At 33.5% G+C, this 72,089-nt stretch overlaps 3 protein-coding genes across 3 annotated transcripts; 2 read left to right on the forward strand and 1 right to left on the reverse strand.

The window, feature by feature from the left end:
- Window positions 1-13,082: 13,082 nt before the first annotated feature.
- LOC132753356 (3 beta-hydroxysteroid dehydrogenase/Delta 5-->4-isomerase type 1-like) lies at window positions 13,083-19,541 on the forward strand. Its single transcript, XM_060743815.1, has 5 exons — window positions 13,083-13,267; window positions 13,774-13,924; window positions 14,459-14,623; window positions 15,538-15,738; window positions 18,609-19,541. The coding sequence occupies exons 2-5, from the start codon at window positions 13,789-13,791 to the stop codon at window positions 19,325-19,327; spliced, it is 1,221 nt and encodes a 406-aa protein (XP_060599798.1). The 5' UTR covers window positions 13,083-13,267; window positions 13,774-13,788; the 3' UTR covers window positions 19,328-19,541.
- Window positions 19,542-24,462: 4,921 nt separating this feature from the next.
- LOC132753351 (uncharacterized) lies at window positions 24,463-40,669 on the reverse strand. The gene is made up of 2 exons (XM_060743808.1): window positions 40,427-40,669; window positions 24,463-26,142 (listed from the first exon to the last, which is right to left on the reverse strand). The coding sequence occupies exons 1-2, from the start codon at window positions 40,593-40,595 to the stop codon at window positions 25,316-25,318; spliced, it is 996 nt and encodes a 331-aa protein (XP_060599791.1). The 5' UTR covers window positions 40,596-40,669; the 3' UTR covers window positions 24,463-25,315.
- A 206-nt stretch (window positions 40,670-40,875) lies between these two features.
- On the forward strand, window positions 40,876-51,351 carry LOC132753352 (exonuclease V-like). The gene is made up of 3 exons (XM_060743809.1): window positions 40,876-40,987; window positions 43,085-43,294; window positions 45,484-51,351. The coding sequence occupies exons 1-3, from the start codon at window positions 40,918-40,920 to the stop codon at window positions 46,227-46,229; spliced, it is 1,026 nt and encodes a 341-aa protein (XP_060599792.1). The 5' UTR covers window positions 40,876-40,917; the 3' UTR covers window positions 46,230-51,351.
- Window positions 51,352-72,089: the final 20,738 nt, after the last annotated feature.

Here is a 72,089-nt window from a genome sequence, read left to right on the forward strand (position 1 = left end):
AGTTGTTAATTTTTGTTTATTATGTACATGTAACATCAACAAATCTTGCATTTTGTATCGGTTAATTTTGTAAAAAATGTCTAAATTAAAACGCAGAAATAAAAACATCAATGCGAGAAGGGTGGCACCGCAGAAATATGATACGCAGAAATTTAAAACCCCTTATTTTAACAAAAATCGCAGAATATTAAGCCCGCAGAAATAAGTACTTAAAGGTTTCAAGTAGCATAGAAGTTTTAAAAGATATGATGAAAGTTGTCTCGCAGTCTCAAAGATGTTGAATTATGTGGAACCACTTTGGCCTAGTGGTTAAGATCGCAGACTTCATAACAGTTGTCCTCACTGCTGTGGGTTTGAACTCTGCCAGGGACTTCTGACGACTGGATTATTACACGTGAAGATGCAATCCAGCAGCTAGATTTCGGAAAGTCAGTAGTTCTACTCAGGTACCTGCTCGTGTTTCCGCCAGTAAATCTGGAATGTCGCCGTTGGACCTAGACAGTGTCGATGTGACTTGTCATCAATAAATAAAAATTTGAGCTGAACATACAAATATTTGATTAATACAAATGCGCCCTTACCTTATTATTAAATTTTGACATATAAAATCACACAAATAAACGAAAATGGTTAATGTATCCATGTAAAAACGATGCGTATATAAAAGACATAAAAAACTAAACAAACGGCATAACAAAGAATGAGGAATATATGGAACGTTCAAACATGTCAACCATCTTTTTTGTTGTTGCTTACATCCTGATCTTAATTACGCTCGAGGAGAAGCCCAATGCATACATTTCTTACTCTGATTTAAACACACAAAAAATACAACATAATAGAGCAAAACAGATCATAAAGGAATCTTCCGATTCAGTATGGAATTGTTTTTCCCAAGGTTTATATACAGTCTTCAATCTGATAGTGTCATATACAGAACAGAGAATATCTTTAACAACAAAACTATTGTTCTGTGTTCTGCCGCTATTTCTTATTTCAATATCACTAGACATTTTTTGTCCGAGTGGGATGTGACCATGAACTCTGTAAACTTAGTTTCTCTGAAGTTGAGATTAGTGGTGAAGTGGGATTGGTAATTTTCATCTCGGCACTAGGCAACATTAAATTTACCAGAGTACAGTTCAGCAGTCGCATCGTATTTGGGCAGCATGTTCACTTACGCAAGAAACTGATAACTTCTGTACATACCAGAGCAGAAGTACAGTGCGAATGTCTTCATGATCAATCACAACGAAAGTGACCTGTACTGTCCAGGAATCGAACCTAATTCGCCCGATTTACAGTCAAACGCTCTATCTGAAGTTAAAATTAATTTTAAAGATACTTATATCCCATATTTTAATGCATTCTTTTTTGTAGAAAATTCAACATTAAAAATGGTAATATTTAGATTTTTCATGCATTATTTTAATGCGTGTTATAATAATAAAAACCAACTGTTCTGTAACAGGGATGACTATTGTCTTTAAATGTACAAACACATATGTCTCTTTCGCTTCTCAACCAGTTTATATAAAAATTGCTAACTTACATTCCAAAATTATTTTATACTTTATTGTCTTATTCAAAAGGTATTGAATTCAAATAATCTTCTTGTATCTAGAGTCTAGCATATCAATGTTACAAGACACACTTCTCGTACTCTATTTTACTGAATTTATATCTAATTGTCAATTAGACGGTTCAAAGTAAATCATTCAAAAGAACGACATGGCAACGTTCAAGATAAACTTTTTGCAGTTTGCAGACAATGGGGTATATTTTGTTTTGGCGCCAAACAAGCGTCTTTCGTTCAAAAATGAGTGTCATTTAGCACTAACAATTTCGATAAAACCTGTCTGTTTCTTCTTCTTAACTGAGGTAAAATATTGCATTATTAACAATTCTTAAGCATCCCGGAGAGATTTTCATTTTTTTACCTCGTTCTCGTGTATATATATAAAATATTGCTTAATTGCTAGCAATTCTACACGGCTCCCGTTTCAAATGATCATTTCATTACATAAATATAATACGTTTCAGGTGCATACCTCCAGATGAACCAAAACATTTTTCATAAAAAATCATTTTTTTAATAATAATAAATTTTCTCATTACAAAAAACAATCATATGAATAAACACAAACATATTGAAATTATGTATTTTACTAAATTTGGCATAACTTGTTTGTTCAGTTTCTTTTCAAAACAAATTGTTTCAAAGCGTCCGGAACGTCATGTTGGCTATGTTAGTTTGTTGCCGATTTTAAAACGTACAGTGTTCTGGCGCCATACACTCATGTTCTGTGGAAGAATAACTGGATCATTTGGCACATCAAAACAAGATTTTGCTACATCTGTTTTCTTACTTATTAAAGGACATTTAAGTTTGCATAATTTAACTCATTTTAGGCATTGCAACTGGCTTTTTTCATCCTATTTTTACGACATTGTTATAAGATATATAGTATAGTTTTATGATTAAAAAACTTACTTGACGCCTTCGTATGTGTACAAAACGATTTATATTTTCTTTCCGACAAACGAAGCTTCACAAAAATAAAAATTCATCATAAAAATGACCGTAAGTTTGCTAAAAGATCAAGGTTCACTCACTCTAGTGAGATTAAATATATTAGAATATTTCTGAACACAGACTAAAACCGTGCATTTTATTGACAATACTCATCGTCAAAGCAATTTTGCATTTATATTATACCGTCGTATTTGAATTGAAAGAGCTCTGAAAGACCTTTCAACAGTAATCATGACTTTGATATATGAGAGTGCTAATATAATTGCAGCAAATAAAAACATACGATCTAAAAATCTATGGTTGTTAATCAAATAAAAGGATAATCCTTTATTTTCCTACTACCTGAAAACTTAATTTTAGTTGACAAGCATGTCACAAATTGAATGAATTGCCTCTTCGTGATGTCGAAACGGAAAACAGTCTGGCTTTAATTTAATCAGTTGCTTTAAAATTGCGTTCGACCGAGATATACTTTCTAAGACGTGTTTGATGTTATTGCTAACTTAAAAACTTGTCCCTTACAGAACAATATTATTTTATTCACCCCTCAATATTAAAATGATAAGATATATTTCATGAGAAAACATGATAAACTTAATGAGTGTTACTATGTTATGTTATTAATTTTAATTGCACAGTTCAATAACTTTCTGTTGGTTACATGTTTCAAGAAAATTGAAAAAAAACAACAACAGATTTTTATAGATGTAAGATAAGCAATAAATCATTTATAATTATAAAAAAGTTTATTTTACCTATATTTTGTAAAGGATACTTTGCATACCCTTATTTATATCAATTGGTGCAATTTCATGATCACAACAAGTTTTATATTTACGTACATGAGACTACAAAGTGTAGAGAAACTGTAAGGATATGCAGTCTTGCCTGCCTTTTTAAAGGTTTGTCAGCCATTTTATCATCAGCAAACCAAGTAATGTTTATCACTAAAAGAATATGCTCCAATACTATTTATATAAGTCAGTTCAATGAAAACAAACGCTTTTCTTTAGCTTTCAACGTTTAGTCTTTTTCAGAAAAAAAATGACGTTTATAAAATAACAAATGGCAAATGACGCAACGTTCGTTTAACTATACGCTAAACAGAATGTGACGTTAACACGGAAATAATAAAAAACACTGTCAAATAAATACAGAATCTTTCATGAACATAAATACAGCAATATACAATAAATTACACATAGAATATGGTTCTGCACATGTGATACAAACATTTTCATAATTTTTAATAATAAAAAAAAATAAAATAAAAAAAACACATTTATTTTTTTCTCCAATACTGTTTCAAAGACCCGTTATTGATTAAATCATCTATTGAAAATAGAGTCAGACTTGCCACTGTCCATGCACAGATTCTTTTCCATGAAATGGCACGAAAGTATCACATTTAAAGTCTCATGAACACATTTTATGTGTAAATGTTATTCTGCTTAAGCCGGTGCCAGGAGGGGGCATGGACAGTAACTTGCACTTTTTTAGGAATTCTGTGTTTTGATTTGGGCAGTCGATTGTTAATAAAATATCCAAGCTTGCAATAAGTTAATGAAAATGTTGCTTTTACTTTTTATTCAATTTTTATTTTCTCCGACGAGTCACTCTTTCTGTATTTTAATGAAAAGTAGGATTGAGAAACAAATCATAGTCATGATGTTTCATGTTTGAAATAATGATAAACTTATTTTGTTTTCAGTGTTTTTAATAAACAAAGGTTACAAAATGAAAAGAAAAATAATGAGTACAAAACATGTGTTATGATAAGTCACTAGTAACAATAATCATTTCACATATTATCACTTATCACTATTCTACAACCATTGTTTACAATTACTGTATCTTTATGTATGACTTTTCTATGCCATCAGTATGGCACAAGGCTTCATATTCAAAGCAATGCAATTCCATTCAAGCCCGGATTTATTTAGATATATGATAGATTATTTTCGTAGTACCCAGTGTTAACCATTCAGTCTATACCCCTTTTCGATATGTTACTGTGTCACATTTTAAGATGCCAGTATTATTCAGCGTTAAGTTTAGTCTTACAAAATCAAATTGAATATAGGAAGTAAATTACTCGTTCATATACTATAAATTGATTATATTAGCCAACGCATTTCTTAAGTTTAAAAAAATAGAAACTTGACTTGATGCACTTATATAAGCTGTCAATATATCATAAGATTAATCAAAGTGCAACTTAGATTTTAAGCTTGTGATTTGATCAGTGTTTGACTTTATATTAATGGCAAATAGAAACAGGGGGGGGGGGATATGTATTTTTGTGTGTACATTTTGTTTTGCTCATTTATATCAACTAATATTGCTATAAGAACTTTAAAATAATATAGTTTGTGATATACAAGGCATGTATCAAAATAATGTAAAATATTCAGTCAAACCATTTTTTCTTATCTCAGTGATAATTAACACTAATAAGACCAACTTATCTTTGAAATAGTAAAGATGTTAAATTATTTTGTTCCTAAATAAAATCTTCTATTATTAAGTTTATTTACTTTATGTTATTTTAGAACATATGTATGTTTTTCATTTAGTAGTTTACTAATATGACTTCATTTATCAATTATAAAGTAACTTTTTATATTAAATAAATTGTTTCAGATCACTAGCATATTATTTGATTTTGTTTATTCGAAATTATTCGGTAGTATGTTTATGGTGCCATGCATCCGTCTGCTATAGAAGAAAAAAGTAAATCATTTTGAAGGAACAAAGTATTGAGAAAGTTCTTCAGTGCACTTCTACACTGAGGCTGTAAATTTTGCAGGATTTACCGCTTGGAGACACTGTTTCTGCTTGATCCTGTTTTCTTCAAGTGATTTTGTATATGGTATGTTTTTATTCAAACAAACTCACAATGACACCTTGTCGTCGTCTTTTCATGCGCTCAGAAATGTTTTGAAGTCAAGTGAAGCTACAAATCAGCTAAGATTCATCGTAAATGCTCCTAGTTATCCTGAAATTTTCTAAAAAGAAGATGTATCCTCTCGGATAGTAGCTGAAATTGTCAAAAATGAAGACCTTACTTAATGGAAGGTATGTAATACAATGAATAATAATGTTAATAGCCATAAAAACAACCCGAAATAATTATACACGGAAGTTGTTGGGAAGTGTGAGATTCGTGATCTGATATAACATACATTTATATAGCAGATAATAAAATGTTCTAGAACAAATTCTTATTATTATTCATCTTATAAATGTTCTTTCTATATCACTTGGAACTTTATAAACATTTTTCAAGAATTTTTTTAAAGAATATTAAAATGAAATATTGTTATTGTTTTATCAATATTTTAAGTTTATGTCCACTGTAGAACTATCTAACGTTCACAAACCGCAAAAGAATGTTGTCGGGTCGTTTTAAGTGAGTCTGTTTATGGACAGTTGTGATAAATGCAAGTTACTGTTCACACAGAATTCAAAATTAAAAATGGTTATGAAACATTTAACATCTAAAAAGCGAATAACTTTCAGAGCATTTTAATGATTATTCCTGTCGCATAGTAGCATTAGAAATAGTATCACCCTGTCCTATTTAAATTTAAAGTGCATTTAGTTATATATTTGTTGCAAAAAAAAGTTATTCGTTTGAATTTTGAAAAAGAGTATTTATAAAATACATGTCTGAGAGAAATAAGTTTGCATCTTAAATTTCCTGAAGAGAGAATGACATATGCTCAAAACCATTGCTAAACAGTCAAAATCCTTAAACTAGTTCAAATAGCAGCATTATTTATTTGTGCTGGAGCATTATATTTTCTTTACATAAAATATTCTTTAGTGTTAGACAACGAAAAACATATACTATCTTACATCTGTTTAGAGAATTGACCATAAGATCACAGAAACAATATAATTTGAATGCTTACAAAATGTGTTAAAACCTTTCGTCAGATATAGCTTTATACCCTTTAATATCCAAAGAAGAACATTTCTAATTCTGATTGTAAGCGTAAACATGCATATTTTATAGATTTAGAATAAGTTGAAGCAGGTATAGAATATAAAGTCTGGCATCTCGTCTCTGTCTTATCTCTAATATTACTGAGCCCCTCTGCATGATAACTCAATTTTTGTTGACATGAGTGTCACAAATTTAATCAATCTGAGTTATATGATGGTATGCGAGCAGGAATTAATTTAATTTCATCAGCGTATGACCGAGCAATATTGGTTTTAAAGACATATGTGACGTTTAAAAACAACATATTAATCAAGTTTGAAAAATTAATTTCGATTTCATTCCGAATGATTTTACATCGTTTCTGCAAAACATTACAATAAACTAAATGAAATGTTAAAAATAAGAATAATTTAAGATGTGGATCACATATTGTTTGAATTAATTAAAAACTTAACGTTTGTTCTGGTAACTATGACACAATACTTAGATATTTATCTTCTGTCTACTTGAGCCTAAGTATCATATAAATTGAAATTCAGTTACCATTGAATGGTATTAATATAAGCAAAATAAATTGTAATTGTTAAAATTTACCATCTGCTAATATACCACCAGGAAATAAATACAAACTTCCCTAAAAGTGGTTTTATGTTAATCAGTTTTGTTTACTAGTTTTGTTATTGTTTCCTGTTCTTGTTTTTGGTGATTTTTCTTTTGTTGCTGGTTTTCTTTTCCTTTCTTTTCCTTTTTTCTAGAGGGGATTGTAATTGTTTTTAATTTCATCAGCTTTTTTTTGTGTTTGAGTGCTATAGTTGAGCATGTTAATAAATTTGTATAAGAATACGAGATGTTAAATCAATGACATTTTCACAATAAGGTAGAATGTTACTGTAACAATAAAGTAGTTTAAAATGTTCTTTGCCAATTTGATTATTTCTCAAATTTTAATATGTGTCTTTACGAGTATTTGTAACTCCTGATTTGCATATGAACAGCTTATTTTACTTTGAAATTGCAAATTATGTTAAAATGTTAAATTACATTCTGTTTGTTCTCAGATTAACATTAAATTACTCTTTGCGAAGAGCAAAACAAAACAAAATTGTTTGTTCATTTGGATTGGTTGAAAATGCACGACCTTTTCAGAAAGTGTACAAGACACTTTTGGCAATGTAGTTTCATTTTACTCCGACGTGCTAGAAAGTTAATGCCAATTAAGCCTCAGAAATGCTATAAATTTTATTTCTCAGAAACTTTTTTATTTTTTGTATATTGTTCGTTGTTACAGCTTCCAAAAATACTTATTACCCATATTCATGAACTCTCTCCAGCTTCTTTTACTCAGTTGGCAGTTGGTATAGTTATAGCGAAACAGTATTGTGTATGAAAGTTAAAATACTACTAAGTCTTAGCGTCATATTACTGCACGTTCAGCGGCGCTACTTTCTTCAGTTGTTAAACATCTAACATATTTTTAAACCATTATTAAAACATTATTAAACACATGTTTGACATTTCTAAAGATTTACAAAAAATATATGAACTTCGGTGGCATGATGTTCCTTCAAGTACATTTACACTATTACAGAGAAACAGACAATCATTTTATTCCAATAGCAAAAAAATATATGAGCTATTATCGTGTTAACTTTGTTTATATAAGTTGTTCTTTGGTATAGACATGATTTTGTTTAATGCAATAAAGATATTTTTGATTGATTAGAATTGTCTCACTAAACAATCATTATTTAATTTTTAATGATCTGGGAATGTTAAAAAATATCTCAGGAAGAGAGATCACCTGAGAGCGGTGAAAACATTAATTTTTATTGCATAAAGGTAAAAAGGTTTTATATTGATAACGTTTTTGGGGGGAGTTGGGTGGGAGGGTGTTGCTATAAAGTTCGTCAAAATGTTTTGTTTTACTGGAAATGACAACCAGACGTTCAAAATCATTTGTGTCATTTATATGCTTATGTATACATTATGTTTGTTTTGTTTTTGTTTTTGTTTTTTTGTGTTTTTTTTTCGATTATTTTTCAATTCAATATTGATCAACTTATATTTCTGTTAGAATTGTCACAGAAAGCTTGCTTTTTTAGTTATGTAACGATTTGTCATATTATTATTGACGCAGTTACATGTTTTTTTATTGTTAGGATATATTAATTGTGTTTAACATTATTATGTTCAGATGTTGTGCATCATTAGCAAATAATACAATTAGAAGCTTTTTTGTATTTGTTTACTTCAATTATTGTGATAAAATGCAATGTTTATTTTTCACTATAATGTAATATGCTTTAAGTTACATGATTTCATACATTTGCACCTGATAAAATTTGCTCACATGAATATATATTTAAAAAAAAACATGATGAATGATGTCAGTTTTGCTCAAAAGATAAAAGTTTATGAAGCAAGTTTCAAATGCAAGTTTTAGGATATTTTAAATAAATTTTTTTGCGAAACAGATAGAAAACATAATGTTGTTTCGTCTTATATACAACTTCCTGAAAACTCAATATTTACCGACATGTTTGTCATAAATGTAATGAATTTGCCTCTAATGCTGTTATGTGAAAGATATGACTTTTTTAATTTTGTTTAAATTTAATATAATTGATAGAAAGATGTTTTTGAACTCTTTGATTGATGTTGTGTTAATGTATTCTTGAAGCTTCCCTTCTTGAAAAAAAAAAAACAACGGAAAACCCCAAAAAAGAACTCACAAAAAGACAAAATTGAAAATGTTTCAGGGTCGTTTTAATTGAGCCCGTTAATGGAAAGTAGAGGTGAATGCAAGGTATCTTCTACCCTAGCCCTCTTATAGCACCGGCTCAACCAGTTCATGGTGAAAGTTTGAATTTAGATATTAAGATGCATTCATACGTCGGTGATCATAGAACATTCAATGTGACACGTTTACGTTATTCCATAAAAAGCGGCGTATGGTTCCAAGTAAAAGTATGTTTGTATCTTTAACGAGAAAACAATGGACGAAACTAAAAGATATTGAAGTTCCAAATGGGATCAGTGGTTAAGAAGCCTGCATATCACAGCCAAGCCGTCAAAAGACACATCTAAAAAGCAGGCAAAATATTCTAAGGTTAATTTAAAATCATAATTATACAGAATTTTTGTTGGAATACTGGAACATTATACCTTGAAAGAAGGTCAAATAGAAGGGGAAAAAACATTAATAATTATGTCATGCCGAACGATCTTCGAGGATCGGAAATATATCATCTCAGATTGAATGTAAGGTCTCAACACGGCATATACTCGTATAACGTTGGTGTGACGATAAAATAGAGGAACATTGAATCCCTAAAGAAAATGTTGAATTCTGGTCAAGCCGGTGCTGGTGGGGGGAAGGGGCGTGGACAATAACTTGCACTTTTCAGTACTGTACATGAACGGGCTCAATCAACCGAGCCTGCAACATTTTCAATTTTGTCGTTTTGAACGTTCTTTAAGTATTTCGTTTCCCTCAATTTGAGTCTATATATAAGGGTAAATGCAAGCTGCAACATCTCCCACGCACCGGGTTGAGCAGTTCATTTTTCAAAAACACTATTAAGTAACATATTTTCATGTAAAACAAAACAGCGATTACATGAAATTTTACAGGGTTTTCTTTCTATTCAACTGATATATACGCAATAGAGTATGCTAAATTAAATGCAGATGGTTTCTGTTTTAAGAAAATCGAGTCGTGTCTCAAGAAACAGAATCTCTACAGCAAAATATAATTGGTTTAAACATATTTATTTAAGCTCGATTGCGAAACAAGTTCTTGCAACTTATATTAATCACTTTCGAGTCCGCTTCCTGGAACCAACCAGTACTGGTGTCATATGAAGAAACATGGTCGTAACCCGAGTAGGGCTCGAACCCATGATCTCTGGGTTGAGAGGCAGACACCTTAACCACTAGGCCACCGCTTCCCGCAAAATATAATTAAGCCATACTCTGACAGTGAAGACATGACGACGGATATTTTAATTTTGGCACGAATTAGTAAAGTTTTATGACATTTTAATTACAATGTATAGAGTTTTAGTGTCCCACTCCCATATATATTTCCTTTCTATATTTAGAGACTTATTGACAACAATAAAAGCAATCAAAACCTGTGCGTAGAACCTTATCTCTTGGATGAGTTTCTTCTTTGACGTAGGATTATTACCAATTTCTAAATGTTAAGTTATTTTGTTCTTGTCATCGTGTCTCAGAAACCAATAAAACTATAGTACCATATGACAATTACCGCTGAATTGTAAAGGAGAATACTCCCAACTGAGTAATAAGCCGACAAAATGATACGGTATCCTTCTGTTACAGGAATATTATTAATATTTCTTTAAAAATGGCAAATTATCATGGAAATGACAAGCTTTCATTTAAATCTGTTAAAGGAAAAACATTTTTTTCTTTTCTAAGAAGATATATATTCAATAGGCGCTGATTGATTAGAAAGCTTGTTTCTGTGATTTTAAGGGGAAAAATGAAATATTTGTTGATAAATTATCATTTTGACACTGTATTTACATTCAAGTTTTAAGTTTAATTCCGTATAACTTATTTACGTGATCATAGTTGTGAAGTGTGCCTCCGTAGTTGAGTGAGTAAGGTTGCTGACTTCAAATTAATTGCCCCTCAACACTATGTATTCAAATCCCGTCAGTATCTTCTAGTTATTCATGCGAGGCAGAAACCTTCAGTTACCTTCCGGAATGACAGTGGTACTACTCAGGTGCCCTCTTGTGCCTGACAAAATACTGACGCCTCCATGCACCAAGTCGCCATATGAACTTGCATTGTCGCTGCGGCAAATCCAACAAAATGAAAAATGTAAGATGATGCTGAACATAAAATTAAATTTTCAGGGTAAAAGAATGAATTGTCAAAACAAAGAGTTTGGGGATCTACGAGGACAAATAAACATCTCAAATCAGATCCATTTGGGTTTTTTATCATTTCTTCTCCGTACGGTATTCAGGGCTGTTAACATTTCTTCTTAGCGTCTTCTTCTTCGTACGGTATTCGTGAAATCAATTATGTATTTTTTGTTCAATTAAGACAGAGAGTTGAATGGTTTGAGCATATTCCTTTCTTTTTCCACTTTACAAACTGATTAATTCTCGTAATTGAGTGCGCCTCTATTTTATACTTTCAGTTTGCATATAAACAGCACATTTGACTTTGGCTTAAATCGTAATTGCAAATTATCTCAAAACTTGAACTTCTTTATATTCTGGGATTTATCCTTAATCAAAAGTTGCTCCATTGTGCAGCAAAGAGACTCCATATATTGTTTTCAATTAGGAGAGCAAAAACGAAATGTTTTCTCATTTGATTTTCTAGGATTAAACTCCTACTCTAATTCAGATGGTGCAAAAGATAAAAATTGTATGCAAATTCATTGCACATTGATCTAAAAAGAATGTAAAGTACAATTTACTCGTACATGCTATTGGGAAGCAATAAAAATAGCAAGCAAACTTAACAGAAAACATGTTATCCAATATCCTAGGAAAATCTGTGTAATTGAGTTTTAATTTTTTGTACGCGAATTTATGGAATTTCAATTCTAAAAGATGTGACATTAGCTAGGTGTACAAAGAATGATTAAATAGCTGCAAAGGGATGTATTCTGGCCTGATGCTTTTATATTCAGATAAAATTTCAATTGATCTCTCTATACTTAAAAAATAAATAGTCAAATATGGCCAACAGTTCTCAGTTGTTGTTTTTCTTCTTCAACTAATAACTATAACAGATATTGTTTCCGTTTCTATTTAGCAATGTATGTTAATAGAACTGGTGATATCTTTGAAAACAATGAATCGCGAAGATAATTTGACATATTATGAAGCTTAAGTTTTGTGCTGTTTTATAGAAATGACACATACTTATAAATATCTGTATAGAGTAAGTAAACAAACGATCAATTTTCGAACTTGTACCACACTTTTTGTATCATAATTTTTTGTCAGAGTAGATACATATCTCTGTTGACCTTCTCCGAGCAGAATGCCTCCAGATTCATTTTTAAAGTAGATCTAAAATATTGTCAAGTTAACAAAGAAAGTAATTTACATATTGTAAACAGAACTCTCAATCACGTAAATTACCAAATAAGGGCCAAAATATGTCCCCAAAAAAATCCTTACTCCGTTAGCCACGCAACAGATATATATGGTGATAAACACTGCAAGATCAGTCATTAATTGCATGTAAATCATCATTTGGAAGTTTGAATATTTTTATTTTACTACTTTACTTTTCTTAAAGTCTTAAGTACATTTTTCTCAAAGTTGATTTTTAAATTCTTTTGAATTTTCTTTCTTTTCCTGTTGCTCACCAGGTGGTATTCAGCTTAAAACGCATGTGAGACAGAAAATTGCAAAAAGGAAACAATTTGCTTTCTTTAGGGTATGTTATATTAAAGTGTCACTAAACTACAAGTGTTAACATACTGTAAAGTGGCGTCTGTCTAAATAGTCATATAACGGATAATTTACATTCATAACTTATTTTTACAAAAATGATATAATTTGATTTTTTGTTGTGTCACATCGATCGATATAAAATATTGTACGCTTAATTAATGGTGGGTAAACGTTCTAGTTTCTTACCCGGTGGTAAATACGAAATTTAGATTTAAAATTTTAGTAAATAGTGTGTTATACGTTGTAACTATACATTTACTGTATATACACGACACGATACGAACTAGAAAGTGACCTTTGTCTGACTTGGACTAAAATAAGGTAAGTTACATTTAAGATTATTCGCATATTCGATGATTGATCTATTGATCATTGTAGGTTGCATATATAGACACACTTTACATAAACGTGAGATATTGAATTGTTTACTTTTATTTTCCATAAGGCTATTAGTATAAACAAGACCAGGTAAGATATTCATAAACGATATACATACACGAACATTATAACCGTGGCCGTACATGGTATGCTGAGACTTGAAACCCGAGCCAGATATCTGTGTCGTTTAAATTGTGTCGTTCAAATTGTGTCTCTACAGTGATATGACAATGTATATCATTTTATATTCGCATTCAGTTATTTAAGATTATCAAAATATGTTTGAATGTAAAATTTCTATACATAAGTCGCAATTGTTTAGACTATATGTTTCATAGTCCTATACAGTATATACAGATTATTTTTGAGATTATTTTTGTACATATACTTAGTAACTTGTTTTGAGTCATTACATTAAATAAGCAGGATCGTTCTTTTCCCTGTCATAGATTCATTATTACAACATGGAACCATGCGACATACTCGTGACCGGGGGATCCGGTTTCCTTGGCCAGCACGTTATCGGACTGCTTCAAACAAGAGCTGATCACGTGACGGAAATTCGGGTGTTAGATATGGTACACTATGAAAATAAACTTGGTAATTAGTTTTAATGTTTTTTATATATCAATATTAATTACATTTGTTAACATGCTATTCCGGTAATTATGTCATCATCATCACCATCATCTTCATTGTTTTCTTAATCATGCTTATCATCATCATCATCATCATCATCATCATCATCATCATCATCACCACCACCACCACCACCACTACCACCACCACCATCATCATCATTAACAACAACAACAACAGCAGCAACAACATCCACATCGTAGTTTTTTTCTTAAAATGATAATATTTATCACCATTTCTACAACAACTAGATCTAACAATATTATATAATGATTATCATTTTCACCAAGACCATCACAACTTCCACGACCACCTATTCCATAAATATCATAATCATCAACACCATTTACTATTATTTTTCATTATCATTATGTAAAATCTAATTTCAACTAAACACCTATGTTGTAGCAAACTGTATTTTGTTAAACTCTTATGCAATAATAGGCTACAGTGCCGGTTTGTTATCACTATCTTAACACCATTTTATCCATCTAGATTATAAACATTCAAAGCCAGTGAAGACGTATGTTGGTAGTGTAACTGACGAGAAGATTTTAAAGGAGGCCTGCCACGGTGTCCGATGTGTAATACACATTGCTGGCATTCCAGATTCTTCAATGTTCCCTGATAAAGAGAGAATTAACAAAGTTAACATTCAGGGTAAGCTCATAAATATATGCCGTGTTCACGAACAATAATGCTGTCACAGTTCAGAAACGCTAGTAGAGCTATTTAAACTCTTGAATGTAAGACCCATTATAGCTTAAATTGTCTCACTGTGTTTTTATCAATAAATTTTATCAGGCAACAAGTTAATTCATTTTGTAAAGCAAGTTATTTCATACCGTTGCTGTTTTTACGACATGACATGCCGTGTATACATGTATATTTTAAAGTGACGTCACTTGCGTAATACGACGTGCTAAATGTTAGCGTTACACTATGAGGGCGTCTGTGTTTAACTATAAACAGTTCTCGTTTTATGTATTTGATAAACAGAATATTATATCCATGTAGCTTCATTACTAAATTTATTGAACTCGATACTCGCCAGAGGCTCGCAAAATATATTCTTCTTCCACTCATTTTATAAATTCAGTATTAGACCTACACTAATTCAATATCCTCTATGTAATGTATGTATTCGTATGTTTCAGTGATACGTAATATTAGTGGCATCGTTTCGGAGACAAATTATTAAGATGCTTTTGTACTTTGGTATGAACTTAAGAATTAAAGTTTGTTTTAACTATATATAGCAGCTTCTATGCGTTAATTCGGATAATTGGTAATTCCGGCAATGTTCATTTTAATATTTGAGCCGCGTCACGAAAAAACCAACATAATGGGTATCCGACCAGCATGGATCCAGACCAGCCTGCGCTTCCGCGCAGTCTGATCAGGATGCATGCTGTTCGCTATCAGTTTCTCTACTTGTTATAGGGTTTGTAAGCGAACAGCATGGATCCTGATCAGGCTGCGTGGATGCGCAGGCTGGTCTGGATCCATGCTGGTCGCAAACTCATTATGTTGGTTTTGTCGCGACACGGCTCATTTCATGTTGTCTTTGCAAGGTACTCTACTGACGTTGCTCGCGGCATTAGGAACAGCTGGTGTTCAACGATTTATATACTGTAGTTCTGTGTCTGTTGCTATTGGCAACAATGACGTCACCGACGGAATTCGAGAGGATGACCCAATTCCATCCAAGCGTCTTTTTGAACCATACGCATCTTCGAAATTGGCGGGTGAACGTTTTGTAATGGCTGCAAACGGTAAGCAATATGCATTATTCTATTAAGAAAATCGCTATCTCAATATCTATATTAATTAACACCTCTTTATATTGACATTAAAGAAGCTTTAACACTTAATAAAGCCCTTGAATTAGGTGCATCGAAAACTTCAATAAATTGGAGTTTAAGATAGGCCCTACCGTTGTAAAATTAGATTTCTTTGAAAGTCAGTATATTTAAGTCTCATCGACATGTAAATGTCTTATGGAGGCTTTGTATGAGCACATTTGTCTCGGATCACATTTGTCTCACGAAGTGTGACCGATGTGTTCGTAAACATTCATATTTGCGACAAATTGGAAATGAGACATATGTGTTCGACACACAATAGAAAGGACACTCGAAGCACATTTGTCTCACATTTTTTCCATAAAATTCTTAAAGGGTAATAATTATGTCCGTCTGTTTACCGGCTACCAGCCATTGTTCAGTGTTTTCTGTATTCAAAATACCGTTTTGAGGTCACTTCCGGTCAGTCAAAAACTTCCTGCCTCTGCATAGGAGTCATATATTAAATTAAAGAATATCCCTGTTCTGCAAATGTCACAATGAAAAATTCTACAAGTGCAGCATCCAGAACCTAAACACATATGCAGCACGTCTATTCTTATCGTTATCAATTGTGATACGTCTATTTTCAATGCTTAAAGTTTTATAAATGATTTATGGCAAAACTAGAAATATTCTGTAGTAATTACGGTGGCATAAAGGGGACATCGAATTTTCTTATTTATTACGTGCGCACACAATAGCTTTTCCGTGGTCACGCGATACCATTACGTGCGCACGTGATAGCTATTACGTGCGCGCACAGCGCACATGTACTACGCATTTGGACCCTGACCGGGATCCTCGCATGAAATAGTTCGACGCCCCGTGTATGTGTCGAAACTACAGCGGCTAGGGGCAAGTGGTTTTTTCGAAATCACTCGGCCACGGAGGCCTTAAATGATCCATGGAAAAAATAAGAAAGACCATTACACACGTATTTCGTTTTCAATCAGAAATATATGTATAAAAAGTCGTCATTTTCCAAAATTGCGGCTTTTCAGATCTGCCATTGAAAAGACACTTACAACATGCATGAGTTTCTAAATTAATCCGGGTAAAGCCATAATTATGGAATATCGGGCCACTGAGAATCGGGCGAGACGAGACACGAAGCGAGGCACGATATTTTTGTAACAGGAGATCTCGCAATGTCGCAAGAGATTTCAGAAATGAGTAAAGTTTTACTTCTTTAGATAGGGCAAGTATGAATTTATTGATATTCAAATAATGATTTTCTGAGGAAGTTAGATACTTGTAACCCAAAGAAATTCGCATAAATGTGAAATAATGCGTCATAAAAGTAGCAAAATGTAAACAATGTAGTCACAAATTCTAAAAATCACTTCAGCTGTACAAACTGCAAAAAAGCAGCAGATGAAAAATGCTTCAGATAATTAGCCAATGAGTAACTTTTTGGAGCTATAAAAAGCATACCAAAAATAAAAAGCTTTGAGGAATACAAATAAAAGCATCTCTCAGGCTAAATAATAAGTGATTTATAGTGGACTATAAAGGGAATACTACTTAGCGGTATATGACCTGGAATCAATTTCTTGTCCCGCGTCGACGAACGGGATGCGAAGCGAGACGCGAGATTTCGCGAGACGCGAGATTTCGGCGAGATGCGAAACGAGTCACGATATTGTATCATTCAATATCAACTGATAATGGTACAAAGGTGAAATTGAGATGGTGCGATGATTAAAACACGATGGCACGATGGTGAAATCACGATGATGCGAATGACACGATAGAGAAAATTATATCGCGTTTTCATCATCATGCCATCGTAGTTTCATCATATCGTGCAATCGTATTTTCACCATCGTAACATCGTCTTTCATCATAGTACCATCACGTTTTCATCATCGAGTCTTTCGTTGTTTCACCATCGTACAATCGTTGTTTCACCAATCGTATCGTACAATCGTTGTTTCACGTTCGTACCATTGTGTTTGCACCATCGCGTTTTCATCAACCGTACCATCGTGCCATCGCGCTGTCACTATTGTACCATCGTGAACGGGATTTACTATGTTCAGTGTACCCCTTAAGGTTAAGTCACATCAATTTCTTGAATTAGAAGATATTGTTAATTAATAGTTCACTGTAGTTTTCAGAAAGAAAGCAGAATGATTACACTTAGTAAAGCGGCGAAACTCTCCGATTCTAAAAAAGAATTTCTGCCGTGGGAATATGTGACAAAATAATTCATAAAAAATGACATGAGACAAATGTGTGCTTTCTTGTCCCTTAAAAAACACATGAAGACAAATGTGCTTTCTTGTCCCTTAAAAAAACTTGAAATCGGAGCAACATTGTGTCACCACAATGAGTTTTTTGGTGTTAGACATTTGAAGGTCCCATTTGTCTCAATGTGGGACAAATGCGACCCGCATAAGGTCTTACGTAAGACAATTTTGCTCCGAGACAAATGTGCTCCTACAAGGCTTTCTAGTTTTACTGGTGCAGGAAGACCAAGTCGCCCCTTAGTATTTGTTATAGACACGAGCGTGCATCCAATTTGAACCACCGACTTCCCGTAAGCAAGTTTGATACTTTCCTCACCTGAAAGAGTCCAACATCCCCGACGGGTTGACAAGTGACTTGGCCATAAAGACCTTTTCTTTCTTTTATTATTAACATACATTTCATGGCATCATTTCTACAAAATTTGGCCTAAATAAGACGCAGTTTAAAATCATTGTCTGATACAAGAACTTCGGTAAGAAAAGATCAGAAGTTATTTTATTTTGATAGCAGACTTTAATTCAGTAATTATATGCTTATATTTTCAGGTCCTACATTTCGCACTGTTTGCCTGAGACCATTGGTCATGTGGGGTGAATTGGATTCTACATTTGTTCAGCTTTCACTAAAATCAGCGGCTCAAACATTCGGTTATTTACCCAGAATTCAATGCGGCAAAATAGCGCACCACAATGCATATGTTGGCAACGTGGCTTGGGGATTCGTCTGCGCTGAAATAAAATTATATAACGATTTGAAACGCAGTGACGTCAGAGGGAGCATGTCAAACCATGAAAAGGATGAAAGAAATAGAGCCGAGTTTTGTTCAGAACTACGCAGACGTTCTAAGCGAATGGGGTCAAATCTTGATGAAAATGAAGATTTAAAAGATGTAAATAGTGACTTGAAAGAGTCGACTGCTAATATTTATTACTTAGTAGACGACACTCCACCAAATAACACTTACGATTTTTTGAAACCATTTCTAAATGCGTCAGGTTACAAAATGACAGAGTTTGCATGTCCGTTGGTTTTATTTGCAATTGTGTACTGGATAATTTTTGGTATTCTTTTTATCGTGCGGCTGTTTGGATTCAAAGTTAACTTTCCGGTTGCAGACGGACTTATTGGTTTTAACAAACGAACTTATGTGTTTAATGACGACAAAGCACGTGAGGAATTAAATTACAGGCCACTATATTCACCTGAAGTAGCTTTTGAAAGGTCGATCAAATACTATAAGAAATGTTCTAACAATGTCAGTTGAAACTGTTAGTTAAGCGTAAAATTTACATAGACTCTATATACCATGTAACATAATATTAATATAAAAATGGTCGACTCAGTCCTGGTCTTGTGGCAAATATCGCGTTTTTTAAAAATATGTTGCTTTATTTTTAATTAAGAATTTTTAAAGGCAAACAAACATATTGCCAAGAAAAAAGTCAAAATATATATCAAATATTGATCAGATTAATTAAACAGATATGGCAGTTTTTTTTATTTGTTTTTATTATAATTATTATTCCGCTTTGTTGTCCGTTCTTGACATTGTATCAGACTATAAACATACGCTAGTAAGAGTAAGAAAATGACATTTTACTTACTTTAAAGTGTACCGATGCCTCTTAATATCATACCATTTGCATTCACATTCAACCAGTATTAAAGTATTACCTCATATTGGTCTTGTAATAGAAAGAGCATCGAAACACAGCACAGGGCAATCTGATTTGTACGAGGGGGCGTAGCCCCCCCCCACCCCCCCGAGTATTAATCAGATTGCCGTTCTTTTCTTTTGTATCATAGTCAGGGAAGGTGTTTTATGTTTGACTATGATACAAAAGAGAAAGAACATCAAAACACTCGGCATCTGATTAATACTGGGGGGGGGGGAGGGGGGGGGGGCCTACGCCCCCTCATATAAATCAGATAGCCTCGTGTTTCGATGCTCTTTCTATTACATAATTCAGGTCAATCATGCATTTCATATATCAACAAAATCTTGTTTGCGGAAAATCTATATTAATTTCATACGCCCCTAAAGTGTTCCAATGTTACACGTGCATTTATTTCCGGTAAACAGCCTTGCTTTATAATGGTTGCAAAGCGTTGCTATTGCCATACAAACAGTCAGGGGTATTTTAGTGTGCTAGGGTTCATATAATACATTAATATATTATCCCTATGCATTCCACGTGCCGATGGGAGTCTTTTTCTAACTTTAAATAACAACCATTAATTATATTATTCAATATCAAGTGATAAAAGTAATTCATATGAACTCAAACAACGTGACGCCCGTGAAACAATTTTTTATTAAGGAGGGGAGACAAATCTCAATAGTTGCAAGTAAGCTGATATAACTGTGTCACTTCCCTTGACTTGATCCAAAATATTTTGCCACTCGGGTGTTGCTATGTGACAATTAGAATTTGATACTGTAAGATATTACTGTCATACAATAGACAGACTTATGTAAAGAGGGATATGCTTTCACAGAAAGAAGAGAATTCCAGATATCTGAAAATGAAGTTTAAAATAAAATGATAACAAACAGTTTTTCTAATTATCATATATTACTTTTTATTAAATAAGTTTCAATGTGAAATAACAATTTATTACTCTCCAAGAAACAAACATTCTTGTAGGAGAGAAACCTACAACTTCTTAACCATCCAAATCAAATATTCATACTGCAAAAAAGTGCTGATTAGAAAAGAATACGGGGACAAGTACTTTAAAACATGTGTTTTAAGTATACATCTAGGATAATAATTTCAAATAGATAGATATAAGATACATGTAGATATAAGATACATGTAGATCTATATCTCAATTGACATAGAAATTCCAAAAAAAATCTGACAGTAAAATTCTGTAAATATGTCTTCATTCCACATTCATAAAAACATCAACAATATTTTCTTATCTATTTCATATTCAATTTCAACCCTTAGCATGCTGAATTTGTGTTCAGAATTTGCCTAACTTTGAAATCAGAACATCTTTTAAAATCAAAGCCATTTCAATATTAAAGGGACTCCACTGAGGTCTTTTGACATGACATGACAGGAAATATTTTCCCCATAGATTTGTAGACTCTTTGATGTAGGTTTGGACCAAGAACCTGCAGATTTTTCCTTTTTTAGCACTTCACTTCATTTGTGTAAGAATTTCAAAATTAATGATTTTAGGTTATTTATTGTGTTTTTTTACCTCAGTGGAGTTCCTTTAAAATACAAAACTTGGGCTACTGAAAGTATGAAGCCTTGTCAGACTGTAGGGGTGTGCAGACTGGCATGGCTCTATACTAGTGGCATAGCTGGCTAATAACTTTGTGTTTGAGCAGGTATAGGACTTAAGAAAAAAACAGTAAGTTTTCACATTAATATACATAAAATTGTGTAGGAATACGCAAGAACTAAACAGAAAATGATATATAAAATATGTTGAAATAAATTAGTGAGATTTTACATATATAAAAATGTCTTCATTCTTTGATAAATATTTTCACCTAGGCATTAATTAATACAAAAATATTTAATTTAAAATGCCCTCAAAAACTATAAAAGTTTATATAAGTAAGTGATTCTTATGATTTTTACTTTTAATGTTTTCATTATGAAAATAAAATAAAATAAGCTAGTCAAATACTTACATTACAGGTAAGATTTTGTTAAATATACCAAAATTTGAGCAAAATTATTAAAAATTATGAAAGATATATTTATTTTAAATTATTTTAATGATATTATAAACTCAGATCTCTCTTATACTTGTTTACCCTCTTAAAACCTATGAATTTTTGTAAGACTAAGAGGTATTTTGTTCTACCCTTTATGTATAAAAAATAAAGAAACAGTTAGTGCTGATATAACAATTGTGTGTAATGAACAAAGCAACAGTGGCATCAAATACAAAGACTTAAATAAAACAAAACAAATATTATCATCATGCTATTTCTCACTGCAAAAATGAATCCTATTTTTAAACAATATATGAATCATATACAATATCCTAGAAAATTAATGGATCAATATTTCTTAGGAAATAAATGGACAATAAATGGATCTTATTTCACAGGCAATCAAATGGATCTTATTTCACAGGCAATCAATTGGATCTTATTTCACAGACAATAAAATGGATCTTATTTTACAGACAATAAATGGATCTTATTTTACAGAAATAAATGGATCTTATTTCTCAGCCAATAAATGGATCTTATTTCACAGACAATAAAATGGATCTTATTTCACAGACAATAAATGGATCTTATTTCACAGACAATAAATGGATCTTATTTCTCAGCCAATAAGGATGACAAAAGGAGAAAGAGGATGGAGGTCTGTATCTGTAATGTCATTTTCATGGAGGAATCACCTTATCATGCAAATAAGGCATACAGTGTGACCTTTGTTGTTTAAATCTAAATAAATGGATTACATTTTTATCCCCAAAACTAACAAATGTAGGTTGTTCTTTATAAAAACATCTTTCATTTAATACTTTGTAAAACTAATTTGAACTTAAAAAGAATCAATCTTAATATTAAGTAACCACGGAAAAGCCTTATACAATGACAGTATTCTTTGAAGTCGTACAATAAATCCTATCTAATTACATTACAACTTAATAGGTAAATATTTGACCTCATTATTTATTACCATCTTGTGAACATAGCAAAATTATTGAAGATTGTAGAACCTGGCTAACAGCTCCTACTGCTTATTGGTTAAAATGGAGTACATATTTAAAATAGACCAATAAAACGGCTCCATTTTTGGGACTGGTTCCCTGCTCCTGTTTAAAAATTGCCGACTCATCAATAAATATGTTTAAACTTATACAGTTAATCAAGAGGCTAGATGTCCATCTATGCATACATGTAACCCCAAAGTCATGAAGAAATCTCCATATTTATTATGATGCAAGTAAGTCAGACAGTTGTGGTCGGTCTGCATAGAGATAAAGAGTTAAAAGACCCCGGTTGATTCCCAATGCATTAATTATTGTAACTGAGTTTAATGTCAGAAAAGACTCAGATCATATCAGTTAACAAATATCATATAACATACTGGCATAATCTATACAGCTTATTCTCTAACAATGTAACAGAAGATGTATAACATATATAACAGAACAACAGTGAGTGTAACATGGAGAATAAATAACAATACAAATGTGAATAAATAACAACACAAATGAATAAATAACAATACAGATGAATAAATAACAAGTTTTCTATAACATACATGTACATGCTAGAAAAATATATGAATATAAAAACCTATTGTCTTGTTAGATATTTATATGAAAGCCTAATTTCTAACCATTTGTAATAAAACTTTATAACACTTTAACCTTATTTAAAAGATGAAAAGGAAAATAAAAAAAAGAAATATTCAATCCAGATGTCAAAAAATATGAAAAATTTACAGCAACTGTGGATGCTTTGTATGTATCTCTATTTATACATCTCTAATTATACAATATTAACATTTGTGGCATTACACATCTGTGACTTAAAATACCAGTGATAAACAAATATCTGTGGCATTTCACATTTGTGACTATACACATGTGTGACATTTAACATTTGTGACATTCCACATCACATACATAAAGGCTTTATGCATTTGTGACATTACATATTATATGGCATTTTTCAATTGTGACATTACACATCATGTGACATTACAGGTCTATGACATAAATTACAAGCTAGTGAGAATTAAAATTATCAATCAGACGATTAAAGTTCCAGGCAGTAAAAACTAAACTTGCATCATTGATATCAAATGATATTGCCTTATTTTGTGCTGTTTGTTATCGTTTTATTCTTCAGCTGTCAAATCAAATATTTTAAAATAAGCCCTAAACTTCATAAAGCATTAATCCCTTTTGTCCTGTTTTCTTATCTAACCCTGAGCACGCTAGTAGGTGCTTAACATGCAACCAGTCCAGACCAAAATCAGCTGACACCTCTGTGCCGCCCGATCATGGTGCACTGTTTGCTATATAATCAATACATATATTTTTAATTTTGTCTAAAAAATTTCAAAAAAAAAGGTTCGTCCAGATTGAAATATATATGAGTTCATCTAAGATTTTAAGTGTTAAGGGTTATACTTATGAGACTATTATCATTGTACAAATTAGGTGAAAAATTGGTAAGATAAAGTTTCTTTGTACAGGACAAGATTATAAGTATGTAAATTCTCTCAAATTAAAGCCTTCTAACTGATACCCAATCTTTTACTGATAAAAAATTTCTATTTCGATCCTTTACAATAGATTTATTATGTGATATGACATCAAAATGGGGTGACAAAAGGTCTTTAAATGAGAAATATTATATCCCCATTAGAGAGTGAGATGCGTTAGATAATATATGCTGAAGCAATGATAATGTGCATAGAACATCAAAACAAGAAAAAAGGAGGCAGTTTAAATAGCTAAACATATTGACACACAATGTAATCAACATAACATCTTAAAGGGACTCCACTGAGGTTTTTGGACATGACAGGACTTGGGAATAACTTTTGGAGATTAATGCTCCATTTGATGTAGGTCTAGGTCAATTACTTGTGTGTAAAATTTCAGATCATTCAGTAACTATTTTCCCAAAATAACTATTCTTCTTGTGAAAAATGACCCAAAATTGAAAAGCATTGCAACAAAGAAATTGAGCTAAAAATAAATGTATTTCTGAGTGCATTTCTTTACTTTCTTTTGCATAATGTTTTTATTTAAAAATATCCGAGTTGATTTATGTACAAAATATGTATTCAAATATATGAATTTAGGCTTTTGGACTTCAGTGGAGTTCCTTTAAATCCTAACATTTAAAAATTATGTTGTAAATTTACATGCATTTTATAACAAATTAATTTTCAACTGAATTTTTTAGTTTGTTCCTGTTTTTTTCAATAATAATTATAATATAAACCTTTTTTTTGCCAATTTTATTTTCAACCATTTCCATGTAGAATGTCCCTTAAGCTATAATTACTTTTATGTGTTGACAATTTCTTTTGCTATTATACTTACTTTCAATGACTTCGGTTAATGATCGGTAATTAAAAGCTAATCTGTAAGATCTATTTGCATAAATACCCTATAAATGGCTTATCTAACATACTTCTTATTCATGGATCAGGTCTTCAGAGACAATTGTTTACTTCAGAATGTCATTAACCAAGAGTCATTACCACCGACTTAACTATATCTATAATAGGCAATCTATTTAGCATGCTATTTCTCCACCTAAGTTCATTGGTGTATTCCGTTGACTAGCAAGAATATTTCTAACGGGACTAAAGTCTGTCACACTGGTATGAACTGGTTCCCTATCATTTACTTCCATTACAGATTCATCTACTAATGGGGAACCATTATTCCCATAATTAACAACCCAGCCAAGACCTTTTTCTTGAGCCGCGGCAAGGTAACGCTTTCTACGATTGATTTTATAAACTCGTATTCTTTCCAACTCTTGATCTTCATCGTCTAGCTTGAATTCCCATCGCAAACTTTCTTCACTTCGAATTCTCGCTGCCTCCTCGGCGGCTTTATTTATAGCGCTTTTTTGCGGATCAATTTTCATAGTTTTTTCTCGTTCTCGTTTTGTAGCACCACTCGAAGAAGTTTTGGTACCAGTTTTCGTTTTACCCTTTTGGGCACCATTTTTAGACTTCACAGACATTGTTGAAAGACTGGTGTTTATTGATGAAATTTCATCGAAATTTGAAAATGAAACAGTATTTTTTCTGAGTACAGGTTCGGATGTACTAAGGACACTTGCCGACTGTGTGTGTTTTAAAGTTCCACCAACTGGAGTGTCAAGAGAAAATTTCCTTGCCGACGCTAAAACTGAGGATTTAGAATTTTTTACTAAGTCACTATTTATTTTATCATTTTGTGAACGTATGGTAGTGATCTGTGTGTCTGATTCCTGTAAAATTGAAGATTTCACCGAGAGTGTTGGTGACGAGTGATGACCACTGACCGGAGAATCTACTGAACCTGCTCCTGAACCTGCCTGGCGACTTGCGGAGCAGTCTGATTCCAGTTCTAAAATGATAAAAATAAGACCATTAAAACAAAAGTTGGCAACCATGATCAAAATTTAATCACCTCTTGAGCTGTCAACATGTCATGATAACAGACAGATTGAAGTTATAATACATGCTAAATATTATACAGTCCTTGAAGTTGAGCAAGAAATTTAATTTAGTACTTTAATATTGCTGAGAGGGCAGCATAGATCAATTATATTTTTGGCTGCCTTATAATGAAAAGGGTGGGGGAAAAAACTCAATCTCAAGATCAATGGATTCCAGAAACCAGTAGACTTAGGGATAAAAGCTATAAAGTTGGTGGACAAGCTCAGCATGCATGAAACATACTGCATTACATTTACTTATACTTTTTTGTCCAGTTTACATTTGTTATCTGAATATTTCCTCAAATATTAAATATTGCATATTTTATTGTACATAATGTTGAAGATTTATTATGTCTTGATATTATTATTATTATCTAAGTGTATGGGCCTGAGAGGCCTTGATATTATGCAATAAACTTGCATTAAAAGATAATAATAATGTCTCCTTAATAAGCTATGTCATAAATATGGCATTTAGATACCCAATAACCCCCATGAGCTAAACAAAGCTCCAGCTTTTTTTGATAAAAGTAAACAAACTATCAGGGAAAACACTGGAATTAAAGCTAAACTTACAGGTTGAGTATTATAACACAGAGAAAAAGTTATGGAAGAATGCAGATTTTTTCTTTCAGTAATTCTCCCTATTTAGCACAAACACCTGCAAAAACAGCTACAAACCAACTGTTTAATCTAACATTAGGTAAGTTTAAAAAAGATCTCTCTTTAACACTAGTCTTTCTAATAAAGGAAAATCAACATAAAATGCCAATCTTTTTTATTTTCTAATTGCATGAATGTTTAAGAAGTCGGGTTTAAATTTATTCAAATGTTCAAAATGTAGTCCGCAGAATCTATTCAATTAAAACATGGGATATTTCAAAGTATCACTTGACACCAAACAGCAAATATTTATAATGCAAAACAATTCAACAAATTTATCTTATAACAAGGTTTTATACAGACCTACAGGGTTTTATTATAGGCAAAATGTTTTTAAAATATTTCCTTTTATTTTGATGATTGATTTTCATGTTTACTCAAAGCATAAGTAGATTAAAACCCAAAGAAATGAAAGAAGACAAAAATACAGGGTATACTTCACATTAATTTTGGTTAAAAAGAAATACAAGTGATTTCTTTTGGTATAATGCTATACGAAAACAGAATTAAATGGGATTTTTGTGTTATTCACACAACATTTACGTTTAACAAATAGCCGGGATTAATTTACACCCCCTACTTGTTAATGGGAGATCAAATATTTACATTGTTGTATCGTATCTGTCATAGGTATACTAGTTTGTATTATAGCTTCTTAAAAAGGCCTTAAAATAAATCTTTGATTCTTGTCCCCTTGAACTACCTTTTCCCCCAATTTCTTCCGTGTTTGTAAGAAATTCGTGATTGCATACTGTAACGTTTTTGATCTGACAATGGTAAAAAAAACCTTTTTTTTTTTCCACCAAAGTTTACCCCCAAATTTGTCTAATCTAGACAAAGGCTGCACAGTAGATTATTTTAGATTTTTATTTTTACCGAGACATAAATCATCTCCTGAACGCCTCCAGGACAGACACCCAATTTCCGGGACAATCCTGGATGTCCGGGACAATCTTGGACGTCCTGGACATTATGGCATGTATGATTATATATTTAAATTGTGCATTTCTATAGACATATCGGTCATGATCATGAGTTTGAAGTTCAAGATGAAATGAAAACACATATCTCAGTATCAGGCCAGACTATGGTTCAGCCACCTTAGTAACAGTCTTACCAGATTTTTAACCACTCAGTGAGAGGTTCCATTATTCTTGGCAGACAAGCTTACAGTCCAGCTGATTCTTGATAATCCCTAAAATTCACATAATAGACAATTCTCAAAATGAAAATTAGACAACTCCATTCAAGGAAATTTAGCATTTAAGAGTTTAATTCTCAATTCTTGCATTATTAAACAGAATCTTTTTACAGCTTTTCTTTTTTTTCAAGTTTTTTCTCTCTAAAGTTCACTCTTTTTTTCTTAAGCTACCAACATTAATTATAAATACAAAGATTTTTTTTTTGGCCAAACATATCAGAACTATCAAATGACATGTTTTACATTTGATTGATCTCTTCCTTTTTTGTGTAGTCTTAAAGGTTATTTCAATTCAAAAACCTTTAACTATCTTAACCAATAGTTAAGCCAGTCTAGCTTCAGCTCTACATGTTCATTCAAATTATAAATATATGGTATGAATTACAATGCAAATTTTTCAATCAACTCAATCAACAAGGTCATTAATTATAATTGGAAACTATCAGCATAATAAAACAGTAGTGACTATGAATTTTTCAACAGTGCTTTTTATAATGTCTCAAGATGAGTAAACGAATAATAATATATATATAAACCCTGTAATATTTGCTATATTATTATAGTTGCTGGGCAGAAAGAGTTAAGGGAGATTAAACAATGCAGCTCTGTCTGTTTCTTAGTCCTTCATTGAAAGACATTGCATTTTTTTTAACAGTTTGACGTTTATCAGAAAATGCATTAAAGCGAATTTGACCTATAAAAAAAGCTTCGAATCTGCCATTTACATCTAAATATTTGGACTATCTGTTTCTAGACCTATTTCAGAAAAGTGAGGTCAGGTGAAATTAGGCGCGCTTATCAGCTAGTGGCTAATACTAGCTGACCATTAAATAGCAAGATAATATATTACAAAACACATTAAACTTAAGCAAGTTTCTGGAACCACAGGCAACAAGTGCAGACCAAAATCTGCCAGCACTAAAGTCTGTCGCTATCTGATTATAACTTCACTCTTTGCTGGTCAGTATTTATCGAAAAAAATTCCCTATAAATGATTAATGGCTATGCCAAGTCAAGTCAATTTAAGATATTAGGGTTAAAATTAGGTAACTGTTAGCAATTTTTTTAGGAAAGTATTTGAAGAATTAAAGAATTATTTAATAAAGATATTTATAGTTGCTGTATTAACAAAATTAGTGGTAAAATTAGCGAAACTGTTTCAGCAATATATAGGATAACTTATTCATTCAAGAATAAAAGAATTGGACGCAGCTTCGTGTAATATAATACTTAATTCTATGAAAAATAACGTTGAATAATTTAAACAAATTACTTCATTCTTTATCTGAAAAGGTCAAAACTATTATTAGCCATTAACTAATTATTATAATTACGTTTGTTTGCCTTTTTTTATTCTAGTAAATAGAAACTTTTCATTTCAAAATATTTAAAATTACAAATTAAAATTCAATTTTCATTTAATCCTGAAAAAAAAACACACACTTTCTAATTCAAATATAAATTTCATCATATTTGTCTCACCATAGTATAATCCGGTCTAAATCCTGTTTATCCAGCAATAAAAGCGTTATTCCCAATCGCAGCACTTTAATTCACAAGAGGTTTCAATCGTTTTTTTAAGACTTTTTTAAATAAATTCAATCGTTAAACCATTTAATCTATTATAAATGAGATATGAATAAACAAAGGTGTTGCAGAGTAGCCAAGTTTTGATATTAACAGATTATAAAAAAAAAAGGACACGGGGGTATAAATAAAATGTGGTTTCTTATATATCTTTCGACATGACCACATACAATGTTTAAATGAAAATGAATATGTTTACAAATGTTTTGGTTACAATAGAAAAAAGTCTAAATTTAGAGACTACTGATATAGGATTTCATCATGTCCCTTTCTTTACAAAGATTTATGAATAGCGTGAAAAAGATATACCATTTCTAAACTGATATTATATCTCCTAATTGAATAGATAGCATTGTCTTATCGGAAATAAGTAACACGACACTTCTGTTATTCTACGTGTCCGCATTTACTTAAAAAATACAACACTTAGCCAAGGTTATTCTATTACCATCCAATCAGATTCAAAGCTTCATGCCAATAGAATCTGCCTGCTACTGAAACTATTATACCACATTGAACATCATATACAGTAAAACGGACTTGTTCATCACGGATGTCTGACAGCTGATCATGGTCTCTGCAATGGTTGCATTGGTAGAATCAAATGCCTTCAGACTTAGACGTTATTTGAAAGTCAAAACAATATTTGAAGCAGAGAAAAGCTTAGGGCACAATTACTCGATCATCAAAAATATCATAATATTTGCTCCACTTTAATGGCATAATTATAATATACCTAAGTTTTAGGTCATCATATAGTAGAATTAGTGCTATAATCTTTACAGTTGGAGCATTAAAATATTGTAAATAAATAATATTGTTCCAGCTTAAGTTAAGAAACTGTTTATTATAAAACCAATAGGAAGAGACTGAGAGTTCAATGATATTGTACCAACTAGGAACCATTTACTATAACTAAGAGGGAACCATTTATTATAATTAAGAGGGAACCATTTATTATAACTAAGAGGGAACCATTTATTATAACTAAGAAGTAACCATTTATTATAACTAAGAGGTAACCATTTATTATAACTAACATTTATTATAACTAAGGGGGAACCATTTATAATAACTAAGAGGGAACCATTTATTATAACTAAGAGGGAACCATTTATTATTACTAAGAGGGAACCATTTATTATAACTAACATTTATTATAACTAAGAGGGAACCATTTATAATAACTAAGAGGGAACCATTTATTATAACTAAGAGGGAACCATTTATTATAACTAAGAGGTAACCATTTATTATAACTAACATTTATTATAACTAAAAGGGAACCATTTATAATAACTAAGAGGGAACCATTTATTATAACTAAGAGGGAACCATTTATTATTACTAAGAGGGAACCATTTATTATAACTAAGAGGGAACCATTTATTATAACTAAGAAGTAACCATTTATTATAACTAAGAGGGAACCATTTATTATAAATATGAGGGAACCATTTATTATAACTAAGAGGGAACCATTTATTATAACTAAGAAGTAACCATTTATTATAACTAAGAGGGAACCATTTATTATAACTAAGAGGGAACCATTTATTATAACTAAGAGGGAACCATTTATTATAACTAAGAGGGAACCATTTATTATAACTAAGAGGAAAAGTACAGTAAGGTGTACAGCATTAGGGACTCCCTAAAATCCAAAGTTGTCAGAGTGGCTCTGAATCCAACCAGTCGTGAAATTCTCATCTGACACTATAAGCACCATGGTGAAATTCCTGTTTATTAAAGCAAGGATTAGTTAAGTCATCTGGTCAGTCAGTCTTAAGCAATTATTTCTGAATATCTACATCCAAAACGGTTTGGCATTTTAATGTGGAAACGAGAGTAAGAAACCTCATACAAATGTAATATATTATGCTGTGCCACATAATCTTAAAAAAAACAACAACAAAAAGTTAAACACAAAAAAAAAAAAAACCAAAACATATTATCTTTCACAATTAATTCTGTTGAAACCTAGTATAAATATTATGGAAGACAAGCATAAGTTTTTTGTTTGTTTGTTTGTTTTTGGTTTTACGTCACTTCAACACAGTAAAGGTCATATCGCGACGTTCCAGCTTTACTGGTTGAGGAAGACCTCAGGCAGAGTTCCAGATAATTTTTTGACACTGGGGGTAATTACCCCCACTTTTCAGAATGTGAGGGTAAATTTAGATATATCATAATTCTAAAGAGTACAATTACATGACTTAATTTTTTTGCTGCATCACAGGTTTATTAATAACACACCATTCTCTGATATTCAGGCTTCAGCATGAATCGCTTCAATTGAAAGGCTTTTACCATATTCTTAATTTTATTTTACATTGTTTACAACAAAAATCGGTGACAATACCAGTGATTTTTCTCACTTAATTGGGAAGAGGCCTGAGCCTCTTGATTTTGGGAAAAATTATCGCTACAACTGCTGATTTGGGAAGTAAAAAAGCTGGTTTAAGTTCAGATTTTTGGGAAAACTGCATGATTTTAAAGAAAATTTCAATTGGGAAGAGGCCTTTTTTCGGAGTCTGTTATATAAGTAGGAAAATCACTGAATACATAAACTATAACATTACAAATTATCACCTGTCAATTGCTGATTTCTGTATATTTATTGCACCTTCATTAGCCCATACATTGCCAGCTTTAAATTTATGACAAGTCAGACATTTCATTTGCACTTCAATAATTTGCAGCCACGGATAACTTTTTTGACAATTTTCAAGTGTTGTATTGCGATTCACAGTTATGTGAGCCCTTTTCACTTTAAATACACTATCTAAAATGTCTTTAACAATTGGGTTTACAATTGTTTTAGCAGGCAACTCAGTCGTGTTAAAAAAAAATGTCAATTTTCCTGTGCTTTGGCTTGGAAGCAGCCATGATGTAAGTTTTTATTAATAAACGCTTGCAATAATAAAGGAAATAAAGCAACACATTTTAGCAAGCGCCTATGCGATTGACTGGTTTACAGAATGAAAAATAGTTGGAAATATTTGGGCGGGTATTAAACGGAAAAAAGAAACACAGCCAAATGTTAAACAGAATCAGCTGTTTCGAAAATGAAAGTACACACCAAAAACGCTTCGATTTTTTATTCTTTGCGTATGTAATTTATAGCATGCGTAAATTAACGCAAGAAATCTGAAATATAGTGCGTATTGAGTTGATTTTGAAGCGTAAAATACGCCGATACGCACGTTATCTGGAACTCTGCCTCAGGTGCCCTTCCGTGCATTATTCCAAGCATGAACGGGCACCTGAGTAGAACCACCGACATTCTGTAAGCTAGCTGGATAGCTTCCTCACATGAAAGAATCCAAAGTCCCTGTCGGGATGCGAACCCACAGCGGTTAGGGGCAAGTGGTTTGAAGTCAACAACCTTAACCACTCGGCCACGGACGCCCCACAGCTTAAGTTGAAAATAATAAACATATGGTTGAAAACAAAATATAATGAATGATTGTAGTAAGTATAATTCTGTAAACTTAGAATATTGTGTAATTAAAAATGTTTTGATTTGACTCCATTGTTTGTTTAAGCATAATGCACCTCCACAAATATTAACAAAGCCTAGTAAATTATTGACTTTAATGTCTTTATTTCTAGTCTCACTGTCCCTGCCATGCTCAGACCAATTTAAAAATCCTTTTTACTAAAAATCTGATGTGCTGTTCTGTCTTTATCACTTGCAGTATTTTAAAACAGAGATTAATATAATAAATAAATTGGTACAATGTACATGTATGTCAGACAGTCTGACATGATCTTGTCTACTTTTCACAGAAAAGTAACATATATTATTGAGTGGCCATATTTTGTTCACGCATCGAAATTTTTTTTTAGAGTCATTCATCCTGCAGGACAAGTAAGCTTCAAAATCCAATGTGCAATTAGCAATATTTTTCTAATCGTATCCATGGAATTCTCTTTAATACTACTCATAATGTGCTAGTGGACGAGATGAATTTTCGATCTCTGTTGTTACCATGAGAAAGCTTTGGAAGCAAAAAAAAAAATGCAAAATTGGTTTAACAAGCTACATTTTGTATATCTTACTTGTTAATTTATTCATTTACATTTCCAATTAATCCAGTTCAAATTAAACTCAGGTTTCAAGGCACTTAAAATTATGTATATGTATGTATGTATATGTCCCTATCATATCTGTACACCATTTTTAATGACCATTAATTTGTTACTGCGCAAGTGCATTGGTTTTTGGCAATTTCCGTTATAACTTATACATGTTACGCACATAACTTCTTTCATCAATTAGTGTAATTAGCAGAAGAAGTTTCAAAACACAGTGATTTCCCTGTTTATATGACAGACTCAGTTAAAAGGCCTCTTCCCAATAGAAATTTTCTTTAAAATCATGCAGTTTTCCTCAAAATCTTAACTAAAACCTGCTTTTTTTTCTTCCCAATTGAGCAATTTTAGTGATACTTTTTCCCAAAATCAATAGGCTATTAGGTCTCTTCCCAATTAAATGAGAAAAATCACTGGAAATAAAACTTATAAAAAAAAACCCACTTTATTTGAAGTTGTGGAATGTAAATTTAAGTGTGGACTACAAAATAATTGCATGTGTTTAAGATGTCAATTTATGACGTCAAACTTGGAACACTTAGACATGAAAGTTTGACGTCTGATGATAAAAGACCAGAAACCCTCTGACCACCATTGCGGTAAGCCAATGTTTTTATTTCTCTGAAATTATTTGATCTTCTTTTTATTTCCCCACTTTTTTTTTTCCCCCCCCCCCCCCTCAGCAGACTTGAGCATGCTAACTAATGGATATAAGGATAACATGTAAGAAGCAAAATTTTCTGATTCCTCCAAGTTCATAATCAACATGTAGAATTCACTTTTATACAATGCTCATGATGACTTTATGTACAGTACAGCTTTAACAATTTTTCCAAAATCTGCCAATCCCCGCGAAAGTTTAACAGGCGGATTGTCACTGAGACTTCCTTGCTATAGTTATGATTTCCGCTCATCACCCGATCAGGTGAAATTCACGCTGTGGGATATTGTCACCATGGATCACTGTGAAATAGTGCAGGGACATTTGCTCTCTCGAGTGACCATTTATCAATTTATTACACATATTTACTTGCGTCTGTAAAAAGTAACACACACAACATTCACAAGTCTCCAAAAATTTATGTTTGGTGGATATTTGAATGCCCGTTTAAAAATGTTAAAATATTGATTGTAAGTTACCAAAATTCATGGCCCATTGTTCAAATTCCATAGCTCTAAAATACACAAAAGCACTAAAGCCCGTCTCACACAAAACACGGTTGGACACACGATTCCCATACCGTATACTCGGTTATACACGGGTTGACTGGTACGAGTTTAGAGCTCCAACCGTGCTTGTTGTTTAGTTGGCACGAATTAGACTCGAATATAGCACGAGTATGTACGAATTGAGCACGGATATACTCGGTCAAGCAAGGTTTGAACACGATTTGCATACGAATACATACGACTGTTGTACGGTTCCAAGTACGGTCTTGTACGGTCCGGTACGATTAAACATGACTTTTACTCGATTTACTCGACTTTCACAGGGTTTACATAGGGTCCCGCCGCTTTTTGTTCGAGTTAGGCTGAAATATCACATATTTGTGTATGTTTTGATATTAATAAACCCATTTTGATTACTTGGCTTAATTAATTTTCGAAATTTCAACAAAGAACACTTATATATAGATCATTATAACACTGCACGTTTGTAACGTCGCTTTTCATTGGATAATCGTGACGTTTATATATTTTTATATACACGGCTGTTGTCGATTTATAAAGAAATCTCGCTTTATTCCTCTAAAAATGATGCTTGCTGTAATATAAATTCGTTATAAAGATTGCTAACAGATTATATGGCCTTATAAAAACGACTGTTTGCAATATAACCCTCGCCTAGCGGCTCGGGTTATATTTACAAACAGCCGTTTAAATAAGGTCATATAACCTGTCAACAATCTTTATAACTAATATTAACATCAATAAATGAATAAAAAGTGAAGCAATGTAAAATGAATGTGTCTTTTTTTCTGTTGTGTATCGGTTGCTGGAGGGTCCACCGAGCTGGTATTGGAGTCTGAATCCCTGGGAGACACGGTTATTGCCAGTTGGTCCTCTAGCTTATCAGGGTCAATAAGTTCGAGTGGTCGGTGGGCCTGGATGGCTCTTCTTGTATTCTTTCTATGCGTCCAAAACTTCTTCTTTGGATACATTCTAGTGTGATGCAGCAATCACTCTAATGGTAGGGTGGCAGCAGGTAGTTGTGTTTTTTTTGTACAGTTCTTGCTGACGTAGAGGCCGTGTTAGACCGTACGAGGCCGTGTGAGACCCTGTATACTCGTACTTTACCGTGTCGGCCATGTATGTTTCGTATATGAACCGTATTGGTCGTATGGCGATCGTATGAAACCGTGCGTGCACTCGTTTGAATCGTACCGTGATCTTGTGACATTCGGGTGTTAATCGGGTGTTGGATGTAGGACTTGGGGACGGTCTCGAACGATTCCATACGATTTATATACGACCTTGATACGGTTTGGCTCACTCGTGGAGTGAACTTCACATACGGCTGTATATACGGTCTCATACGGTCTCACACGGTCTTGTACGGTCGCTTATACGGTCATACACGGACATGGCATCCGTACCAGTTTTTTAAAAGTTTTAAAATCATACACGGCTTACACGGATACACTCGAATGGCCCGAGTGTAACTCGGATAACGCTATGGTTAGTTCGGTTATATGTACGATTAACATGGGTGGCCAACCGTGTAAGCCGTGTGTCCTGTGTGAGATGGGCTTAACACAAAGTGGCATCCATAAGTAAATGAAATATAATGTGTTCAATGTTAAATAATATACACAAAATTTACATAAACGAGATGACCTTTGACAAATGACTTTAAGTTGGCTATTCAATCTTTGATGTTTACACACCTGCCGAATCATCAAAAAGTGCAGACACTCAATTGACTTCAACCCTTTTTATATATCAGGAAAAAAAATTAAATTTTGTCAAGAAACGATTACACATCTTTAATTATTGCTCAAAAGTAAAAGAAAAAGTTGGATAATTATCGTGTCAATTATTGACATATTATAAATTCAATATTTAATCTCTATAGTGATATACACTCAGCAAAAATAGAAAACTGACAGTGTATATTTTATTATTATTTTCAGGAAATCGATGATGGAAATGTAAAGCATGAAAAAGAGATGCATGCACAACATTGATATGCATTTTGTTGTTTATTAATTATGTTTAAGTTTGCTAAATTACGCTAGTTGTAAGGAAAGGGTCAAATTCATTTTATCAATTTTGTGGCTATAACGTTTTGACTACGTACAGATAGGTTTTAATCATTTCATTAACTGTTTTAAAATGCATGCGATATTTTCATTTCAAATTCGATATGCTCTATCGGATTCATATCTGGAGACATTGCTGGCCATTGCATGGTATTGACGTTGGCTGCAGCTAAGCGAGTGCGAGTGTGTGAGGCCACGGGCGTTGTCTTGTGGAAACCCAACAGGACCGTTTCTTTGCATAGATGGATGATAGCCTCAGCATTCAAGACTTTGTTGATGTAACTCTGGGCGTTTAAGTTGCTGTGTATAACAATAAGCCAGGTCTTTCGTCCACCCATTATCCCGCCCCATACCATGACGCTTCCACCACAGAAACAATTATGCTGTCTAACAGAGACAGGTGCAAACCTTTCGCCCTTTCGAAGGTAAATTCTTACACCGCCGTTGGCATGACTGAGATTTAACAAGACTTATCTGAAAACAGGACAGTATTCTTGTCACGTTGCGCCAGTGACGGTGCGCACATGCCCACCTGACGATGGTGGTAAGTGAGAATACCGCCTGTATATGGGCGTCACGCTCTAATCGGGCGTTGTTGTGGGCGCAACCAATTGCGATGGTTTGTGCAGTTACGTTAAACGCGGGCGCGGTCAAGGTCGCCGGTCTGAACCTGAGTTAAAACAATTGCACGGTCGTCCCTTTGGGTAGTTGCCCTTGGCCTACCTGGCCTTGGATGACTGTGCACATCACCTGTAAGTCTATAGCCTCTTACAAGTTCATGAACTCTGTTGCGTTTGCAGTTAAATCTTCTACTCACCTCAACAACAATTTTGATTTCTCTCGGCTTCTGATAAACATGGTATTGTGAAAGCGATCAACTTTAGGTGTGAATAACACTAAATTGTTACTGAACACATGTAAAGTGCCTTAAAATATCACTGTCTATCTGACATCGTTCAGCATGCACCGGGCTCACGTGTAGCCCCGTGCAAAAACTAAAATTTTCGCTCAGCTGCATTCTACTTACAATACGAGGTCAAAACAAAAAACATGTATAGTCAGGGTTCTCGGGGACGCTTATTTCGGCGTCCCGGTACGCATGTTTATTACAGCTGGACGCAAATATTTCAGAGCAAGGATTCCACGTACGCTTAATTTTGCCTGGGGACGCATAAAATTACCGATTGTTTACAACCACAAATACACAAATACGTCAGCGCGTGTCAGTCTATAGGTAGGCGGTCCTATGCACATCGACCCGTGAAGCGATTAGCCAATCAGCGATAACGCTTCCGATCATTATCACGCAATAGTGATCAGACTAATGTATACACGCGCTGTACATGTAATTACCAGATATAACACAAGGTGATAATTTTATATCTTTGATCAACAGTTGATTGGAAATTAGCAAATTTTACCGACAAAAGGATAAAATTATCGACTACTTACGCCGCAAGTTTAAAGACTGTTTTCTTTAATTACAAATGAGTGTAATTTTGAATGATTGTCGAACATTTTCGGCATTTTCTAGGCACAATTTTGCTTTAGTTTCATTCTTGCAAAAATGTTCTACAAGAGTATTAAGAATTTAAGATATTGTGCCGAAATGCCAAGACAACAAACACAAATACACATATGCTTTTCTTTGATCCGAAAATTGATCCCGAACATCGGCGATTTCACTTTCGCCAGAAACCCTAAAATTTCGCAAAAATTCTCAGTTTCCAATCCAAACACGTGAATGAATTGTTCTTTTATTATTTAATCAACATTAAATCTTTAAATATCGATCTTCAATTTGCCCCCTTTTGAAGATATTTGCTAAAATAATTGCCGATCGGATGAATCTCTTACACACTGTGTGAAGCTGTACACGATTTTCCTATTCATTCCGCTAAACGTTGCCTATATATAGACATTTACAAATATAAACTTTTTGTCTTTAGAGTGGACTTATTTAACCAGAATAAGATTTGATTTGGTATAAATGTGAAAAAAAAAACACAAAAAAAAACGATTTCCATGAATTGTGTTGATGCATTATAATGAAATAATTTCATAATAAATATTAACAACAAATCAATAATTCAGAGTTTTTTTTTGAATAACTGTAAACTTTGAAAGTCTCTTGAAGATTCAAAATATCAGCAATGCTATTGTGAGCATTGAATGACTAATCTATAAACATATTAATTGCGACACGCTTTTGGACTCCAACTTTTTCAGGGTTGGGAGTCCATGGACTCCATGTTTTAAAGTCCTAGTGAGAACCCTGTATAGTGTATCAATATTACATGAATACTTACTATACATGTTTTGATTCAAATCACAAATTAGAAAATAAAAATAAAAGAAATATAGTGTCAGGTTTCTATTTTTGTTGAGAATATATTTCATCTATCTATATCTATCTATCTATCTATCTATCTATCTATCTATCTATCTATCTATCTATCTATCTATCTATATCTATATCTATATCTATATCTATCTATCTATCTATCTCTGAATACTGCCAACCCCTCTCGCGAGTGTTATAGGCAGGAAATTGTGCGCGTCGGTGTGTTAGTAAAATGTGTGAGAGAAAGTAAAAACCTGAAAATGAACATGATCAGGACAGTGAGAGACATTGAAAACTTCTAGTCATTGTTAAAATATTTTTGTTAGTAAGGGTGAAAGAAAGATTTAAAAGTAAAAACACAACAAGTCAACTAATACTGTATCTTAACCACTGCCTGTTTGTATTGATCTAGATCAGGCAGGGTGACAATGTTCCTTGGGAGCTGGTTCCAAAGTGTGATACAGTGGGGGAAGAAGGAGAACTTATGGTAGTCTGATGTAACCTGTATTTTCCTAAGAGAGAGGGGATGCATATGTCTAGTAAGCCTAGATGGAGTTTTAATGTAGGTGGGAAGGCTAATGGCTACTAGGTTATGGTAAATTTTAAAAAACATAATAAGTCTAAAGTCTAGTCTGCGATGCTCGAGAGAACGCCAGCCAAGATCTTTCTGCTATCTCTGAGTACTGCCAACCCCGCTCGCAAGTGTTATAGGCAGGAAATTGTGCGCGTCGGGTGTGTTAGTAAAAGGTGTGAGAGTAAGTAAAAACCTGAAAATGAACATGATCAGGACAGTGAGAGACATTGAAAACTTCAAGTCATTGTTAAAATATTTTTATTAGTAAGGGTGAAAGAAAGATTTAAAAGTAAAAACACAACAACTCATCTCAACATCTTCACAACATCTCTTAAATCTATTTCAAATAGGCCTAAACATTTTCTATCAGCTTCATTAACTGACAAAAAAAGGGCTTGATCCCTATCAGTTTCTTGATAATATTTTTCGCTAAACTTAGTCATACATTAAGTTATAGTACCTGTTTGTTCAAGTGCACGTAAACCTTCCACTTCCAAAATATCTGGACTCTGATCATTTTTTAAAGGCTTTTTATTCTTCTTCTTCTTTTTGCCAGCTGATTTTTTCGCTTTTTCCGATCCCATTGGTATTTTTTTATTAGTCTGCTTTGCACTATTATTTTTATCCATATCAAAAATGAAGAAACAAACGTGTCGGTGTTTTGTCGTTTTGAAGGGCCGCCATATTGTTTACACCGAGCAACACAGAAAGATTACACAAAAAAGTAGCGCGTATGTTTTACTTTTCTGTTAATTTTTTTTTGGTCAAGTTCAGAAAATATTAAATAACTTTAAACTACAGATAAAACTATCACGAAAAAATGGGGAAAAAACTACATTCATTGCTTTTATGAAAAGTGTTTTCCTGTTGCTAAGGTAATCAGTGCGTGAACTTTTTACACGGTGTCTTGTGATTTTGATGTTCATGAAAATTCTTATTTAGCGCGCGAAAATGAATAATTGCGGAGGCGATGAATTTAGCGATAATGAAGACGAGATACTGACGACAGCAATAGAAAATTGTAATTTACCTGTTTTGGAAGCCCTTATTTACTGTTTGTTTTTACTTTAAACAAATTTTAAGTTCATTCCTACATTTTGGTTTTCTTTCATTAGTTTTCGCGATTTGCTACCCCATTGCTTGCCTGTCTGTATGTCACAAACTACGCACCTATAGTACCGGTTGGAAACTATAGGGTAGCTTATGTTCGAAATAACATTTTAGCTCGACTTTTTGATAAGAATAAGTAAGAGCTATCTTAGTCACCTGAGCGTCTGTGTCGCTGTCAATATAAAGCTTAACATCAGCGCTCCAGATAATTTTTTTGGCCAAGGGGGTTTTACCCCTCAAAATTTAGAGTGATGGGTAAAATGCAAATTCTGCAAAACTTAAGGGGTAAAATCTGTCAAAAAACGCGTTTTGCATTTTTTATAAACAAATTAAACTTATTGTTGTGTTTGTTTGTTTGTTTTTCTTTTTTTAGAAAAACCTTTACAAATTAAATAATGATTTAATGTGAAACAATACAAAACATGCCATGTAAAGTCAGACTTCCAGAGTATACTGGAACTCAAGTTTAGGATACACAGCAAAATTATCAGGGCTTCCATTTTCAAAATTTGGAAGTCAAAGACTTCAAAATCTCTGATATTTGAAGTCACATTATATAGGTTAAGAAGGAAAAGTATTGATTTTCGAAAGTCACAGGCCAAATGAAGGAGAAAATGACTCCCAAACTTCCACTAGTGGAAGCCCTGAAATTATTTTATTTTCTAGGAGTCAATATTTTTCTTTTTTTATTTTGTTGGCATGTACCTTATCATCAGTGTAAGAAATTAGGATTTGAATCCACTAGGCTGGTCGGACTACCAATTTGGAATATTCACTAGCCCGAAAGACATTTCACTAGCACGATTCATTTGTTCAAAACAGTTGTTTATATTGTCTCTAAAAATACAGTAGCCTGGTCGGGCTTGTTACTGTGAAAAGTTGCTAGCCCGAGGAGAAATTTAGTAGTCAGGGGCTATAGGACTACTGCTAATTTCGAATACTGTATCATGTACTCCAGTTTGAACAATTATAGTTGAAATTAGAATTAAAGAAACATAAAAAAGATTTTTTTATCTTTCCTTAAAAAAAGTATTGGTCTGAGAGAAAATTGTCCGTAACTGTAGACTGGGTACGAAAATATTGAGTACAAAACTGCAAGTGAAAAACATGTTATTTTGTTCCAACAACAAAAGTTAAAGAAATTAAAATATATTTTTGTTTATATTGAGGCATTAGCATGTCAATAGATGCCTAAACAAACTTAATACTGTGTTATCTCCTACAACGATTATCTGGCACAAATTTCATCAACAATTTCACAGGTTGATCTACGGGAGTTACCTCCCTTCTGTATTTCCTGCTACTTTCGTTTTTAACATGCGTTGTTGGCAGTTTTCAATGCAATAAAATGGAAATATATTGTATTTTTATGCTCAAAACATTTTCTTTCTACATATCAAATGTTTACACTTCTATTCTTTCACGCATAAATTTTGAAATACGAGCGTATTTTCATTTTGTTGTGCGTAACTGTGACGCACGAATTTTGAAAGTGATGCGTAATATTTCAGATTTTCTATGCGTATTTTACGCTTATACGCAAGCTATCTGGAGCTCTGAACATTTTAACACAAATGGGGCATCTGTCATTTTTGGAAGACAAACTGCATTTTCTTTAGTCGGCTGTCTGCATTAAGCTTGCCTGTATTTTTATTTTGTTAGTCATGACTACTCTGTTGTTAAGCAGTTCTAACTTGCAATATGGCCGATTTTAAAAGTAATGCAATCCAGGGGAAAATTGAAGTTCAGCATAGGGGGCATTTGTCCATTTTTAACAGCAAGTTTTGTTCAATTTTTTTTCCAAAATGAGGCATCATCTTTCTAAATCTTAATCATGGGCCTTTTTCATAATTGCTGAAAATTAGCTTGTAATGTTTAAATTATAGTCCTGATTAATTATACCATAGTTACAATTTCAATTGTTAATTTGTAGACACTTATATGTTTCAATTATTTTTCATTACAATTGGCCACATTAAGCATAATTTAAACATTCATCTCACTTCAGTTGAAGCCAGTTTAAAGCCCAACTCAAGTGTAGCCAAGGATGAAGAGCTTGGAACCCCATTGGAGAGGTTTAGACCAGGATATTTATGGGTCTCTGACCTGACTAGACAGAACTGGTGTGAGCAGCAAGTGTTTTATTCTTTCACTGTACCAGCAATTGTGGAAGAAAACCCAGTCATGACTGAAGGGTCTAGCCTACATTTAGCAAGAGGTATGTTGACATTGCCTGGACTCTGTATGATCTGAAATAGTTTAATAAATTCAAAATTAGGTTGTCTACTTTTGTTCTTAAACCCTTACCAGGCTAATTTAAAATATATTTCAATCTTGATAAAATCATAGGGTAAATGTTAAAGTAAGTATTAACTGAATAGCAAAGTGTGCAGACCATCATCTGAAACAGTACATATGAGCGGCGTCACAACAAAACCAACATAGTGCGTTTGCTGATCAGGATCCATGCTGTTCTCTTACAAACCCTATTACATGAAGAGAAACTGATCGCGAACAACATGTGCAGGAAGGTCTGGATCTATGCTTTTTTTCCCTTATATAAGGCCCCTTCACAATTAAAAATTGAACTTTTTTTCACAAAGCAGCGGAAAAAAATTAACAATTTCAAAAGAGATTTCACAAAATAATGGGACTTTGTCTACGAAACACATTGTTTACCTTCAATTGCAATAACACAGAAATAGCTTTAATTAAGTAAAATGGTTTTTGTGCTTGTTAACCAGGATAAAGTACCAACTTTAAGCAGATTTTGCACATGTCAGAAATTATAATCAAGCGTTTACGGTTTCAAAATGTCGTGAAATGCCAAGTAATATGTCATTTTTCTTTTCCCACAATTTTGACATATTGTGCTTTTTTTTCACAAAATGAACAGGCCCAGGCCCCTTCACAATTTTGACAAAAAAAGCCCTGTGGTCTCAAAGGCACTTTGTTGGTTTTGTTATGGCGAGGCACATAATTATGTGTTGCTCTTGTTCTGCAGTAGTTGCATGGATAGATTCAGTTGTCTTCACCAGACAAAAGGGTTATATCCTGAATGTTTCATTTTAGTCATTGGATACTTGTAGGTTCAAAACGGAAATATATACTTTCTTTAAATGCCTGAATATTTATAGTGTTAATGTTGTTTGTTTTATACCATTTAGCCAGGTGCAGTCTAAGGACTGGCAAAATCTGATTTTAACTTGTCTGTTATATCTGAATCAATTATTTACTTTTCTTTATGATATTAATAAAATACATTCTCTTAAAAACATTCACTTGCCCATACAGGCTGCAGGGGTGTCCGTGGCCGAGTGGGTAAGGTCATTGACTTCAAACCTTCTTGACTTCAAACCTTCACCGCTGTTGGTTCGAATCCCGACAGGGACTTTGGATTCTTTCACGTGAGGCTAGCTAGCTTACTGAACGTCGGTGGTTCTACTCAGGTGCCCATTCGTGCCTGAAATAATGCAAGGAAGGGCGCCTGAGGTCTTCCTTCACCAGTAAAGCTGGAATGTCGCGATATGACCTATAGTGTGTCGATGTGACGTAAAATCCAAAACAAACAAAACCATACAGGCTGCAGAACAATCTCGGCAAAACAAATTATTTTTACTGCCCCTGGTACATAGTTAAATTAAAAAAAAATTGTAAGGAAAGACATGTTTAGATATTGCCTGAATAGGCTGTACTTTTTGTTACTTTGCTTGACCAAATAATTTAGCGCTGTGAAATATGTGAAATGATTTATACATATAATGTCCACATATTTAGCTCAGCTTAGCTGGCCTTGGTATTGTTGAATGTCTGTCATCTGCCACCAGTCAGCATTTAGTTGGTTAACAATCCAGTGGTCATGTTTACCTCAATTGTCTTAAAATTTGTCAATATGAAAAGCTTTGGTAGTTTAGCGTGGAGGAAGATAGTCTAGTACTGGTGTAACTCTCCAGGAACGATGGTTAGGAAACTACCCGCCTTTTATGACTGAAATACTGTTAGAAAAAGGCGTAAAATGAAACAAACAAACAAACAAACAAATATGAAAATCTAGGTCACATGACCAAAAAAAAGAAAAAATCTTTTTAATGCTCTAGAGGCTAATGTTTCAGTTTAAATATCCTGAAAGTTGATTTTAAGATTGTTGAGGTGATTTCTATCTCAAGTTCCAGTATGGGTCATCTGGGGTCAAAAACTAGGTAACACATCCCAAATGTGGAAAACCCTTGTTTGCATTTGCGCTATTTTAGATGCAGGTATGAACATTGTGATATCAATTAATACTCGTATTAAGGCATTATATCTGATTTTCAACTTCATATAATGCTATAGCATAATTAATGTTGTTATCATTCTGTCTGTAACTATAGAAGATTTATGTATGTTTTATATACTTTGTTCTTACAGAGCTGGCAGTTCATGATGTGGTTCAAGTAAAGGTCACATCTAGTGAAGATATTTGGGCAATCAAAGTATTGAATCTTCTATCCTCTCTGATCTCCTTACTTAATGGTCAGACTGTTGCTAGAGAGATTCCCATATTTGGAGCACCGTTTGATGAAGACGTGTTTATTGTTGGTCTCATCGATGAACTGAGATTTGATCCAACATCATTTCAGTTGGATCTGTGGGAGTTTAAGACTCGTAAATATAAAAGTATGCCATCAAAGTCGCAGCAAGCTCAGAATAGGTTACAGGTAATGCTGTACAAGAAATTGTTTGATGACCTGGTCGAAGGTAAACTAACTAAGGAAGTAATTGCGAAACATTTAAAACTAAATATGAATAGAACATTTGGTAGTGATATCCAAGCTACTATTGATGATAAATGCTTAACAGGCACGACTCTTAATCAATTGTTGGATATTTTGTTCATTAGAATACAATGCATTACTTGTATTAAAGAAATCGGGATAGAGTACGAACATCAGGGAAGTAAAGAATCTCTTGGAATGAATAGTGTAGATTATGATGATGAAGAATTAGAGAAATTATTTAAGAGTTATCTTGAGTTTTGGAGAGGTAGGAGAGAAGTGAAAGGAGTGGAAATCGAGGAAGCTTGGAAGTGTCAGTCATGTGACTTTGCAGATATCTGTGATTGGAGGAAACGAAAGGCTGAACAATATTCACAACATGGTAAAAAGAAGATTTGATCGAATGATTGATACAAATATCAATGTTCATACAACTATTTTGGGGGTCACTTATCCCCAAATATTTCTTCAGTACATTCCAGTTGTAAGGATTTTGTTGTATATCTCAAAAAAATTCAAATAATATGCAGCTTCTAGCCACCACTCTTCGAGAAATATACAGCTTCTAGCCCTTAAGCTTCAAGAAATACTGCTTCTAACCCACAGTATTGTATGTCTATTACAGGGAGCATATGAGAATCAGATGCAGTTATTATAGGAGGCAAATGTGTCGATGACATTTGGGAGTCAGGAGTTCAAATTTTTTGCAGAGCTTAGATTAATGTTTCTTGTTACAATTCCAGTCATCAAATTTAGCACTGGCCTGGTGGCCCATGGCCAGTGAAAAATTAGTTCAGCCAGTGAAAATTTTATGAAAATTTAGTTAAATATAAAGTAGAATAAATTCAAAACTGGAATTCGAGCTAGTAAATTCAAAATCTTAAATTCATTGACTGCAATTCTGTTGTAAACAAATTAACACTAAACAGTACAATAATTGTCTGTATATATTCAAGACCTTTACTCTACCACTGTTATTGGATTCTGTTTGTGTTGAAATGTATTGCTAAGTGAAGAGGACAGGTACAAAAATGAAGAAGACTATGTAGTTGGTCAGTTAACTGTTTCAAACTTGACATTGCTGATGTGTAAAGTGATATTTTGAGGAGGCGAAAGGGGAAATTAGGATCCTTATTTGTGACATCTTGACACAAACTTGTGTGAATTACAGTCTACATTTAGAACACATGCAGTTTGGAACAGCAAGTTCATTGGGCACCAGTCTAAAAAAAGAGATAAGTGGCATGTTCCATTGATTCAGAAATAGAAGGAAGTATGGATATTCTGTACTGGTAAAAGTTAACATAATGATTAGTGCATGGTTTTATTTAATGTTATCTGTATGTAGGTATTGTTTTATTTGTTTTGTGATGTTAAGAAGTTTCACCTGGGTCTCTTAGGGCGGCCTTCAGCTTTTCTAAAGTTTAAATACGTTATTTTAAGATAAATCATTTCATTCCATATAATTGTCAAATTAAAAAAAAATTAAGGTGGAAAATGAAATTTGCCAATGATAAAATACATAAACAATAAGTGAACGGATACACTAAATTACCTATAAGCTCTCTTTGTATTCAAATTAGTAAAGTGACAGACGATACATTTCCAGATCATTATTTTTTTAAAGGAATAAACTTCACTGACGCATTGTAAATAGCTTTTGGGACGCTGTTTTGAAGAAGGCTTATCAATGATCATAACTCTTTTCCGATACAAAATTTCTGAAATATTTGGTTTGAAATAACACAGAATTGTTTTTAAACAGAAAATATAAAGCTGAATGCCGCTTTAACTTCCCTTTAAAAAAACTTTTTTTTTCCAGCGCAAATCATGTATAACAATGTTTCATTTTAATATAAGGTTTCCTTTTATGAGCACTTTACAGGTTAAATCTTGCATTAAAACATGGATGAATATAAATACAATTTATGTTTAAACAGTTGAATGTGTGAGCATTTGTGTCCTATGGACACTTTGCTATAGATCAAGCGTTTACTTGGAAATCAATTACAACATTTTTTCCTAAAGTGTTTTGTAGGATCTTTTAATATATTTATAAGACATTAAAGGGTTTCAATAGGCTGACAGTAAAAAATTGTTCTTTAAAAGAATTTACTCACCATTATATTTTAGCCATATAGGGCTGTTTTGTTTCATGTATGGAAAATGAACATACTGTACATGATGAAACAAATACCTGAATGAAATGTTTGAATCAATTCTCCAAAAGTGAATGGCATCTAAAAATATGCCAAGCTTGCCTACAGCATTTATGTAGAATATCACTAGCATAGACTGAGTATCACAAGTTTAGAGTAATACATTGTAAACATGTGTATCTACACTCAAGGACCTTAAAGTCTTAGACATTAAAACCACTGCTTTAAAGGGAGTTGAATGCCAGGGCCTTTTAACTAGTTTTGGGGAAGGGTCCCTAGCCCTTTTTGTGGGGAAAATATGCACGATTTTTGCACTTTTGGGGAAAATATCTATTTGTATATTTTTATATGTTAAAACACCTTTCAGGTTTACGTAAGAAGTTAATTTCAAACATCAACAAATAAAAAGGCATTTCTGAAGATGAATTTATTGCCACTGCACATACAGATTATGTATGGCGTGGATTTGTTTACTTTAGGGGCAAATAGCTCACAATACTTGCACATTTTGAGTTCCACTGTAAGAAAATTTTGACTCATATTTCCCAATAGAAAATCTATGCAGGTCATGCTCAGAAGATACAGTGCTGTCAGTTTCAGCTTTATCACTATTATTTATGCTGGGCTCCGGTTCAGGGGGAGTACATTGACTGCTGGATACTATAGGAGATAAACTAGCAACAGCAGGGTCATCAAATGATCAAATTTTCCCTTTGCGCTGGACTTCTGTTCAGGGGGATTACATGTAGTAATAGATACTGTAGTACTAGGTGTTAAACTCACAGCAGGGTCATCAAATCATCCCTTTTTAAAGTAATTCTTCAAAGTAACAGTACTACAAGCGTCATTCGCTCTTATTTTGTTCTTGTACGCTCGGCAATTGTGTAACATTGTTTACACTAACGTAAATCGGTCTCCCATCATGTCGTATAAATCACATGTTAATCGGAATATCTTCAGTTATAATAGCTCAATAGGAAAGGGCTGAAAAGCTGCGATTGATGACACGTATACCAGAACGAGGCCGGCGGGGTTTTCCCCATGCTGTTTTAAGAAAATTGCCATATCAGACCAAGGCTACAAGTTAACAGCCAATGCATTGAATTAAGGCATCCCTCTTGTCGCTAAATGGATCATTAGCTTTTATTGGACAGAACAGCGATCCATTTTTGTGTCGCCTCTACGGAGTAGTGGCGACATATAGGGATCACTTCTCCGTCGTCTGTCTGTCCATCTGTCCGTCTGTCTGTCTGTCCGTCCGTCCGTCACAAAACTTGTCCGGACTACTGCTCATAAACTACTGGTGCAATTTCATCCAAACTTTACAGGAATGATCAGTATCAAGTCTAGTTGTGCATATTGTCAGCATTTTCGGTTCAGTGATTTTTGTCAGAGTTATGGCCCTTTAATAATTTTTAATTTTAAAGTTTGTCCGGACTACTTCTCTTATACCTCTAATGCAATTTCAATGAAACTTTGTAGAATTGATCTGTAGCTCAAGTCCTTGCGCATATTGCAGGGGTTTTCCGGTTGAATGATTTTTGGCCGAGTTATGGCCCTTTGACAAAAAGGTGTTTTTTTCTGTATGTTGCCAGATACACAAAAGCTTGTCCGGACTACTCCTCATAAACTACTGGTGCAATTTTATCCAAACTTTACAGGAATGATCAGTACCAAGTCTAGTTGTGCATATTGTCAGCATTTTCCGGTTCAATGATTTTTGTCAGAGTTATGGCCCTTTAATTATTTTTATTTTAAAGTTTGTCCGGACTACTTCTCTTATACCACTAATGCAATTTCATTGAAACTTTACAGGATTGATCTGTAGCTCAAGTCCTTGCGCATATTGCACGGGTTTTCCGGTTGAATGATTTTTGGCCGAGTTATGGCCCTTTGATAAAAAGGTCTTTTTTTCTGTGTGTTGCCAGATACGCAAAAGCTTGTCCGGACTACTCCTCATAAACTACTGGTGCAATTTTATCCAAACTTTACAGGAATGATCAGTACCTAGTTTAGTTGTGCACTGTCCGTCTGTCTGTCTGTCTGTCACAAAATTTGTCCCAACATGAAATTGGCCATCATGAGGCGACACATGTGATTACTGATCGCTCTTGTATTATGAAAATGAACATAATCTACAAGATCATTAGATATTTTCAAGTTTTAACATACATGACTGTGAAAGAATAATATGTAAACAATTGCAAATAAACATAGGTACTTTAAATATTTGATGTAAATAAAATAAGAATCCCTGTAAAACAAATATAATTAATTGCATGTTTATCATATAAAATACATTTTTATATCAGATATATATTGAATCATTTTAGTACAAATAACTTGAATTTGATGCATCTAAAATCATAAAAATAAATATACTTTAACAGCCAAAGTTTTTTCTCTTTAAATGAAAGGTAAAGATTTTTCTCTTTAAATGAAAGGTATCAACATTTTCACAGAGAATTTTTGTAGCCATAGAAAGGTGAAATAAAAAAATACTGTCTTAAAAATTTTCCGTTGACGCTTCATAAACAGTAAAAAAAAAAATCTGACACAAATCTTAATCCAGTTTACACCTCAGTTTGTTAACATACATCGATTGCCTTATATGGCAGTAGGGAGTCTAGACACTACGTCACTTGATACCTGTATGTACATGTAAACTGTGTAATTGATGCAGAGTTGTGTAAAGGTTTTTTGGAGTGAACTGACTACTGGATAATAATTGGACCTAATTATTTTGGCCTTTTGGGTGTTAAAACAGGTATTATTTATTATTTATCTGATTGAAACGGATTTTTACCTCTTTCAATCCCTCCTCAGTGTTGGTGCTTACTGTGAGACAAAGCTAGTTTATAATATATTATTTTTGCAACAACATAGATCACAGTTACGTAAAAAATAATAGTTTCAAACATTGCTTATCTTTGATTCTTTGAGATTCTATTGCCTGATCATTATTTTTAACCAGGTTTTCCGAAGGAAAAAACTGGTTATTAGATTGAGGTATGTCGGCGGGCGGCTGGCGGGCGGGCGGGCGTAAACAATTTCTTCTGTGCGCAACTTCTCCTACATTTCTCAACGGATTTTGACCAAACTTTCACAGAAGCTTTGTCATCAAGTGCCCTGGCGCATATTGTCGGGGTTTTGCCATTGGATAATATTTTACCTAATTATGGCCCTTTGTTGTTTTTTCTTATATAGAATATATAGTGAACAATTTCTTCTGTGCGCAACTCCTACATTTCTCAACAGATTTTGACCAAACTTTCACAGAAGCTTTGTCATCAAGTGCCCTGGCGCATATTGTCGGGGTTTTGCCATTGGATAATATTTTACCTAATTCTGGCCCTTTGTTGATTTTTAGTCCCCTACCGGTTTACCGGAGGGGACTTTAGGTTTACCCTCCGTCCGTCTGTCTGTCTGTCCGTCCGTCCGTCAGTCCGTCCGTCCACAAAACTGGATCCCGCAATAACGCAAAAAGTACTGAAAATATTTTAATGAAACTTGATATATGGATAGATGGCAGTATGGAGATTATGCACGTCTTTTTCTTTTCTTCCTATGTTGAAAATTCTGGTTGCTATGGCAACAAATAGACTGAAAATATGGCAAATTTTACACATAACCTGGATCCCGCGATAACGCAAAAAGTACTGAAAATATTTTTATGAAACTTGATATATGGATAGATGGCAGTATGGAGATTATGCACGTCTTTTTCTTTTCTTCCTATGTTGAAAATTCTGGTTGCTATGGCAACAAATAGACTGAAAATATGGCAAATTTTACACATAACCTGGATCCAGTGATAACACAAAAAGTACTGAAAATATGTTTATGAAAACTTGACATATGGGTAGATGGCAGTATGGAAATTATGCACATCCTTTTCTTATCTTCCTATTTTGAAAATTCTGGTTGCTATGGCAACAAATAGACTGAATTTCAAGATTTCTGATTCTAGTTTTTAAGTTTTTTCACTATAAGTTCTTTATTTCTTAAGGTATTTTCTTCAAACTTTAAATATAAGTTGCTTGTCATCAACCACATCATATGTGACAAGGTTTACAACTCTAGCACAAAATTTATCAGAATTACCTCCCTTGAACTTAAAATTTTCATGAAAAAAACATTGTTTTTTTTAATAACTTCTTTTTCTGAATGTATCTACTTCAAACTTCATATAAATGTTTCTTATTATCACTCAACATTTTTGAGTGTTCAATACTCTAGCAAGACTTTTCCAGAATTATGCCCCTTTTGAACTTAGACTTTTTTTTGAGAAATTGGTAATTTTTACTCCAACTTCTTCAATCATGATAGGATTTTAAAAATGTTATATTTTGATAACAGGGATGTTTAAAAAATAACTTTAGAGTGTCCTTCAGTCCGTCTGTCTGTACATAAAAACTGTTTCCTGTGATCACTTTTAAAGAACTTTTTCAACAAATTTACTTAAAATAGGAACCTAAGTGAATGGCCAATGGCCCTTCAGAATGTTGCTTGGGCTCTTACCGGTAGGGGACTTATGGATTGCTTGCAATACTATGATAATTGCTTGTTCTTATATAGAATATATAGTGAACAATTTCTTCTGTGCGCAACTCCTCCTATATTTTTCTACGGATTTTGACCAAACTTTTACAGAAGCTTTTTATCAAGTGCCCTGGCACATATTGTTAGGGTTTTGAGATTGGATAATATTTGACTTAATTATGGCCCTTTGTTTTTTTTCCTTATATAGAATATATAGAGAACAATTTCTTCTGTGCGCAACTTCTCCTACATTTCCCAACGGATTTTGACCAAACTTTCTCAGAAGCTTTGTTATCAAGTGCCCTGGCACATATTGTCGGGGTTTTGTGATTGGATAATATTTTACGTAATTATGGCTCTTTGTTTTTTTCCTTATACAGAATATATAGTGAACAATTTCTACTGTGCGCAACTTCTACATTTCTCAACGGATTTTGAACAAACTTTCACAGAAGCTTTGTTATCAAGTGCCCTGGGGCATATTGTCAGGGTTTTGTGATTGGATAATATTTGACCTAATTATGCCCCTTTGTTGTTTTTCCTTATACAGAATTATCAATATATAGTGAACAAATTCTTCTGTGCTGAACTAGTCCTACATTTCTCAACAGATTTTGTTCAAACTGTCACAGAAGCTTTGTCATCAAGTGCCCTGGCGCATATTGTAGAGGTTTTGTGATTGGATGATTTTTGACCTAATTATGGCCCTTTGGTTTCTTTCCATATACAGAATATATTTTTTCCTTATACAGAATATATAGTGAACACTTCTTCTTTGGCAATCCCTCCTACATTATTCATGTTTTACATTGCACATAGTTACATTGTTTATTGCTTGTATTTGTATTTCAAATACAACATATTTATCTACAATGGAGATAATTGAAAACCTGGTTTCATGGCATTGCCATGTTTCTTGTTTTATCTGCACTTATCAACTTCAAAGACCCAATGCCGACAACAAACTCAAGGCGGGGTTACATAGCCAAACAAATATTGATACGTCACACATACAGTTTCGGACGCTGTCATTGGTTAATCACCTGCAATACTGACACTGATTGACAGGTTTATCAAAGGAGAAATTGTTATTCCTTGACAGCTGAAGTGTGTCGGAGTAACTAACAATACAATTATCCGTTAGACCCCTGCTGTTTAATGGGGAAATATTACTTCAGGCATATATAGTTGTTTAAGTCTCTTGTTTAATTATGTTTGTTGGTAAAAAATATGCTTTAATTTTTTGTTGGTTGAATTTTTGAAAATCAGGGGATTTCGATCCCACGGCGGGAGATCGGGAGACATGGTCGAAAATCAGGGTTTTTTGTCCCCCGGCGGGGGATATGGCATGTATGAGTGTAGACAATTTAGGTAATTTTGATACCCTCCTTGTCGGGCCTCACATATAAGTGTCAATAAATTCAGAAATAAACAAACTAGTTTGTAAGTTAGGGGAAGAACCTAGCCGAACTGTGTCAAATTTTTAGGTCTCTATGTTAAAATTTATGAAACCTGTACGGAAAAATGTTCAAAAAGTGTCCGGTTGATGGTTCCCGACCAGTAAAGATAACTGATTGTGTATCTCACTGTATTTCTGACTCCTGGTAGTTTTAACCGTAAATTTAAATACCTTCAGTGTCAAAACATGTGTTGAGGAAGCTAAGATCACCAGCATTTAATTGGTGTAACAAATTTTAAAATCGGACATATAATCGCCCCAAACTAGCGATTTAAACACAGCTAAATTTGCATTAGAAACTAAGGGAACTAAGTCTTGCTTAACTTTTTTCACTCAATATACAGAGTTTATAAATACAAACCAAATAAATAACAATTTTTTTCTAAATATACTTTTTTTCGGCAGAAGTATAATTTATAACTATATAATAATAAGATATTTCTTATTATTCATTTACCTTAACAACATGCAAAGCAAAGTTAATACGTTATATATACTTTTGTAAAGTGGGCCGAATTGATTCGTGCCGAGTTGACCCGTGCCGAATTTGGCCGAGTTGACTCTTTTCCTTGGCTTAGGAAACTAGCCTATGACTGAAATACTGTTGAAAAAGGCGTAGAATGAAACAAACAAACAAACAAAAAATTTAGGTTCTTACCTAAATGTGGTCTTTTGTGGAAAATTATTTTCCTGAGCTTTTGCAATAGCATAGAAATCATCATGGTTTTTGATATTTATGAACAGTTTGCCCATTGGTCAATTTTCATGTCACATTACGTGCTATTTGATTGGTATATACATATATATCTCCAAAATGCATTTTGCGATCGAAAGCCTTCATGGCACAGCGGTTGTAACGATGGCGTAGCGAGTGAGAGGATCAGAGTTCAAAACCTAGATTGTGGTACATTTTTTGCTCGCCCATATGGTCTCTTTCCGGTGGCGAGGGTAAACAAACCCAAACACACACAAATTTGCGAAATGACATTTGCTAATGATTATTGCGAAATGACAAATGCGAAATGGCTATATCAGTGTGGCAATACCACGTGACATTGACGTCATTTTCGGCATCATTTCCAAGACAAATGTTGATCGATTCGGAAAAGAAAATAGCCGTAAATATTTTATTTCTGTACCAATTTCTTTGGGATATGCACCAGTCTACGGGGAAAAATATAGGCTTTCCACAGAATATTGGATCTTCGTCAGTTTATAAGCCGTTTTATCAAACACTTTGCATAACCTTGGAAGTTGCTTGTATTAGAGCGGGCTTCAGTTGCAAGCTATTTCGTTTTCTTGCGTTATCTGGTCTACGTCATGATTAAAAAGTCAGGTTTACATCAACCGGGAGTACAGAAGGCAAAACTCTACCTAAATATGTTCATACTTTTATTATGAATGATATAAATCTTAAATTTTTCTTAAATTGTCAATTCTGGCACCAGTTCCAAGTCGAAAAAAAGGACTACAGTTTAAAGCAAATTTTAGAATCCGTTGCAAATGCAAAGCAACATGCCTACCGTTCTCTTTCTACAATTTAGTTTTTCATTGTTGATCTTTCACAGACAGTTTGTGAAAAAACTGATTGTTCCTTAAAGCAATAACACTTTCTTGTATCGCAATAGTGCACCTCAAATCACGAAGATTTAGTCCTGTCGGAAAATAATATTTTGGTTTCGTTTTGAAGATGTTTAAAGCACAGGCGCTAGTCACATAATCAAATATTTTACATAATCGGTCTATAGACTGTCTATATGTATATAAAGATTTATATTCATATATAGACCGATTATGTAAAATATTTGATTATGTGACTAGTGCCTGTGGTTTAAAGTATTGCTCATTTTATCCTATGTAGTAAAATGTGTTTTATTCTATTTCACAATGGCGAAATTGATAAGAAATATATGTGCTCTCAGTGAGAGAAAGAGTTAAAATAAAAAAAAACACTTTTGTATGCTACGGAAAGAGTTACACTTTAACGCGAGTGTTGTAAAGCTAAAGGATTTTTGTGCCCCCACGTTAGTGGCGGGCATTTAGATTTACCCTCGTCCGTCCTTCCGTCCGTCCATCCGTCCGTTCACTTTTGTGTCGCACGTAACTCAAAAAGTATTTGACCTAGAGTCATGAAACTTTACAGGAATGTTGATCAGCATGTGTAGTTGTGCACCTGGGTATTTCCGTCAGGATATTTTTAGTATTTTCAGAGTTATTGCCCTTGACTTAGTAAAATTTTGCAATTGTCAACTTGTGTCGCATGTAACTCAAAAAGTATTTGACCTACAGTCATGAAACTTTACAGGAATGTTGATCAGCATGTGTAGTTGTGCACCTGGGTATTTTTGTCTGGATATTTTTAGTATTTTCAGAGTTATTGCCCTTGACTTAGTGAAATTTTGCAATTTTCAACTTGTGTCGCACATAACTCAAAAAGTATTTGACCTAGAGTCATGAAACTTTACAGGAATGTTGATCAGCATGTGTAGTTGTGCACCTGGGTATTTCCGTCAGGATATTTTTAGTATTTTCAGAGTTATTGCCCTTCACTTAGTAAAATTTGGCAATTTTCAACATGTGTCGCACATAACTCAAAAAGTATTTGACCTAGAGTCATGTAACTTTACAGGAATATTGATCAGCATGTGCAGTTGTGCACCAGGTATTTTCGTCTGGATTTATTTAGTATTTTTAGAGTTATTGCCCTTCACTTAGAAAATTTTTGCAATTTTCAACTTGTGTCGCAAGTTTCTCAAAAAGGATTTGACATAGTCAATAAACCTTATGGGCAGGTTGCTCAGCATATTTTAGATTTGCACCTGGGGTTTCCCTTGTGGATTTATCCAGTATTTGTAGAGTTATTTCCCTTGACTTAGTAAAAAGATTGACAGAACTGTGTCGCGGTGGGGGCACCCGTGTCCTATGGACACATTTCTAGTTTTTACTATCAAGCACTAAGAATAAACGAGCGTTGCTGTCCTACCAACAGCTCTTGTTTATGATGCTTAGACAAGTATTATTTTGAAATCGAATGATTTAGAAAAATTGTTATTCAATAAGAGCAAACACTGCCACGGCACTAAATGAACATTTCTTGTTTCAGGGTATGCCTTAAGGCATCCTGAATTTCTTGCACAATAACATAAAGTGTCCGGTATAGCCAGAGATATTAAGTACATATTACATATCCTGTTGTGAAAAGAAACTGTTCAAAATTATAATTCTATTTGTATATCACTTACAAAAGGAACTGTACTTAATGTAGCTTCGTGTGTTCTTTTTTGATCTGAAAAAAATTACAATTACAAGTTAGAACACGTTAAAAATGTATTATAAAATATACCTTTAATTTGTACCTGTCAAACCGCCTGGCCCTTAAAGTAAATGAGCCGTGTCACGACAAAACCAACATAGTGCGTTTGAGACCAGCATGGATCCAGACCAGCCTGCGCATCCGCGCAGTCTGATCAGGATCCATGCTGTTCGCTGTCAGTTTTTCCACTTGTAATAGAGTTGGTAGGCGAACAGCATGGATCCTGATCAGACTGCGCGGATGCGCAGGCTGGTCTGGATCCATGCTGGTCACAAACCCACTATGTTGGTTTTGTTGTGACACGTGACAAATGGCATTTATTTATTTTTTAAATGTTCTAGTAGGTAACTGCTTTTTGTTTATTTGTAACATTTTAATCAGTAAAACCTAATGGTTTTAAATGGTGTGTGCTGTCAATCAGAGCAAGATCAATCTCAAGCGTTTTATGTACTATGTAGACACAAGTTTGATCCCGACTTAAAAGTAGGAAGAAAGTTGATGGGAAATAACAAAATTATGTTGTCTATGCATAATTATGAAGTACGTGAAATAATTCAACAAATTTGATAAACAATATTTGCAGACAGACACAGCTGTATGTTTATCTAGTTTTCCTGGTCAAATTCTACTTAAAGCCTTAAAATTTGTCAAAATTGACAGTAGTATTACTTTCTTCTGGCTTGCCTCTTCTGCCTGTTCCAAAGCTAACACCCGTTGAGTTAGTTGATCTTTTATGTCACAACAACTGTGGCACCTGGTGTTGTCTTGTTGCTGGCAAGTATTGTGCCTTGTACTCTGACTAATGTTGTTTACACCTTGATGACTGTAAAAAGGTGCTGCAAATGCAGACACGTTTTCGTTAGACATACTCCAGCTTTGTCCTATCAAAGCAAACACAGCATTGTTTAAACTTGACTATCTGAATGTAACCTTCATTCAAATTTTCTATCTTCTTTTTATCTTTGTCAAAAATGCTAAAGTTGTTCAAAGGCATGGTAACAGTTTCATTTTCACTATCCTCAAAATCACTGTTTTCAACATATTTAGTTGCAATCAGAATGTCATCCAATACAAGCATTGACTGATTATTAACTACTGTCCCATTCTCATTCTGGTTATCATTTAACATATCAGTCTGGTTCTTATCTATCATGTCAATCTGCAGACATTTTCACAAAAAAATTTTAAAATTTATCTTAAGTTTTTCACTAACGATAATCGTAAGTTAAATCTTAAGTCATTTTCACAAAGCCACTCGTAAGTTAAAATTTTATCTTAAGATAAAAAATTCACTTACAATAAATCTTATGACAAAAACATCCCTAGCAACGTTTATTTGATAGTGATGTGCATGCTCTTTATTTGATATTGAAATTACATTAAGTATAATGATATATACATCTGATTTTTTTAAATTCTGTTTTTGAATAATAAAAAATAAAATAAATGTTCAATTTAAAATTTTTTGTGTTCCTTTTAAAATGACCTAAATGATGTTAATTAACTAACCTATGGTGAAAGTGGAAGAAGATGTCTATGAGTATCTCTTCTACAGCTACTGGAAGAGTCTTTGAGGCTGCCTGGACACACAAGTTAGCTAGATTAGGCAAACACAGCCCACATTAATGATGTCAGGATTCTTCTCACAGATTTTGGTCAGAAGATTTTTGTTGTTCCCAATGATCACATTACAGTTGTCACTACCAAACCCAACGCAGTTAGACCAAGGAATACCTCTTCCTCTATAAAACAAATCAATATTTCATAATAAGTTGCATTACATGATGTAAGTAGCATCAAGGCTTTGTGCTTTTATAGCATGTGCATTTAAAAAATTAAAACCATAACATCAATCATTTGAAATCGATGTCATAGGTAATTAGCTTAATGAAACTTAATTTACACTTAAAATATTAAAACAAAATTAAAATTAAACAGAAAAAAAGCTTGAAAACTTACCTAAATACTGTGTCAATAGCATTGAACAGGTTCTCTGCTGTACCAATGTTACATACAGGCATGGCAAGGAATTTTGTTGTAACACACTGAATTTGTGGGTCAAATATTTTCAGAAGAATTGCTAGGAACTTGTTGTCTCCGTGGTCATTGCTTTCATCTACCATAATTGAAAATTTCCCATTTTTACATAAATTGGCTCACATGATCATCTAGTTCTGGGCCCATAACACGATTTACTATATTAGTACATTTCGTCCGCTTGGAAGCATATTTCTTAGCTATTTCAGAATCCGGAAACATTTTTTTACTCAAGTCACTGAAATGATCACATACTGAAAATGGTAAGTTGTGTTCAACCACAAACTTAGCAAACATCAACTCGGCTCTACTGACGGCATCCTGAGGTTGAGATACTTTAAACATGGAGTTCACTTTCTTATTAAAAACAGTTGATCCAATGTTCATTTTGTGTTTTTCTGTATTGGCATGTTTTAATATGTCCGTCTTCCCAGTGTGTCCCACATTTATGTCTAATTGGCAGGAACTACAATACGCATGGTGAACACCTTTTTTACTTGAAGTGACCCATGGAAATTCTGTTTTCCAGTTACTTTGATACTTGGCAAGATACTTTTTAGCTCGACTTTTTTTTTTTTTGAAAAAAAAAAGTAGAGGTATTGTTTACAGTCAGGTCGGCGTTGCCGTTGCCGTTGCCGTCCGAAAACTTGTACCTGGATCATAACTTTTTTATTTCTTGGTGTATTGTCTTCATACTTGGCCACAACAACCCTTGGGACAAGACCTTTCAGTAGACCACACTAACCTTGACCTTCATCCATAAATGACCTTGACCTTCAAGGTTAAATGTCCAATTTTTGCTTGTTCATGCTGTTATTGGCTGTTACTTTGTTATTTTTGAATGGATTGTCTTCAAACTTGAAACATAATAATCTTCAAGGATATCCCTTAAAAATAACCAGTCAGACCTTGACATTCACTCATCAATGACCTTGACTTTGAAGGTCAAATTATTGAAATTTTCATTTGTTTGGCTATTATTGGCTGTAACTTTGTTATTTTTGAATGGATTGTCTTCAAACTTGAACATAATAATCTTCAAAGATAACTGTTAAAATATACCGAAAGACCTTGACCTTCACTCATTAATGACATTGCCTTTGAAGGTCAAATTATTGAAATTTTCATTGTTTTGGCAGTAACTGACTGTAACTTTGCTATTTTTGAAGGGATAAACTTCATATTATAACAGAACATTCTTAAGGACCAGACCTTGTTGTTTATCAAACCCAAATTTGCTTGGGCTCTTTAATGACCTTGACCTTGAAGGTTATATTACTGAATTTTCTCAGATTGTGCATTTATCGGTGTGTGTGTATGTATAGTATATGTATTATATATAAATATATATATAAATGTGTGTGTGTACTATATATACATATATGCAGGTATATATATATATATATATATATATATATATATATATATATATATATTATATATATATATATATGCATGTATATATATAGATATATATATATATCAAATATATATATATATATCAAATATATATATATATATACATATATATACATGTATATAATTACGTCAGGTTTTTCTATTTTTAGAAATTGCGTCATTTTTTCTATTTTTAGAAATTGCGTCATTGTTGCTATTTTTAGAATTTGCGTCATTTTTTTTCTATTTTTAGAAATTGCGTCATTGTTGCTATTTTTAGAAATTGCGTCATTTTTTTCTATTTTTAGAAATTTCGTCATTTTTGTTCTATTTTTAGAAATTGCGTCATTGTTTCTATTTTTAGAAATTGCGTCATTTTTTCTATTTTTAGAAATTGCGTCATTGTTGCTATTTTTAGTAATTGCGTCATTTTTTTCTATTTTTAGAAATTGCATCATTTTTTTCTATTTTTAGAAATTGCGTCATTGTTGCTATTTTTAGAAATTGCGTCATTTTTTTCTATTTTTAGAAATTGCGTCATTGTTTCTATTTTTAGAAATTGCGTCATTTTTTTTCTATTTTTAGAAATTGCGTCATTGTTTCTATTTTTAGAAATTGCGTCATTTTTTTCTATTTTTAGAAATTGCGTCATTGTTGCTATTTTTAGAAATTGCGTCATGTTGCTAAGAAATTGCGTACTGTTGCTATTTTTAGCTCGACTTTTCTATGAAAAGGGGAGCTATCCTACTCGCCCCGGCGTCGGCGTCGGCGTCACACCTTGGTTAAGTTTTTCGTACCACCCCACTTTATTTCAGAAGTATTACAAGTATGGCTTTGAAACTTACCATACTTGTTCACCATCATAACCTCCATCTACAGACAAGAGTACATAACTCTGTCAAGGTTTTTGACAGAATTATGGCCCTTTTTTGACTTAGAAAGTGTATTGAGCTTGGTTAAGTTTTTTGTACCACCTCACTTTATTTCAAAACCATTGGAGGTATTGCTTTGAAACTGACCATACTTGTTTACCATCACGACCTTCATCAACAGACAAGAGGACATAACTCTGTCAAGGTTTTTGACAGAATTATGCCCCTTTTTGACTTAGAAAATACATTGAATATGGGTAAAATCCACTTATTGCCTTAACCCTTTGAGATATTGCTTTGAAACTTTTAATGCTATTTCACATCATTACCCCCATCTGTACGCAAGAGAAGGTAACTCTGTCAAGGATTTGTTTTAAAAATTAAGGCCTTTTATCGACTTAGAATCTTGGTTAAGTTTTTAGTACCAGTCCACTTTTTGACTGAACTGTTTGAGATATTAATTTGAAAGTTGGAATACTTGTTTACAATCATGATTCCCAAACATGTCCAGGAGAAGGTAATTCTGTCAAAGATTTTATTTGAATTATGGCCCTTAACTGTCAATGTTTTGTATTATAGGCAAGCACTAAAAAACTTAAAAAATCTAAAAAAATTCATTCCTATCCACTTGTTCACTTTACCATAAATTATGTCATATAAACATTGCTGTAATATTCAAGGGTATCAAACAACTAGTTCACTTTAAAAATACAGAGATTCTTGTATTGCCTTTTACTGCAAAAACTTTTTTTATTGGCAAGCAATAAAAAAGTCGAGCGCGCTGTCTTACGGACAGCTCTTGTTAGAAATATGCTTAATGTTTCTATTCATATATATACAAAATATATAAACAAAACTAATGTGACAAGACAGACCAACTAAATTTATAAAAAGGAAACATCAATATATGTTCAAACCTTTCTATGTTTGCGTTTAGAAAAAGTAAAAAGTCGAGCGTTGCCCCCGCCCGGCGGTGGCTCTTGTTTCTTTTAGTGTCTTAAACTTGAGGTCGGGAGAACACGCACGTTTCATGATTAAAATGCAAATGAAGATTAACGAGTCATTTTGTCTTTTAAAAGAAAAATTAACACCGTAATTATGCATGTTTTCACGCATTTAAATATTGTCTAAAATCCATCTTATTTATTAAGATCGCACCTTAGCACATAAAATAAATATATCAAACGCTCTGCGCCGAAAACAATTAAAAGATCAAAACCACTTTAATCCACTGTGACAAACATGCCACTTAAAAACACAGAATAATGACATATACACGGCCTGTAATTAGACACCTGTTGTATACACACTTTATCGAGTTACCTGCAGTAGACACGACGTCGCTGCAGGCGATAAGCTGTAAACACGCTTATACTGGAGGTGTTGTGTACATTGACGTGTAATCGGTAATTTAATCAGTAAAATTGTTGTGTTTTTTTTTATCTTTTTAAAAATCGGGGGATTTTGGTCCCACGGCAGGGGGGTCGGGGGTTTGCTTAAAAAATCGTTTTTTTTTGTCCCCCGGCGGGGGATATGACATGTATGTGTATACATTGTGCATCGATAAATGACATCCGGGTTCGTGTCAGACCAGACAAGTGATCAAAGACACCGATATTTCGTACAAACAATCAGATGTTTTCACATCTGTGTCAGACTGGGATTACAGGCAGTGCGTGACAAACAGCCAATTGACCAGGAAACTCAAGACTGCTTGGGTTTGTGTTGATTTTTGTGCTTAGTTGTAACACGCAAATTTTAATAAACTCTTAAAACAAAAGTTCTCTTATGCCAGTATCGCACTAACCGTCCTGCCGAACGCCGTTGTTTGCTGGAGAGGTTTCATGCACTGTAACGAAGTCAGAACTGCAAAGAAGGCAGAAATCGAACCCAGAAACCACCCAGACAAAACATGGCATCTTTCTGCGAAAAATAAGGAATAATGTAGTTGTAGAAAATGTAGAAAGAAAACATACACAAATTCTGCACAAGTTGCAAATTTCAGGTAAATGAATATTCCGGATATTTATATATTTTACTCTGACAAATTGTGTATGCAAATAAGCAGAATATACCATATAAATATGTAGGAAATATACATACCATCTGTCAGCTTGTCACTTTTGTTTTCCACTGCCCCTAAGGTTTCTGATTATTTCCAGCTACATTATTTTGTTGACAGACTGTTTCCAGATTAAAGACATTTACCTTCCAGCTTAATGTTAGCCTGTTTCCATATGCCATTTTCGTAAGGGATCATATCAAAGGAAAAATTTAATATGTAAAATATCTAATAAATAATATTTAAAAAGGGAAGTTTTAGCATTCTTATGTCATTAATGATTATGCACTGAACTCATGTATGATCAGATATCAAGCCAAGTTCATATCTTAAATACTTTCTGATTTATGCACAGGGAAAAAAAGTAGACTGAACAGAAAGGCAGAAACTATTACTATAATCCCTCACTGCCTTTTACGCAAGGGGTAATTACGGTATTTCAGTGAAAAGGTGACATTTCTGTTAGAAATTCTAGATGTATATATGAAAACTGACTAAGAAATTATTGGATCATGATCATATAGTACATTGTAGTCCATTATCATAATGAAATCTTTGGTCCTTACCTTTGTTTGTTTCAATATCACATTTTTCCTTCATTTCAGAATTTTGTGACTGATCATCACTGGTTTTGGCCCACGATTGGCCTTTGCTTTAGATTTTTTCTCTTGATGTTCCTTCTCTTTATGCTTCTTTTTTTGTAGGGTTTTAAACTTCAAACAAAGTTCCTTCTCATCTGCAAGTATCCCGGCAGATAATAAATAGATCATTTGGCATGTGAATTATTATTAAGGTTTACAATACAGGGCCCTCAATCCAATTTGGGGGAAGCGGGTCGCTACCCTCAGCAGGGGGAATTTTAGTGTATGGGGGGAATTTTTTCTCTTTTCTTTTATTATCAAATACACTTATTTAAATATCAGCTGTTTTTTATTTACATGTAAAAAATCCATAATAGGTAACACTAAACTGTTCAGAAGTGATTGATAAGATTTGAAGAAAAGTTTTTTACATGTGACCTTACACCATCAGATCTTTATGCTGCTTAGCTTTCTCTATGATCCCCCCCCCCCCCCCCCCCCTAATCATTTAGAAACACATCCAGACAAATGTCTCCATTTCCACTAATATGAACAATACATGGACCTAAAGTAAATTCTATTCATACACTACATTTCTAGTGTTCTAACACACCTTTTAATAAGACAAAGCTTCCTTTTCTTGACTTTGTAAAACATTCGTAAAAATCGGCCTCGCGAAAATATGTGACAAATGAAAATTTGTTTGTTTTCTGTTTACACATCCACAATTCTAGTTGTTTCTGATGTAAATTATATAAAATTAAATTGATTGTTTATTATAAGATCGTTTTTCATCAGTTATTTAATAAAGTATCATGAAAACAAAACTTACAAGTTTGTAATTCACGGCAAAATTTACCGTGGTTGATGTAACATTTTGAAGACAAAAAAAATGATTTCATGAATAAACAATTTGAAATCAAATTGTTGATGGGAATTGTGATTTTCTTCTGCATATTTCTGTTGAAATTTTAGCATTTTTACAGGATGAAAGGCCAATATGTGACGGTAGATTTTGGGGGAAAAAACAAACGGAAACGTGCAGACATGTACTGACGATATTCCGCTTACAAAATAGACGTCAAATAGATGGATTTTAATTTTCAAAAACAACATTACTTTTAATTTTTCTCTTTAACACTTTATATGTTTTGAGGGGGAATTTTTACCTCTGTTAGGGGGAAAAAACATACTATTTTGGTGGGGGACTGCGGCCGAATATCGGCCGCAGATTTGGTTGATCGAGGGCCCTGCAATATATTTCCATAATAAAATACGAAAATTTATGTACCCATGATTATGACATGAAATCATTTCAAAGTTAGAAATACAGAGTATCAAAATGTTTAATTTTTTTAAGAAATATAATTATTCTTATCAAAAGGTAACATCCACAATCCCTTAGACCTGCATATGTGGCTTCATTCTCTATAAATTCAGACAAAAGCAGGCACCAGAGTAAGATCACCAATGTTTTGTTAGCGAGCTGAACAGCTCACTCACATGACAGACAGTCCCTGGAGGGATTCAAACTTACAGTGATTGATGAGGGGCAAGTGGTTTGAAGTTAATGACATATGACTCATTCAGCCAGGAACAAGAATGTAAAATATTTGTACAAACAAACCTGAATCAAATACTAAAGTGGCAGGATAGACATAATTGTCTATATATTTTTAGCTCGACTTTTCTATGAAAAGGGGAGCTATCCTACTCGCCCCGGCGTCGGCGTTAGCGTTGGCGTCACACCTTGGTTAAGTTTTTCGTACCACCCCACTTTATTTCAGAAGTATTACAAGTATGGCTTTGAAACTTACCATACTTGTTCACCATCATAACCTCCATCTACAGACAGGAGTACATAACTCTGTCAAGGTTTTTGACAGAATTATGGCCCTTTTTTGACTTAGAAAGTGTATTGAGCTTGGTTAAGTTTTTTGTACCACCTCACTTTATTTCAAAACCATTGGAGGTATTGCTTTGAAACTGACCATACTTGTTTACCATCACGACCTTCATCAACAGACAAGAGGACATAACTCTGTCAAGGTTTTTGACAGAATTATGCCCCTTTTTGACTTAGAAAATACATTGAATATGGGTAAAATCCACTTATTGCCTTAACCCTTTGAGATATTGCTTTTGAAACTTTTAATGCTATTTCACATCATTACCCCCATCTGTACGCAAGAGAAGGTAACTCTGTCAGGGATTTGTTTTTAAAAATTAAGGCCTTTTATCGACTTAGAATCTTGGTTAACTTTTTTGTACCAGTCAACTTTTTGACTGAACTGGTTGAGATATTAAATTGAAAGTTGGAATACTTGTTTACCATCATGGTCCCAAAAACATGGGCAGGAGAAGGTAATTCTGTTAAGGATTTTATTTGAATTATGGCCCTTTTTGACTTAGAAACTCAGTTAAAATTTTCATTCTTGTCCACTTGTTGACTTAACCATTTGAGATATTACTTTGGAAGTTGGAGTTCTTATGTGCCATCATGAGACCTATCTGTAAGCAAGAGAAGATAACTCTGTGAAAATGTTTCTTGATTTGAACTTAGAAATTCCTAGTTAAAGTCTTGTGTGCCCTTAACTGTCAAAGTTTTGTTTTATAGGCAAGCACTAAAAAAGTCGAGCGCGCTGTCCTTCTGACAGCTCTTGTGCTGTACATCTTTCCCCAATACATAAATGTTGTTCCGCATCTTTCTTGGTCGTCCTCTGGAACTAACATTTCTTTTCGCTGCACTTTGAGTACTCCATCCTCTTGATAGCACACTACACCCCACAATTCTAAATGAAATAGTTTCATGTTTTTCTTAATTAATTGCACCAATATGAATAAATCATGCAAGAAAGTATTTATTTTAAACAGATCTAGATGTATTTATATGCTGTTTTTAGGCGAAAACCTGTCATTTTAAACCTAGCTATTTTATACATGTTCTAAGATCTCATGACATATATTCTGCTTCCAAATTCCAGATGTCTGTGAGGACATCACATTAAATTAATTTTTTATACAGAGCAACAGTTGCTGGCTGAACTTCAACATTATCAAGCTTCTGTCTACGGTCTTCCACGAGACTTCCTGTGAGGCTGAAGGGGTATTTCCCCGTAGTCAAGTCTTGGGTAGTTCTTTCTTTCCCTTCTACATGTAACTTCTTGGTTTTCCCATTTAGATCAAGTTGTCCTTTGCCACTTTCCAATTTTTTCAGTAAAGAACCAGTACCAAAATACTTGTACTTATTTTTTTTAAATTCTTTTATTACAAACTCAAATTCGGCTGGTTCAATTGATTGCTTACACAATTTCTGGGAACATTTTTGGATGGTCTTCAATGCTCTGGATTTTTGCATTCTCAGAGCTTGCTTTTGTCTTTTATATTGCTCACCCTTACTGGCGCATTGAATTTTTGTCCCAGGTTTTAATTTCTTGTGTTTGTTATATGTTGCTGTGTCAAGTGTTGCTGTGTCAAGTGTTGCTGTGTCAAGTGCTGCTATGTCAAGTGTTGCTGTGTCAAGTGCTGCTGTTGGTTTGTCAAACCATATGCTGGTCTGGTCCTTCAGGTCTGTTGTATCTAAAAAGCAGATGATACTGGTTGAAATGTTTAATGACATAGTCATGACAGTCTTAAAACATGTAGAACAAGATAAAGAAGCAGTCTAATATGTGCGAGTGTTTGAAGATTAATGCCCTGTGTCCAAAATATTTCAGTAATATCAAGGCAGTTAGTTCAGTGACATATCAATCCCTGGTCACCTATGCATTTCAACTATACTTGTTAAACATTTACCAACCTTTCTTAATGACAGCTATATCCCCTGCCTCCTATAAACCGCCCATAATTACGTCAATAGGCATATCAAGTAAATAGTAGCCTTAGACCTGAAACAGATACTTAGCACTTAATCTTGCTACAAACATGCTGAACTTTTAACAAGGAAAACCAGGGATCAACAGGTTTACCTGATATTAACTTGGAAATGTAGCTGGCTGTACACCATTATTCAAGTTGCAACAACAAACATGCAGCAGATTATGAGGAGCACTTCAATTGTTTCTTTAATAATGATAGCTGTCAAGAACAAAACAATCAGTAAGTCATATTATGACCAGAGCACCGCCATGCTGGTGCAGACGCTCATCTGATTTTCTCGTCTCTAGAACTATTTTCCTGCCTGTGTTTTTTTTTTTTATGATTAATAACAAATTTATATACGTACCCCGAAAGCTGTATTCTATATATTAAGAAAAGATGGTAGATCTATGTATCAACCACCCAAACCAAAATTGTAAGCTCGCTACAAGATCGTATGAAGCGTGCAAGAAAGACGCTGAAACTAGCTCGCGCAAGCTTGCATTTGGAACCTAAACAAACTTAAATAAGCACGCTGCAAGCATGGAACTGCGAGCTTACTGCTTGCACAAGCTCACATTTATGTAATCTGTAAGCTTGCAGCGAGGTTATTAGATTGGCGCACACTTGCAAGCTTGCATTTAGCGCAAGCTCGTATTAATTAACCTGCAAGCTTGCAGTGAGCTTATTAGATTACCACACGCTTGCAAGCTTGCCTTTGGAACCATAACACGCTTACAAGTTTACCTATGTATACTTGCAAGCTTAGCCTTGTACACTTGTAAGCTAACTAGTTCGCAGATTTGCAAGCTTGCCAATGTTAAAAAAGTATACTAGTTCACAGCTGCAAACTTATTAAATCGCGGCTGCAAACTTATTAAATCGCACCTGCAAACTTATTAAATCGCAGCTGCAATCTTGAGCTAGCTAAACAATTATTAACCCTAATAATAATAAAAGGTTTTTTGGTAGGCATTTACACAAAATGTTGGACAACAGGTGACCACAAGATCTCAGTCAAAATGTGACAGCTGAGCTATAATTCAGACAACAATGTAAACTGAACAGAATAATTTAATAAACATGAAATTTTAAGAAAATAACAAAATAAAGTGGATTAAAATGTATAAAAATATCAGTATGATTACTGTCGATACATATTATGTGGAAAGCAAAAAATTTTAAAAATCACAAAGTTCATTTCAAATTTATTTGATACCAGCACGAATAGAGTTCTGTCAAAATTATTTTTGTGAAACTAAGTCGTACACATTGTTGGGTTCAATACAGTAATACTGATTCTATTGGAAAACTGCAAAACTAAATTGGACAAGGCACTAAAGGTTGACAGCTGCTTACAATTCAATATTGTATTGTATGAGAACCTTTTTATATACATGTCTTACATATTTGAAAAAAAAACATACACGAATGACAATTATTCTGCAAATCATCTGAAAATATGTAATCCCAACAAAATTATAAATCTCTAAGGAATTCCAATAATTTTTCATTACAGCATGGCTTACATCTCCCCATTAGAGCATAATTTTCAAAATTATAACCCTTGTTTTGTTAAATGTACGTAGGGAGATGCGAGGACTAGAAGTGTTTTTCTTCAGTGCTCTTCTGACTGTCCCACGTTTAGCATTAATAATCTCAGTGAACTCTTTATCAGAGTGTCCCCAATAATAAGGGAAGCTGACATTTTCCCTTGTGCAAGGTAAACCTCATATGCGTTAGCCAAAAGGGTTTTCTTGTGTCCAGATGGCTAAAATTTAGAAAAAAGGAAACTATTCAACCGCAAGTGATCAAAAATTGAAATGAGCATTGGTATAACTAAACTTTTCATTCAAATGCACAAACACTGGAACAAGGATGAATGTATTGTTATAATTGGGCTAAATATTTCATAAAAAGTTCAGGATATCTAAATTGTTTTGTTTTTTTCCAAACAAGAAGGCTATGGTGTCCTTGTATTGCTCACCTGAGTGAACAATGACCTTTACAATAAATATTTCAAAAACTTAAAAGATCTGTGTAAATGCAGATACATTACATTTATAAGGTATGATAAAATAAGTACTGTCAATGGAGTTTCCCAGTCAGCAATATTGCCGAATCGACTTCTTGTTCATCCTCAGCCACACATGTTGTGTTACAAGGTTCGAAATTCTAGTGTGACTATTTCTAGAATTATTTCCCTTGATCTTGGAATTTAGTTTACAATATTATTTTTATACTACAGTGTAACTTCCGAAAACCGAACACCCATGGGACTTCTCAAAAAGTTCGGATTGTAGAGGTTTCCGGAATTCAGAGGTTTATGATAATATGGACATGACTAAGCCACTTAATATCACTAAATGTCAAGGAAGATGTGGCCATTACTGTAATATCATATATAACATGTATAATAGTCTTTTAATCAATATAAAGATGTGAATGAAAAGAATACATTTTTATCTTACCTGCAAATGCTTTTAGATTTCTATCAGTTTGTAGAAATGTTGTAAATTGCATAAACTTACATATTGTCCGATGCTAGTTAATTAATTATTACATCAAATGCAATAAAATCCCTAAAGACGTTTGATGCATACATTGTCCAATTAATTGTCATTTACTCCGGTAATAAACACTTCAAATTAACTGACCGCCGTAAATTACTTTGATTAACCGCATCACTTCAAACATACCATTTCACAGTTTGTGATTTTAACGCGTGTCAAATTACACGATCACCGCTAATTAGTAAACAATCGATAGGGAGATTAAATCTTCCTGCATGGTAAACATTCTCAATTTACAATGTATTTCACACCTTTGGATATTTCCGGTTTTTGGAGGTAAAATTGCATTGATTTGACTCTAATTTTACGAAAATATCGTCCGGAATTCAGAATTTAGAAGTTCCGGAATTCAGAAGTATTATATTAAAAGAAAATAGAATGGAAAAAATCGGGACCGAAAAAAATGTTCGGTTTTTAGAAGTTTCCGGATTTCAGAAGTTCCGGAATTCGGAAGTTACACTGTATAACTTAAAACATAATTATACATAATTGATTTTTCTTTCATTCTAAGTTTTGTCTTCCTTACTGCGTCCAGTATTTTATAAGTCGAGCTTCGCTGTCTCCCGTGTGATCTTGTAAGTTGTTCATCTTTAACTTGTTAGCGTATGTACTCATAAAGTGAATCTCTCTTAGAGCTACTATTAGTTTGTCTGCAAGGGCTGTCCTTGAGATTTTTTTTATTATGCATAGATATTATAACCTCATGAAGTTCTTTTGATGTTTTCATCTGTCCCCAGTGCTCATAATAGATTTTTACACTTTTGCCCATACAGCCTTTATTTAATGACAGATGTATTTCATATTTGGTAGGAAGATACTGACAAGAATCTGAGCTGGGGGCATTTGTGTTTAACAAACACGTTCTTGTTTAAAATAAAGACATGACTAGTCACTTCCTTCATTTGCTTCAGGTAAGGTCTCGGACACTTTGTTTCTTGCTTTCCTTCCCACATCGTGGTCCCGCGCCCCAGCAAGCCACTTTGAAACCTCTATTTCTACATCCTTCCTTGTTGCAGTCTTTGTCGGCAAGTTCCTTTGGACAAATTCTACAAAACAAGCATCCTTATCCTTAAAGAATGAAATGCAGTGAAATGTAGGTATTGAAACCATTCAAAGGTCATAAGTCACCTTGTAGCATTTTGAGCAGTATAAATTGGAATATAAACTAATTCTGGTATGTTTTAATAAATATAGATGTTTGTGTCCCCGTTTTACATAGCTTTTAACAATATTTCTGTGATAGCTGATAGCGCTGCAGTCAGTTGTAAGCTGAGATCATCTTATCGGTGTATCAGTAATAAATGTTAAGGTAAGCAAATAAATTGCTTTACAGGAAGGTGATTTCTGCTTATATTATGCATCACAACACAATGCATGGGATCAAAACCACACAGTATGTAAAATA

This window comes from Ruditapes philippinarum, unplaced genomic scaffold (genome assembly GCF_026571515.1).
Source record: "Ruditapes philippinarum isolate M1 unplaced genomic scaffold, ASM2657151v2 ctg2047_1_1_1_1, whole genome shotgun sequence".
Lineage (NCBI taxonomy): Eukaryota > Metazoa > Mollusca > Bivalvia > Venerida > Veneridae > Ruditapes > Ruditapes philippinarum.

Excerpts from the sequence above, each read along its gene's own strand:
- LOC132753351 (XM_060743808.1), bottom strand. The coding sequence starts at position 40,595 with ATGGATAAAAATAATAGTGCAAAGCAGACTAATAAAAAAATACCAATG. Across the intron at positions 26,143-40,426 it reads ACGTGCACTTGAACAAACAG|AACTGGAATCAGACTGCTCC; the intron begins GTACTATAACTT and ends TTATCATTTTAG.
- LOC132753356 (XM_060743815.1), top strand. The coding sequence starts at position 13,789 with ATGGAACCATGCGACATACTCGTGACCGGGGGATCCGGTTTCCTTGGC. Across the intron at positions 14,624-15,537 it reads TAACAAAGTTAACATTCAGG|GTACTCTACTGACGTTGCTC; the intron begins GTAAGCTCATAA and ends TGTCTTTGCAAG. Across the intron at positions 15,739-18,608 it reads TTTTGTAATGGCTGCAAACG|GTCCTACATTTCGCACTGTT; the intron begins GTAAGCAATATG and ends TTATATTTTCAG.
- LOC132753352 (XM_060743809.1), top strand. The coding sequence starts at position 40,918 with ATGAATAATTGCGGAGGCGATGAATTTAGCGATAATGAAGACGAGATA. Across the intron at positions 40,988-43,084 it reads GACGACAGCAATAGAAAATT|TTGAAGCCAGTTTAAAGCCC; the intron begins GTAATTTACCTG and ends ATCTCACTTCAG. Across the intron at positions 43,295-45,483 it reads TAGCCTACATTTAGCAAGAG|AGCTGGCAGTTCATGATGTG; the intron begins GTATGTTGACAT and ends TTGTTCTTACAG.